We start from the raw sequence: 72089 nt of genomic DNA on the forward strand, positions 1-72089 counted from the left end.
AAATACGTAGTACTTTATGTTTTTCATAGCTATTTTCTAGCTGTGAATATTTTAACTATACTTAAACTACCGGTACTAACAAATATTGAAATATAAAACTATAAAATTGCTCATAGTTATAAGTTGTTTTAATAACTGTGTAGTTACAGTGTTTATAAATTAAAAGCTTCTTTAGTAAAAAAAATAATAATCTAGGTACATTTTAGTAAATAAGTGGAAAAAAATTGTAGTCAAAATACTAATAACATGTCATTTTTCCCCTTTTTTTAAGATTTAAAAAGTTTCTAAAGCTTTTTTTTAGCTGAAAAGTTTTCATCATATAGCTTGTGTTATACAAAGTTCAACAAAATTATTAAATAAAAGTATCTTTTAAAAACTGGTTTGTATAAAAATTCACAAAAAAATATTATTATAAATAGTACTTATTTAAAATTTAAAAACAAAAATACAGCCTTCATAAAGCTTATTATGTAAGTGAACCGAACTTAAACTAATATTGAAAATAAACATTTTTTAAATTAAGTTACTTTTTAACTGAAAAATTTACTTATTTAGATAAAACTATTGCTTTTCTAAATTATTAGGTTTAAAAAAAAGCTGTAACTATGTGGTTAAGTAAAACAAGCTTTTTCTACCGCATTTTATTAGAAACTTTTTTAATTTTTTCAATAACCTTTAATTATTTTCGGTATTAGCATAAAACTTTATTGTGTTTTGATTACAATAAGCAATGTAAAATAATTTTTAAAGGCAACCCCGATTGCAAGTTTAGACAAACTTCAAATAGTAAACATCAAAATACAATGTTGTTTGTTTTAATAACCATGTACCAGAAATTTCGACTGAGGTTTATTTGCATTAAATCAATTTCAAATTGAATAAAAAGCGTTAAAGAATTTGTTCAAACATGTTTGTGAAAAAAATTTTTTACAACAAAAAGTTATTGTGTATTGAAAAGACTAATAATATCAACTAGAACAAATTATTTTAACTGCCTAGTCATTACTTAGAGTTACACGTATACGTGTAAAATTTAATCTTACCAACTAAAAAAAGCAGATGTTATAAATTCTTATATTTATTACAATAAAATAAAAAACGCTAAAAAATTGAAATATATATCTTAAATAGTAATTAAAAATATGCTAGACTCTGCAAATAGAACAATATTTATCAAAAAAATATTTACGATATTTGTTTAAATAAATTTATCTTTTATAAATTCAGTGACGCTTTTTTTAATTTGCTTAATTATACCTTTTTTTTACAGTTTTATTAAATGTTATTTTTCAAACATTACTCACTTATATTATTTTGTTATAGTTTATATTGTAATTATAAATTTATTATATTATATAAGCAAGGTTATTAAAAATTTAACGAGAAATAAAAATTAAAACTAAGAATATTAAAAAAAATAGTTAAAGAAGTAAACGTTTACCATCGAAAAAAATTTATAACTTACTTTAGGATCATAACTACAGACATAAATTTTTCACATTAAACTTTTTTTTTTCCTAGAATAAAAATCGTTAGTTATAGCGGAAAAAGTCATTTAGATCTGTATAAAAAGATTTACAATTTTATAAAAGCTTTTCTTTGCTAAATCAATTTAGTTACGAATTATTCTTATAACAACAAAGCTAAAACATTACTATTAAAATTACAGAAAATCAACTACAGAAAATAAGCAACTTTTTTTATTTTTATCAAAATATAATCCTGAAAATTAAAATTAAGTTATTTTAAAAAATAAATCAGCTTATGGAACACATATTGAAATTGTAAGCATTATATATTTTCGATTAACTACAAACGTTTTGAAGCAATTGTGTTTTTAATCTGTTTTAAATAAGTTTAATAAAACTTTTTGATGTGATAAGTTGAGTAGAAAAAAAATAATGTAAAATATTTGCAGCACAATTAAGCACAAAAATGTTTTTAGAACGCGAAAACGTAAAATTTAAGCCAGCAACGTGTCTAATCACCCACAAAAAAGGTCTTAAAGTTTAAATGCTACTGTGGTAAAAGTTAATCGAGTGAGACATCTCAAAGGTCTTACTTAATAAATAAACGATAAAGGCAGATGATTATAAAAAGGTGGATAGCAGGAGGCAATAAATCGGGACTTATGTTTACACTCGGGAACCACTACTTGCTAGTTTGTCCGAATTGTTCAGCGAATCAAAGTAAAGATCAGGCTGAATTGTACTTACACACTAGAATTTGACCTACAAACTCTGGATTTAATCTAAACATTTAAAGCTAAGCTAGAAAATATGAAGAAATAAATACTGTTTGAAATCTTATTGTAGCTTTATTAGTTTTATTATTTAGCTTAAATTTTAGTTTCTAACTACCTGTAAAAATCATTGAACATTTATCTGACTTTATTTATGTTGTATTAGTTTTAGCAGTTGTGACGCATAATTAGAAATTTTACAAAACTTAAAGTTTAATAATAACTTTAAAAAAAAGTATTACATTTATGATTTAACTTATTTACTCTGAGAGAATCTAATTTAAAAGTCCATATAAAAAATATTTTTAATATTGAAACTTAAAAAAAAAACAGCTTGTTGATAAATATGATAACTGTTTGTAAATTGACGACTAAAGTTTTCATCGGTTACGACTGAATAAAGTTTTTCATTGAAAATCTACCGAGAGCTTGAGGTCTGATGATCAAAGTGGTATGATCAAAAGTTGTTGTGTTGCTCTGTATTATTAAAAAAAACTTTAGTTGCTGTTAAATAAAACTATGAAACAACTTTAACTAGCTGGTTGTATATAGTAACATGCTTAAAAATTTAAGTTGGTACAGTAGATAACTATTAATAAAATAATTTTAAGTAATGTTGCCTGTTGTAAATAAATATTTTAGTTTAATTTTACTCTAGGTAAGTGCTTCTCAAATTGTGCTTTTTATGCATCTAAATATGTACAGTATTTTAGTATTTTTTACTTTTAACTGAAATTACTTGATTAAAAAATTAGATTTCTAGTACATATTTTTTGCTATATAACTATTAATATTAAATATAATTGTAATATTTAATATAATATATAATATAATTGATATTTTTAAATACTTTAAGCTATGTTTTCTAATATTTTTTTATGCTTTACTATAACTGATTAAACAAAATAGTTTATTTATATCAACATTAGTTTTTGTTAAAAAATGACCGTTTTTAAAGATTCAGTGTACACAACATTTTTCATTTTAAAATATGTTTAAAATTTGTTTAACAAAAGTTCTTTAAAGTGTAAAAATTGCAGTTCTTGGGACAGACAATTATGTTAGCTAAATATTTTCTTAAGCTGGACCGTTCACTTTTATTTTTTTCTGACTTTACATCTCATCGTTTGAATATGAATTTCACACTCAAAACATCTGTGTTGGATATTAATTTTGCACTATAGAAATGTTATTCAAATTCTAATTTGTTATTTATCCTTGTATCTTTAATTTTAAATGATTTAAAACAATTATCATTATTTTAAAGGTTAAAATACAATCAACAAAAAATATCGGCGAAAGTCTGCAGAACAGAAGTCCGGACTTTCGTTTGCCGTGAGACAAGCTCAAACTTAACAAAAGGGTTGATCATGCCAATTCGATCATCAGACCACGAGTTTCGGTAGACTGAGACCGGTTTCGTCCTTATCAGGACTCATCAGTCAGTTACAATCGAAAAACTTGTATCGTCAATTTACAAACGGTTTATGATGCTTTCACATAAAGCAACCATTTGCTGGCAATGATTAGTGACGTCAGCATTATCTTTGCCGTGCAACGTTTAAAAACATTGTCCACTAGGCAAGACATCTGGTACGCTCGTTTTAGTACAATCAACAAAAAATATCGGTGAAAGTCTGCAGAACAGAAGTCCGGACTTTCTTTTGCCTTTTGGTTAAAACTTTTGACTTTGGTTAAAATACAAGGAATATAAAATAGCATGTATTATTAAAATATTAAATTTGTAATTAATTCGTTTTTATAAGTGGGCTCTAGAAGCGGGTTTCAGTTTTACAATGAAAAGTTTATTGAACGACAAAAAAAAGACGCTCAAAATATTTGGTCTTAGGACCTGGTGCTCAATGAACCTTTCGGTTATCGAGTCGCACACCACTGATACCTTTTTACGCCTTGTCCAGGACTATAATATTTGATGAATTTCTACGCCAAACCTAATTTTTACAAGATTACCATGATTCTAGTTAAAATATTAAACATATTGTAATACAAATTTTTATCAATGAAAATTAGTCAATATTTTTTTAACCTTTTTATATTTAGTTTAAAAAACTTAAAAGTCAATATTCATTTAAGTGTTTGCTTATTTATACTTGAAACAAAACACTCTAGTTGATATTAAAACAGTTAAACTTCTCAACTTCAGTGGAGAAAAATAATATTTTTATTTCAAAAACTTGTTTTATAAAAAACTTTTCGTTCCATGAGCTCGTCAGCAGAAACTAATGTATAAACACAAACATTAAAGTCATAGAGATTATAAAGTAAGAACATTTTTCTTATTGAATAGAAATCAGAAATAAAACAAAACAAACTATAAGTTTGAAAAAAAAAACTAACAGGTCAAAAAATAAAAGTTTTAGTTTAATATACTAGTCTTAGAAATAAAGATAACGGTTTTATTATATAACAAAAGACACAAATTACCAAAATTTATTTTTAAGAAATTTAAAACTATTCAAAAACATAAGTTATCTTCATATATTTCTGTTCTTTAAGCTCAAAACTACGCTAAATATAAATGTAGATTTTGTAATATAAATAAATTTTATAAGACACGACTAAAAACTTTGTACAGTTATATTTCTCTTTAGTTAGCAATTTGATTAAAGCCTGAAAAAGCATAACAAAGAAGTATCAGTCTAAAATGAATGCATATTTTAAACACAAGTTTTTTTTAACTTAAAACTGTTTACCTAAAACATGCTTGCTAAACAAAAAAACTCTGTACTTTTTTATTTTAATACTGCTTAACTTAGTTGTTGGAGTTTAAAATACAAAATAAAAAAGTTTTGTTTAAAGCTAAAACTGTGTTTAGTGGCTTTATTATAAAAATTCGGAGAAAACGATTTAGAAATGTTTGAATTTATAAAAAGTTTGGTAGTTAGTGTTTACTACAAACATTATGTTTCTAAACTAGTTTTAAAAGTTAAAGTTTACTAGTTAAACAAAAACTTAAAGTGTTTTTTAACTATAACCTAATAACATAACACTTGTAACAAACATTTTTTATATAAAGTTAAAAATACAAATACAAATTAATTAGAAATACAAATTACTTAAATTGCAGTGGATTCTTTATGTTTTCAAGTATACTTTTATTGGGAGCGGGTCAGAATGACACAGCGACAAAATGACACGGTCGTCAAACAGACACGGTGCGTCACTTTGGCACAGCGACAAAATGACACGGTGCGTCAGTTTGGCACGGAGGGTCACTTTGGCACGGCGACAAAATGACACGGTGCGTCACTTTGGCACAGAGGGTCACTTTGACACGGCGACAAATTGACACCGTGCGTCACTTTGACACAGTGAGAAAATGACACGGAACGTCACCTTGGCACGATGCGTCACTTTGGCACGGAGGGTCACTTTGGCACAGCGACAAAATGACACGGTGCGTCACTTTGGCACGGAGGGTCATTTTGGCACAGCGACAAAACGACACGGTGCGTCACTTTGGCACGGAGGGTCATTTTGGCACAGCGACAAAACGACACGGTGCGTCACTTTGGCACGGAGGGTCACTTTAGCACAGCGACAAAACGACACGGTGCGTCACTTTGGCACTGAGGGTCACTTTGGCACAGCGACAAAATGGCACGGTGCGTCACTTTGGCACTGAGGGTCACTTTGGCACAGCGACAAAACGACACGGTGCGTCACTTTGGCACGGAGGGTCACTTTAGCGCAGCGACAAAATGACACGGAGGGTCACTTTAGCACCACGACAAAATGACACGGTGGTAAATAAGGGAGGGAACGATTTGTTGTGAAACTTCAATCTTCATTGGTATAAACAACGATCTTATTTTTCTAACCGGTTTTGTAGAATCAGCAACAATCACATTGTTTAACTTTGAAAACAAAGACCGCAAGAATTTTTGATCGTGACTTCATAAAATAAAATGAAACACGTAATGAGAAACACCTTCTATTCTCATCGTCGTACTTATAAGCAACATGCTCATTTTTAAGCAGTAGCAAGGTGTTAGGTGTGCTTAAAAGCTGTGCTTAATAAACAACAACTAGTTGTTTGTATCAAACAACGTTCACAAAGATGCAAAAGCAGCAACTATTTTAACAAAATACGACTGCCAAAATTAAAGGGAATTTATTTTTGATTTCTTTCGAACGGGAAAACTTAAACACAGTTTAGTACTAGAACTTGAAAAGAGTAATAAAAATTAGAAAATGACTTGCCATTTTACGACTAAAAAGATAAAAACTCATATAAACACATTTTTTAAACTTCAGCAACATTCTGATTTAAAAAATACAATCTTCATTTTAGATCAATCATTCAGTACATCAAAACAATAAACTAGTAGATGTAAATACAGAGGAAAATTTGTTATATAAACTAAAACTCAGACGTTATCGAAAGTAACTTTTCTGCTGTTGTAATTCTAAATTCTAATGCGGTTCTTATTTTACGTTTTTATGCTTAAAAAATTAATACTTGCGCTTTTTTGGCGATCTAATAGGTTGCAATTTTGAACTAAAATACTGCATTCCATGACGGAAATATAATAATAACATTTTTTTTTTTTTACTTTTTCATCAGAAAGAAGTTAACTCCTAATTAATAAACAATATTGTTTTAAAATTTTAGAAAAAAGTTTTTAGAAATCCCAGAAAATGTATTTATTTTTACAAAAAAACTCCGTTTTTTATTCGCAAGATTAAAAATAGAAAATTAAATATTATTTTCATAACAGAGTTAAGACAAAACCGAGTTTTTTAAAATTTTGTTATAAAACTCAAGAATATAAAGTAGAAGAAATGGTTTACAAGCAAATTAAAATCTGCTTTTACTGTATTATTATTAATTTTATTTACTGATTTTGTATTAAATATAGATGCAATTAAATCCTTATATGCAATAAAATACTATATTATCTGTCATACTCTAAGTTTAATTTTACATATTTTAGACTAAAAAGTTTTGTAAAAATTAAAAAGACTTATAGTATTAACTTTAATAGAATGGCTGCAGCTTTAATTAGAAGGCTGCAGCAGCAATGTTGTATGTATAACCTCTTCTAGTGATTAATTTTTTTTTTAAAGTGATAAATATATAAATGCGCATGAATGGTTGCATCAGACTCTTAATTTTCTCTCAACTGTTCATAATACTATTTTAAACTTTTTCATAAATTTAGGCTCCAGGTCCGTTCATTTTAATTATTTGCTTTTAGAAAAGTTTATTATATATTTTCAATACAGAGTTTTAAGTAAACAGCCTAACTTATTATCTTTTGTTGAATATAAATATACATACATATTTAATATAAATAGCTAGTTACTACAAAAGCAGCTTAACTCTGTATTTTTAAAATTAGAGTTAAAACACGCATGACTTATTCTTACTACTAAATATTTCTGTATTAAACTAAATCTTAGCTATATTTTATAACAATTCCTGATAATAATTAATTAAACTTTTAACAAAAAATACTAAATTTTATTCATTACATAAATATGAAAAATCGTGAAACGTAAATAATAAAACTTAAGAATATTTTTTTTTATACTATGACTTAAATTTAAAAGCAATATATCATATATAGTTTAAAATGTATCAAGCTACTATAGTTTGGAAAAAAAAAATATTTTGTTTAACTAATTATTATCAAAATTTTACAATTAAAAGTTATATTACTGAAAAAGTTTAGTTTTGCTTGTAAGTTTGTTAATCCATGCAAACTTATGCAATCCATGTTAGTGACGTACCGTGCCATTTAGTCGCTGTGTCAAAGTGACGTATCGTGTCATTTTGTCGCTGTGCCAAAGTGACGCACCGTGCCTAGGTGACGCACCGTGTCATTTCGTCGCTGTGCTAAAGTGACCCTCCGTGCCAAAGTGACGCACCGTGTCGTTTTGTCGCTGTGCCAAAGTGACCCTCTGTGCCAAAGTGACGCACCGTGTCATTTTGTCGCTGTGCCAAAATGACGCACCGTGCCTAAGTGACGCACAATGTCATTTTGTCGCTGTGCCATTCTGACGCACCGTGTCATTTAGTCATTGTGCCAAAGTGACCCTCCGTGCCAAAGTGACGCACCGTGTCATTTTGGCGCTGTGCCAAAGTGACGCATCGTGCCAGAGTGACGCACCGTGTCATTTTGTCGCCTTGCCAAAGTGACCCTCCGTGTCGAAGTGACGCACCGTGCCAAAGTGACGCACCGTGTCATTTTGTAGCTGTGTCATTCTGACACCCACCCATTTTTATTGGCATGTTTAGAGTAAATCTTATTTCGCACCGTTCAAATAAATTTTTGCTTTTGTTAACCATAGCTATCGCAGTTTTACAAATGTTTCAGGTACAAAACATACTGTTTTAATTTTATATTTCTCCTTTTTTGTAAACTTTATAACAGATTACTTATAAGTTGATGTTAATACTTTTAGTTTCCAGCGATATTTTGTTAGTTTTTATCTAATTCTTTTTATCATTCAAAACTACCGTTGTGACTGCAGAAAAACATGTGCTTATACCAGTTTATCTAAAAAAATCATTTGTTAAATAATAATAACTTTTAAACTGTTTTCTGAGACGACTGTGGCTTCAAATATTATTTTTTTACTATAAATTTGTTTCTTGGAAATTATTTGTTTTTTTGTAAGTTTAGTTTATTGAACAACAACAAAAAAGTTTAGTCTAAGAACCTAGGGTACAAAATTTTTTTTTCGGTTATCGAGTCGTGCACTATTTAGATACAGTTAAACGTCTTGTCCAGGACTTGTCTAATTATGCCTCAGTATCTTCTTTTATTTTTAATATTTAATATTTAAATTGCTGTCTAGTTTATGAGCTGAGTTATTTACTAACTTTTATGCAACTGTATGAGGCTTGAGTTTGTTTCCATTAGTATTTAACCTAGTTTGTAGTCTTGTTTAAATTAGATATTAACTACTTACATAGATTTCTTTGTATATACTGACGTGCATAAAGATTTTATTCATTTCTTTTTCATTGTATATTTTTGTCATAAGCTGTTAAGTATTAAGTATTAATTTCGAGACTCGAGAAAAAATATAAATTTTGATAATGTAGCAGAACTATAATTTTTGATTATTGACAAAGTTGTTAATTCCATTTTTTAAATATGGCGGTTGTAAACAGCACAGTTTTTTTTTACACTATGTTTAATGTCAACGAACAAATAAGATTAAAGCTTTATTGAACAAAATAAAAAGACGCTAAAAATGTTTGGATCTAGGGCCTCGTAATCGAAGAACCTTTCGGTACCAGAACCTTTTGATACCGTTCAGTAACAAACGCAGTTTAAGTCTTAGAACAACAAGATTTAATAAAGCCTTATTTATATATTTATAATTTGATTAGACTTTTTTTTTTTGTTTTTTTTTACGAAATTGTAGTAAAATGTTTATTGTGTGTTCATTGGTTCATACTATAACCATGTGTTTGCTAAGTAAAATTTGTTTTTAGTATATTATTATTGTTTATTGAACGATAAAAAAAAGCGCTCAAAAAGTTTGGTCTAAGGAACTAGTGTATGAAAAAACCTTTCAGTTATCAAGTCGTACACCACGTATCGTACATTGTTATTGTTATTTTATCTTTTATTATTTTTTTCACCAGATTTTAGGAGTTGCATCTGTTTCAGAAGATAGAGATCCTGAATTTAGGTGTATAAACTTTATTTTTTACATGTTTTGTTAGTTTTTTGGTTGTTTAATTTTATTTGATAAAAAAATTGTTTTATGTTTAGGTTAAATTTATTTCTTTACTTGTAATACTTTTTTATTGATTTATTATACCTGAGTATTTTTTAACTTTTATTATTTTTTTTCTAAGTTTATCTGTTAATAGTAGGAGTAATTTTATTTTATGTACTTTAAACAAACTCAATCAATTACTAATGCTAGATTTTATTGATTAAAACTACTAAATTGCTTACAAATTAATAAAACAGTTAAGCAAATACTTATAAATTTTAAAATTTTTAACTACTTACACTTACAAGCACATATACTAAAATTCTTTAGACACTATTAAATAAATGGTGCTCTTACAGTGTTATGATTATAATAAATATTTTGTTTATGGTGATATTATCAATTCTATCCTCTTATTTAATTTTGATTTACTTTTTGCATTTTTTGTGGTTGCTCTTGTAGAAAGGGCAACAAAAACAAAAAGCGAATATAAATGATCATAAAAATCGAAATCTAGGGGAGGAGACGGTGTTGAGCCCATAGTAGACTATGGTTTTTATGATTAATATTGGCAGTAATGGGTTAAAAAAGGGTGCTTAACTGCTTACCGTTTTTAAACTTAAATGTTTTGTTTTTAATGTATATATAATTACTTTTTAAGTTTATTGTTTTTCATTTTTTTTCATCATTGTTTCAAAGTTAGCTTAAAGTATTAATTACAAGCAAATGGTACACAGCTCGATGACCGAAAGGTCTTTCTCCACACTATACCATCGACCTTTGTTGTTAGCGTTTACTTTTTTCTTTCTTTCTTATACAATTCTTATTATTTTATTAGATCTACCAAGAAATTTTTTAGTTATTGTTTAATGATAATCTTAAAATTTTAAGATGATATTAAACAAGCTAGGTAAAAAACTTGCTACTTTCAAATACATCGTGAATTACTATAACATCATTCATGAAATTTGTTTTCTACCTTATATTCTCTATTTTCATTAGTATTCACTTTTGGAAATACCCAAATTGTAAATCTCTAAATTTACCTATTGTGAGTCTATATCATTCAGATATACACACTTTTAAGACAAAAAAATCTAAATTTTAATTAAAGGGTATTACTTTTAGTACTTTAAATCATCATTTTTCCAGACAAGTCAGAAGTGATTGAAGTTTTTCAATTGATGTACTAAGAAGTTTCATTAAACATATAATATCAAATAATAGCTTGATATATTTAACTGTTTGCACTATAATTTACCAATTTCATTATTATACATTTATGTAAGTATTTATTCAACAGTTAACATTTCTCTTTGTGTAAGTAAATTTTAGAAGTTTTAAAATCAGTTGTTACTCCAAAAATGTTATTAAAACTACCAATTAAAATTTGATTTAAAAACCAGAATTACCACATACTTGGCTAAATTATTACTCTTGCTAGTTTGAAATATCTTAAAATGTCAGACTAATTTGTTATTTTAACTCATATGATTTGTTATTCAGTTATCAATATTTATTGTTTGTTTAGTTGGTATGTGAACTACTATTTAGTTTTTAAGTTTTGATTAAGTATTACTGACAATTTTCAGCTTTGTGGCAATAAATTTTCCCTGGGCTAAGTCAATCAGGCTAAATAAAGTAAAAACTTAAAACATTCTGTTTTACTAATGCAATTTTGCCACACACTCAGGCTAATTTGAATTTTATTAATCTAAGGCCAACTCAATCAGTTTGAAGTTTGGTTTGTTAAAAGTTTCAAAAAGTTAACTCAGCCTAGTTCAATTTTTTTTTTGAGAAACTTTAATAGACAAAACATTTTTTAAAATTGTATTTTTTTATTAAATTTTAATGAGTTTGGGGTGATTCAGTTTTAAATGTTTGATACTTTCAATAAATTTGAGTATTAATATTTTTTTTCAATTTTTATCAGATTTATAGTGTTAATTCTCACTATTAGACAAAATTTATACCTTGGTACTATCTTTGCTTAAATACAGCATTTGAACTATTTTCAAGTGCTGAAACTAAGACTTATGATGGTGACATAAACAGTATTGGTTAAAGAAATTAAATGTTTATTTAGATATAAAAATATTAATTTTTTTTGTCAAAAAATGACAAAGTGCATGAAAAAGTAGTCAACAAAAATTAAGAATATAATACAAATAATTTAAATTAATTCATTGTTTAACCAAACTTATATCTACTTGACTGTGTAAAAATTCAGACTTTTGATAACTTGAAAGTTACATCTATTGATTCTTCACTCAACACTAAATAAAAAGTTTTTAGTAAAGTTATTAAAAACACAGGGTAAAAAACACTTATGTAACCCACCAGACAATGTGAATATTGTATATACACTCCGGCTGCTTGATTTTATATCTCTGTTATAAATTTGAACTAAAATTGTGTCAGGCAGCTTGTGTTCTGCTTGACTGATTTTATTATTATTTGATGTTCAACTAAATGGAACATCAAGTGAAACTGGTATTCCATTACACCTGCTTATGTACAAACAAACATATTTATTACATACTCTGCACCACTGGCAAGTGTGGTAATTTTGTTTGAATTTTTGTTTTTTTGTTTGTGAATATATTTAATACTAAATAAATCCCTAACTTAAAACTTTTCACTTGAGCTTATTTAAGATTTTAATTTGTATACTTAAAGTACATTAATAATGTTTAAGTGTGTACTTCTAATTGAATTATAGTTCTTGTCAAAATAAAAACTATTTTTAACAAACAAAATAACTACATTTACAGCTATGAAAATTAATATACGTCCTATTAAAGAGTTATATTTCACATTACCTAAATTTGAAATTGAACCACTTTATTAATTGTTACTAAAAATAAAACTTGTTTTTAAGTAAACAGCAAGTTAATTCTCAAGTTATTCTACATATAGTTATAAAATATTGTATAATCACTATTAATGACCTTGACTTTAAGTTAAAATTTCAGGTAAATCTTATAAGTATTTTTAACCTAATAACAATTTTTTTTTTGCTAATACAGTAACCTCTCGCATCTTTACGCACTTGTGACGTTACGCACTCTCGTTTAGTTACGCATTTAAGAATTCTATAAAAAAAAATATTTTTTTTTAGTATTGCAGAAATTAGGTTTATTGTATTTTTTTTTTAGAATATGTTTTTAAATGCTAATTCACCTCTCTTTATATTTAGACTTTGTAAACTTTTGTTCCTTAACTAATTGATAAACATTTAGTTATGCCACAGTATATCAGAAATTTTGTTAACAATAACAGATAAACTAAAACTCTGAAATATTTTTGTAAAAGACTATAAAAACAAATTTTAATATAGACTCCACACCATTTCTTAATTGTAAACTAATGCTTAATTATAAATTGAATTTGCTAAGTAGAATAAATATAAATATTAAGTATCAAATAAGTCATGTATGAATAAAGATAAAATCAACTTATTATTAAAACTAGTAAAAATTTTTTACAAGTATTATTATTTTATATAAATTTAATTATTTTTTTTAAACATATGTATAGTTTTATCTTTTGTTTTCATATTTATAAGTGAAGTAAACAAATTGTTAAAAGTGGGAAAGCTCCCAGTATGCTTTTAACTAGAAGCAATATCAAAAAACAGCCATTAAAGTAAGTATATTTGGTACCTCTTGTATCTTTACGATCTCTTGTATCTTTACGCACTTTTTATGTGGACACATTGTGCGTAAATAAGCAAGAGGTTACTGTAACTTAATAATCGGTATTAACATGTTCTGATTTTAGCCAAATACATAACTATTTATTATTATTTTTATTGGAGTTTATTGTGCGAAGATGGACTCGTGCATTAAAACCTGAGTCGCTTAAACAATACACACGAAAAAAGAAACAAACAAGTTACATTCAATGAAAATTAAAAAAACAAACATAACATAGTAAAAAATTACAAACAAATAGTCCTGTATGATCAATTATAACTTAGTTTGCACAAAAACAAAACAAAATGACTTCTTATATACAAGCTTATGCATTGACTATAAAAGATTACATATTTACAAAAATTATATATAACAACTTATAATCTGTAGGGGAATGTGTAGGGAAGAAAAATTATTCTTAGTGATACTAATACTTTAAAATAAGTAAATAAAAATTACTTCAAACCATCATTATAATAAACTTTTAATAGATAGTCACTGTATTTTACTTGTGTTTATATTATTTAAATTAATTTTTTTAGTTTTAATCAAAAATGTTCCAACCTCCCACACAAAACCACATCCTGCGGTAGCTTATTCCACATATTTATTGTTCTGCAGAAAAAAGAATTTTGCCACTGACTGTTATCAAAATTATATTTACATTTTAATTTTTTATCATATCCTCTCCAATTATGACTGGTCTGAGAAAAAACAAAAAAACTGATTGAAAAATTCTTTATATTTACCATTAACAATTTTAAAAAGTGTTATCAAATCAAACTGCCATCTTCTACACTCTAGAGACTCCAATTTGAGCTTTACTAATCTATCTTTGTATGAGGTATTTGAACTGTTGCATCTATTACAAACAAAATGGGTAAAATTTCTCTGCACAGACTAAATCTTTTATGATTGCACAGACTCAATTATGTCTTTTTTTAAATAGGGGACCCTATTAGGGTATTGTATTCGAGTTTAGGGCATATTTTAAATAGTTTAGTAAGAATACTAGCAGAACTGGTCTTAAAACTTTTAAGTGTTTGATAAGATGAATTTTGAGCAATTCTAAGTTTACATGTTTGTTCCATTTTAGATTTTCAGATATATATATTCCTAAATCTTTAAAAGATTTTACTTCTGGTATTTTAGTTTTATTAATTAAAAGGTTAATAGGTAAGGGTTTATTTTTATTGATGGTTAGAACTTGGCTTTTTTTTGATTTAAATCAAGTTTTCTTGTTTTTAGCCATTCATGAATATTATCTAATGTTAGTTGTAAAGAAGTTTTTGACTACTCACTACTTATGCGTCATCTGCAAATAGACTTATTTCGCTTTGAATGTGAGTATTGAAAGTAATATTGTTGATGTAAATTAAAAAAAGAAGTGATATTTGAATTTGATGTAAATTTTGAAACTTAAAGCACATATATTTACAAATATATTTATCAAAGTAGTATTCAAACCTATATTTCACAATATCAAAATTTTAAATCAATTAATTTGATATTATAACCTTACAACAAAAACTATCTTTAGCTAAAAAAATGGTGAAAAAAAACTATGTGTTCAATACTACAATATAAGTTTATTAGCCTCTAATTGCTATATGTTTTAACAATTGACAAAATCATGATAAAAACTAATATTAATAATAACTTGAAACTAAACTAAGGAAAGTAAAAAGATTTATAAGTCATAAAAAATACAATATATTTTTCTTAAATATTTAAGTAGCCTGAGAGTGTCGCATTCAAATGCTGTTTTATGTTTTAAAATACTTTTAACAAGATACAGTTTGAAATTCTTTTTTTTTCAAAAGTTTGTACTCTTTAACACATGTAAAAGTTTATTAAAATGTTTATATATTTTTATTTTTTAATAAAAACTAAAATTGTTTGTTTTCTATCTTTTTTTTGGAATCTTTAAAGTTATATATAACATTTCACTGAGTAAATATTGTTTTTAATTTTAACAATTGTGTTTTTTCATTATGTGTTTACAATAGTTAAAAGTGTACGTTGAATAAATACTCAATCTTGTTGTGTTATAGGATATTTGCTGTGATAAAATCAAAATTTATGTGTAAATAAATTCTTATGGAAATTTTTAATTGATTTGTGTTAGCATTTTTCATTTCTACTAAAGTGCATATTATTTAATTAAAAATGGGATTGATTTTGTTCAAAATGGTCATACTCAAAGTTGAATTTTTATATGAAGGTAACTTTAAAAACAAAACTAAAATGTTAAAACATATTTTTTACTTCATTTTTAACTGGAGCAACTGCTTCAATGCCCCACTCCGTGTGTCACCTCTGCTCTGCACAAATTAACACCTAATAAATCTTAGTTTTTTAGAGTTAAGTTACTTAAAAAGTAAAGTTTTTTAGATGCTGTCACATACTATAAAAAACTTGAATGTAATTTTGCCAAACTATAAAAGCTTAAAGTAAGACACGGTTGCTACACACTCAGACTAGTTGAAAGTTATAAAAAAAAACTCAGTCTAACTGAGGCTATTAAAAAATTTATACAATTTGAATTATTTGAAAAAACTTAGTCTAATTTGGATTTTTCCTTATTATTATGCTAGTAGAAGTAAATATCACTGGAAATAAAAAAAAATGTCTAAGATTTATGTATAAGCTGAATTATAACTGTTTTAATAATTTTAATTTTTTTTAGTGTGACAACCCTTATAAAAGAAAAAGTGCTTGCTAAAGCCTTCATAAAGAAAATACACTATCATCATATTGGTTTTAAATAAAAAAATTACCTTATGTTTTTAAAATTATGTTTATTATAAAATTTATTTTCAACAGTCTTCAGTACAAGTTATTTTACAAAATTAAAATTTTTGTTAGAAGATAAAAGTTTTTTAGTATGGTAAGAAAAAAACAAATAAAAGAAAATTTGTCTTACAAATCAAACACAGTTACAAAAAGTAAGTTAACTTATTTTATAAGTTTAGTTTAAATATTAATCTACCAAAAGCTTGTGGTCTGAAAATCCAAGTTTTATAATAAATAACTTGCTTTTAGAATAGAAGTATAAAAAATTGAGGTTTTTTCAGCTAATTATAAATAAAAAACTTGAGTTTAGAAAACTTATGAATTACAATGTATTTATTTAGTTTGTTAACTTTATAAAAATTATATAATGTTGTTGTTAAATTTATGACAGTTTTTGTTATTTTTATGTTATTTTATTAAACTTAACAAATAGAATGTCTCTTGTCTAGAATGTTATTATAATCATAAAAATAAAATTTTCCAAGTAAATAAGATTTTTATCATTAAACAAAAAACTCATTTGTTTAGATTGAGAACAGTCAATTTTGCACGAAAGCTCTTTTGCACAAGTGTCACTTTAGCATAAGGAAACACTTTTGCACACAGGATAACTTATGCACAAGTTGACAATTTTGCACATCAACTCTTCTGCACAAGCGTCACTTTAGCACAAGTGGATACTTTTGCAAGGCGTCAATTTTGCACTGAGGGTCACTTTATAAGCTTAAAAGTAAAAGAAATATATAACACAAAACATAAAATAAATTATCAAAAAAAAAAAGATTAAGGCCATAGGTGGGGGGGAGGGTTTACAAAAATCAACTTTAGCTTTTATTTGAAAACTTTAATTACAAACTATAAGCTAGTTTTTATAGAATTAGAAAATATTATTTAACTTTTGAGATATTTCATTTTTTGTAAAAAGTTTCCGATACAAATGTATAAACGGAAAATTTTTCAGGGTCAATTTTCTTGGAAATTTAAAAAAATACTAAAAATCTATTTCCTCCTTCATTTTTTAAACAATTTTCTTCAAATTTTCAGGAAATGTTTCTTACATTACAAGAAAAAACGTTACTTATGAGTTTTGATAATTTAAAAAAATAAAAATTTTATGACAAAATTAAAAAAAAATCTTTTTATCTTCAAAAAAAAAAATTTACTTAAATTTTAAAAATTCATAAGTAACGTTTTTTGCTATTGTATAAAGATAAGACTGTAAAAGTTTGAAGAAGATTGTTTAAAAAATGTAGGAAGAGATAAATTTTAAACAAAATAGTCTTTTTTTGCTGTTTAAGTTTTCCCTTTTAGTAGGGAACCTATTATGAGGCCTGACTTTGACTGGTCATGTCTCAAAAAATAATTCGAACTTTTTATAACCATAAAAAGCATCTTAAAGCTTAGATAAAGTTCTATAAAATAAGATCAACTTGTAAAAAATATGACTAACCCCCTATGGCTTTATTTAATACGAAAAAAGAAAAAGAAAGTTACTGACCGAGGGTAAGGGTTAGTGGTAACAGTGATAAGAAAAAAAAAAAAACTAAATTACAAAGTAAAAATAAAAACTAGACAAAAAAATAAATAAACCAACAAAAAAAAATACTGACTGAGGGTAAGAGTTAGGGGTAACAGTGATAGAAAACAAATTTATATACAGGGTTGCCACTTTACCTGGAAACATGGAAAAACCTGGAATTTGAGAAAATTTGAATAAAACCTGGAAAAACTTGGAATTTTGAACAAAAGACCTAGAATATTTAAGTTAGAGTGTTTGTTAATTTTTGTAAAAAAGATAAATTAAAATACTTATAGTTTTTATGACTTATAAATCTATTGTTTTAGCTAACTCTGTTGTTATAGAAACAATAATGTTTTAACATTAACTTTTTGTTTATATTGTTAGTGAGTGAAAGTCATTAGGAAAGAAATAAAAACATTACTTTGTACTTGTAACAAAAATGTTACAAATTTTTTACAGAAAAGTATGAAGTGAACACAAAACACTTCAATTTTCTTAACAGAAAATATTGTAAACTAAATAATGCACATTTTGTATGTTGTCATTCTTCTATTTTAGCACAAAATGAATTTAATTTATTTAAGACAAATTAATTTTTTCTTTAACTAGTTTTTTTTTTATAAAGCTTGAAAATTATATTAAGATTAGTTACAATCTATGTATATTTTAATGAAATATCAGTTTCACTTGCTGTTTAATTTAGTTAAAAATGATTAATATAACATCATTCAACTAGAGCAAAGTATTAATCTAATGAGAAATTAAATAGCAGAAAAAAATAAAACTGAAGTAGGTATTTATCATGATGGGAGAAGTAGTATTATGTATGAGTAAGTTGAGAAGAAGTCAGTTTTATTGCAGTGAGCCTTTAGTCAAGACCTTCAAGATGTAGTTCCAGAATTAACTTTATTACTATTTATATTTTTATTGTAAATTATTTGTTAACAATGTTTACTTTTTATAACTAAGTTCTCATTTCAATTTGAATTGTTAAGTATCTTTAAATTCATAACGTTCTTATATATCTTTTTTTTAGGATTTAAATTATTTTTATAAATTACTTTTAGATATAAGGATTTTAATTTTTTTCAAAGCTAAGAGTTGTTTTTTATTTTTATGTTATCTTTACCTACAACTTAAGTTCTGATGATTACTTTTTCATAAACTTTATTAGTAATATCAAGACACTGTAAATAAAAAAAAACAAAAGTTATATTTATAATTTTTTGTTTTTAATATAGGAATAAAGTATTTAATGAGACTGTCAGCATTTCGAAGGACAGTAAACAATTTAAAATTCTTAACAAATTTTGCAAGACAATAGTATTTTTTATAATTTATTTAGAATAATTATTAAAATTTATCACGTTCAAACTAAGAAAAAATATAAGAAGACTTTTAATTATTTGCATTAAACCAACATAACAGCTTTAGAACAACCATCTTAGAAGGATTTAGTACAGGTTCCAACATAATAAAACAAATTGCAATACAGTAACTTTTAAGTAATTTATATCTTTTGAGCAGCAGTTTTTTAACTAAATGAAAGCTTACTACTATAAATTATCAAAAAAGTTGTGCTTTCTAATACCTGTAAGAAAATCTGAAAACCTGAAAGAAATTTGGAAAACCTGAAAAAAAAAAGAAAAAAATGAGTGGCAACCATGTATATACCTAATATAAATTATCAAAAATAAACAGGGAAAAACAAACTTATAAAAGTTAAATTTATAAAAGAATAATTACCAACGGAAGGTTAAGGTTAGGTAGGGGTAGTAGTGAAAGTAAAAAAACAAATTAAACTTAATAAAATAAACTAATTATTTTTTTAACTTGTGCAAAAGTGTCTTAGTGCAAAAGTGACTCTCTGTGCAAAAGTTTCCCCTTGTGCTAAAGTGATGCTTGTGAAAAAGTGTCCCCACGTGCAAAAGTGATGCCGCGTAAAAGTGTCCTTGTATAAAAGTGTCCCCTTGTGCAAAAGTGCTACCCATCTGTTTAGATTATTTTCTATATTTGTGCATAGGGGGGGGGGGGGTCCACCATCATTTTTATAGTTTATTCTTATTTTGTAGAGTTTAATCTGAGATATTTGACAGTTTTAACCACATAACAAAATTCAAAAAAAAATTTGAGATATAAGTGAGCAAATTTGGTGTGCTTAATAGGTTCTTAATTGAAGGCACAAAAACGCAAATAACTATTTCACTAAAAACATATCTTCTCCTTCATTTTTAACCAATCTTATTTGAGTGTTCACATTAAGTCTATAATTAATATTTTTATCAATTTAATTCAATAATTTGTTTTAATTTGTAATATTAAATTTTTATTACAAAAAAACCATCTATTTTTTTTCTATTTTTTGATGTAAAATTTATTTTTAAATACTTTTAAAATCGCAACATTCAAATTCTTTTAAACTTTAAAAGGAATGTTTCCTGGAAATTTGAGGTCTGCAACTCAAAAAATAAAGGAGAAGATAGATTTTTAGTGATATTTTATTTATCTGAGAAAATTGACAATAAAAAAATTGCTGTCCTCAAGTTTGTATTGGAAACTTTTTATAAAAACGTCTATATCTCAAAAACAAATTTTTTTTTATTCTATAAAAAATAGCTTGTGTACTTTTGAGCTTTTGTATATAAGCTAGTGTTATTTTTTATTAAAATATTGCCCGTCTCCCTATGCCCTAAAGTTTTAAAATTATAAGTTATTGTTTCTTTTATTAACTTGATGTAACTTTGTATTTGAACAGGTGAGAAACAGTTAAAAGAAATTTTACCCAACCATCCATTACCTGTTGGTTTTAGAAATATAGGAAATACTTGTTTTTACAACAGCTTAATGCAGGTTAATATCTAAAATATTTTAGTATTGTGTATTAATATCCTACCACTACTTGTAATACTCTTGAAACTAAACTTTGTATTGCAATCATTTACAATAGGAACCATTAGTTTTTTTTTAGCTTTTTAAATATTTTTTTGTGTTATATTTGTAAATAGATTTTGTTTTGAAGATTATTAAAAACATTACAATGTTTCACTTATATAGTAATCACGCTGTTTAAAGAAAATTTAAGAAATTTTCTTCAATTTTTATTAAAAAGTATTGTTTGTATATAATTCTCTTATATAAATATTTGTATCATCTTTATTAAGTCTTTAAGAATAGCTTAAAAAGCCTTAATTGTAGAAAATTCAAATAGTTAAATCATAATAGGTTTTTTAGAAACTCATAATTTAAGTTAATAATTATACATTGCTATAGTAGACTAGATTTATCATTTGATTTTTCTAAAACTATTTGTAAATAATAAATATAAATAATTTTGTAAAAGTAAGTAAATCAAAGTTTTTGATTTAAAATTATATATGCCTTTAATTTTTAAATATTTTTAAACTGTTCTATATTTATCCAGTGTCTTGTTCAAACAAACACTCTTCGAAATGTTTTGAATAAGGAAAAAGAAAATCATTCCTTTGGAGAAAATCGTACTATATCTGCTTATCAGTTTGAAAGTTGTGAGAAACTAACGTATAAAGTTCCTGCTCTAAGTGAGTTAATGCAAACTACAATTGATCTTATCGATAGAGTCTATGCTTGTGATGAAAATGTAGGCAGTAGTAGTCAAAACCAACAAACTTCAAAAAGAAGACGTAATTTTGAGGTGATCAATCCACGAGATCTTTTTTGTGAAGTAGCTAGAAAGTTAGTCATATTTGTTACTTAATATGTTTTTGATTTTAAAAGTTAATTATAATACTTTCAAAAAAAAAAACGTAGTCTAGAGTTTCATTTAATTTTTTAATTTACATTTTCCGAACTGATCATAATCAATTCAAATTATTTCAATTGGTAATGATTTAAAATATACAAAGTACTAAAAGCGTCCAGTTGTTATAATAAAACTTTACGAAATGCTATAAAATGAAAAAAAAAGACTTATAAGTCCATAGTAATGCAACAACAGATTTATTGTTTTAAAAATTATTCTCTTTATATTAAGTATTTTATAAAGGAGCTTCATTATACAAAAAGGCAACATATTGTTTTAGTCTATGTTCCAATTATCAATTTTTAGTTAGTTATAAGTTTAGTTTGTCTAAACCAGAGTTTCCCAAAGTGGGCGATATCGCCCCCCTGGGGGCGATTATAGTATTTTGGGGGGCGATAATTAGTAAGGGGGCGAAAGGGTGGGCGATAACTAGTAAGGGGGCGAAAAGGGGGCGATTTTAAAATTTTGAATTGTCATAAAATTTTTACTTTTTTTCTTGCTATTTTACTATTTTTAGCTTGCTAACAATTATTTGACCCTGAGGTAAAACTTAAACAAAAAGTTTATTTTATTTATAAAAAAAAAAAATCTAGTGCTTATGACTCCTACTTTCAAGTAAATACTATATTTTCATTTATATGTTTCCATATTTAATAATTACATATATCATAGACGATTGGAATCCCTCTCACTATTTTACAACCTGACATATAGGTTATTTGGGGTTATAAATGGTTTGTAAAAATCTGTGTTATTTATTACTAACTATCACCTCATAATATTTCCACTTGCTTTTTGAAAAGTCACTAAGTTAGACTAAGAAATAAAACTATACAGGGTTGCCAATTTACCTAGAAACCTGGAAAAACCTAGAATTTAACAATTTACGCAAAAAAAAACCTGGAAAAAATTTGGAATTTTTAACAATTTTAACATATTAAGTAGTAAAATTTAGATTTGACATAAAAAAGCTATCATATAGATAAAAGTATGGATCCCTTCGAGGCAAATACTTTTGAAGTAAACGACTTACAGGAAACCTTCTCAGACTTACAAACTGACCTTGAACTTATAGTAAATTCTTCCAAAGAACGATATGAAAGCTTTTGAACTCAACAAAAACTAAGGCAAAAGTATCCAATCATTTTAGAGGAATTTAGATTGTTGTTTATAGTTATTCCTTCTAGCTATGTTGTTGAGAAAGCTTTCAGTTCAGTTATCAAGATCTCGAGCAAAAGGTCTAATCTAGATATTTATAAAGGAGGTGACTTAAGGCTCTATTTTACTAATTAAGAATCAGATTAGAAAAACTTTGAAGCAGTCATATTCCTCATCCTTCACATTATATTAGACTTCAGTAGCAGACATTATTTTATGAAAGTTTTTTAACTTTATTTGATATTTTGAAATATTTCTTATTTAAACTGGTTTGTATTGTATTTAAGTAGTCTTTTTATAATAACGACTTTATTAAGCTTTTTATTCTACAACAGGTTTGCATAATGCCTAATAAATATTATTTACGGTAGACTTCCTTTTGAGTTCGCACTTTTTACTCAAAAAAAAGTAAAAATTTTCATAAATTTAACTAAACTAAAGTCTATTACTAACTAAATATTAATAAAACAAAATATATATAATATTTAAAAGCTTATATAGATCTTTTTTTTTCATGAAAGTTTGTTTTATGTTTTAGTGGATTTCATCTTTATTCATAACATCATTGCATATAACATATCGAAACTTTTCATTTTGTAAAGAAAATTATGGTAATAACTTTTTGAGTTTGCACTTTTTGATTTTTTATAAAGTGCGAACTAAAGCGTAAGTCTACTATATTTATTAAATGGTTTATGTTTTAAAGGTTTTAATAATTTTATTTTGACCTGGTCAATTTTGTAGTTGATATTCGTTGTTTTACATTACACTAAAAGTTTTTATAGCATAGTGATTAAAATATTTGCTTGAAAGACCTTTATTTGCTAGGTTTTTGTTATCACTAGTTTAATCTGTATACAACTTATATCACTATAAAACTATTATCTGATTGTAACATTTTGACAACCATTAAAGTTTTTATTTCTAAAATGATTTTTTTGGTTTTAAAAGAGTATAAATTTGAGGTCTCAATTTGAAATGACTTCTACTTTTTAATTTAAAAGTTTCTTAAACACAATTTTATTTTCTAACTTGATTTATTATTGTTTAAAAGTTTATTATAATATAAGGAGTTTTAAACTATTAATACAACTGTTTTTTTGTTTTATATTAATTCAATATATATTAGCAATTAGAATATACTTAGTTTATTTTAATACTTCAACACTAGCTTTTATTTTTTCACTATTTTCCTCTGTTAAATCATTGTAGGCTAATAGCTAGAAAAAAAACTTTTTAAACATAATTAAATAAGCCATCAAAAAGACTGCTAGAGTTACAAAACAAAATTAAAACCTAGCTAAAAGTCTTTTTTAATTGATTACTTTCTGTTCACAGAATTAACTGTGAAACATTTTTTTTTTGAATTTAAATAATAAAAAAAAATTGTTAGAATTAAGGTTTAGTTCCCTAAAGATTATTCCAAGTCAAATGCTATTTCATGGTGGTCTCCTACAAAACAAATACTTTAAAAAGTTAAAAATTAAATTTTTAACTTTACAACTAACTTGCTTACAATATATCTTAGCTTTGAAATTAGTAAATTTACTGCATTAACTGAAGCTGTTGATGAAACCACTTTTCATGTGAGATAATCAACCAGTCGGTCAAACTTCCTTTAACTAGATCAGAAATGATGTTTTAATATTTATTTCATTATGTGTAAAATAAACTATTAATTCTTTTATAGTTTTTTAATCTCTGGTATAGATATTTTTAAAAAGACTGTTTATAAAGTAATTTATGTATTTTGTGCGGCTTGAATAAGTTACTTAGTATGAACTTTTAAATGTCCGAAATTTGTTATATGAGATATTATTAAAATATCAGGTTTAAGTTAAGATTTCAGGTGGGTAACGTACGGCTCAGATCCAGTCGCAGATCCAGTCGAATTTCGACCCGCTAAGTGAATTGAAAACTACTTGTGCAAAATAAAAAAAAATTAGTTTTTTGATATTTAATATTTTGATATACGCTTTCATTTCGTTTTCAGTTCACAAAAGTATTTCCTAGATTACAATAATACTAAATCATTTTATTACAATTTTGCTCGAGTTTTTTAATTTTCTTATTTGTAATTTTTCTAAATCATGCAGCCCGCAATTACATTTTCTAACGAGTTGAAAATAGAAAATATTTTTTAGTAAATATGAATTGCTGACTACAAAAGTTGTCCACCACTGACCTAAAAGTTTCAATAGTTTCAAAACAGATCATATTTAAACAGGATTGATTACATATTACTCAAGGCTTTTTAATAATTAAGTATTTTAATACACTTTACTAGGCTTCTGATAAAATAACTGTAAATTATTTTCTCAAGCCCTGTAAACTATTTTGAACACAAAAGTGCGTGCATAGGAAGTACAAGACTTAATTACACATCGAACACAACTTTTTTTAGCTCAAAAGTTTGTACTCAAAAGAAAAACTACTTTGTAAAATCGTGGGGGGCGATTTTTTTTTCAAGTTACTCAAAAGGGGGCGATTTAGTAAATGAGTTTGGGAAACCCTGGTCTAAACCCTTTTTTTAATTTTAAATGTTTACTTGTGCCACTTATAACAATCAAAATAGATTTTGAGTTAAAAAGTTTAGAACTTGTACATAATTTTTACACAGAAGCAAAAGGTTTTCTGTTGGTACTCAAGATGATAGTGCTTCATTTTTTGATGCTTTGTATGAAATTTCTAATGGAGAAGACAAAAAAGTAATTGAAAAAGCATTTGTACTCACAGTTTATAAAACTATTTAAGATCTTCCAAAATCAATAAAAGTGAGTCAGCAGTTAATGCTTTCAGTTTTTTTTTAGACGCAAAAAAGGAGTATTTTGTCAAAAATGAATCTTTCGAAATGCAAATCATCAAAAGTTGACGAGGAAACAAAAAAGAAAGTCAAACACTACGGACTTTATATTGACAAAATTTACAAAACTCCAATGAATAAAATTTTTTCTGGTTCTCATATCACTCATATTAGATGCAGAAAATGTAGTATGGTGAGATTATTTGGATATGACTTAACTTTTATTAAGATAAGAAAACAGTTTTGAAAATATATTTTTTTAATCGGAAAACATTTGATATTTGGTTTACTATGTCTGTTTATCCAAATATTTGTTATATTATTAGTAATCATTACTGCATAAAATACTGCAAATTAAAAATATTTCACCTGTTTTCTACCACCTTTGTTGTTTTTTTTTAATTACAATAATTCAGTGTTTTATATAAAAAAAACTTCATACCTGTTTTGAATAGTTTTATCTTATACAGAAGCTGATAATTATGTATTCATAATAAAAAGTGCGTTTAATTTATATTTTTATGCATTATTAAATTTTAAAACAATGTTTACTAAAAAGTACATAAAAATTGATTTTGAAAATACTTTTATTAAAATAAGTATAAGTTAATATAAAGTTTGAACCCTCCTATCTCAAAATATAATTTGAATTTGATAAATCTTTAAAACACAACTGCTAGCTAAGTTAAATGTCTTTAAAATAAGATCAACATGTAAAAAATTGCCTTACTTTTTTATAGCCTTAACTACTTATTAATTAGTTACTTACTACTAAAATATTTTGTAAATTCAAAGATATTTTTAGTTACCAAATTTAGTACTTTATAAGAAAACATAAAAATCAGATGAGAAGACGAGTAGAAAAGTTTCATTATTTGCAACTCTCAATTCAAAATCTTGAACCATCTAACACTAATTATCAATCCACTAAAAAACAAGATCCTGTAGAAACAATCAAGAACGATCAAGAAACTCAAATTTTGGTTACTAAAAACGAAAATGAAAACAAGTATAATTGAATTCAATATTAATAGTTTTTTTAAGTTTTATATTGACATTTTTAATGTTTTACTTGTAGTTATCAGAGCTTTTCATTTTTTTTTTGAATTATTTTTAGTTGAATTAACGTTTTAAGGAAAGTAGAAAACACAAAGAAAAGTAGAAAACAAGAAAGAAAATTGAAAAAAGCACAGGCAAGACAGAAAAAGTATGAAAAAAGACACATAAAGTTTAATAACCCTACTACACCTGAAATAGAAAAACAAGGTTTTTAAAGTTTAACAGTTTAATGGATTGATACTCTTTAATAGAGATGAAAAATGTTTTATTTTATGTTATTTCCTACTTAGTACGTAAAACCTATCATAAGAGTTTCAAAAATGTTATTATTTTTCAGATGATAATGAAAGAAGAACTTTAAAAGAAAATACTTTGGATAGTGAAAAGTTTGTTATGATAAATAAATTTAATTGATGAATTAATAATTTAAAAAAGTTTGTTTAGGTGCATGAGTTTATTTTTACTTTTTCGTTAAAAATAATGTTTTACTTATCATTGATATAAAAAGTTTTAACATTAACTAAATTAAAGTTATTCCCCATGTTTAAATTAAATCGTCCCATAAATTATTAATCTTACTATAGTCAGGGTTGCCAAAAAAACTTGAAAACCTTGAATTTGACAATTTAAGCTAAAAAACCTAGAAAAACCTGGAATTTGAGGAATTAAAAAAAAAGCCGGAATTTTGAACAAAAAATACTACAAGTACCTGGAATTTTTTACTATTTTAACATGTTCAGTAGTAAAATTTCGATTTGACACAAAAAACCTATCATGTAGATAAACTTTTTTTGTCATCATCAAACTTTTTTTTAAATTAAAATTCACATTTAAAGTAGCTTTACAGTATCTATTCTATATACTATTTTACACAATTTCTTACCTTAAACTTAACTTTAAACGAAAAATAGAACCAAAAATGTGTACTTTTAAAAACCATGGAAGAAATTTTGAAGACCTGGAGAAAATTTTCCAAATACATATGGCAACCCTGTATAGTCCTCTGCTAACACATTAGGATGCTCATCTTGTGTATTATGGTGTTTTGGTATTACATTATAATGTTCAATTATCACATTATGGTTTTGTGATACAGGGTTGCCAAAAAACCTGCAAACTTGGAAAAAACATGGAATTTAAGAAACAAAAAAAGAAAACTTGGAATTTTGAACGAAAATCACTACAAAACCTGGAATTTACAAATATTGAAAAATGTATAGTAACAAAGTTTGGATTAGTTACAAAAACTCTATCATAATTTGTATCTTTTTAATATATTAATAGTTTTTAAAAAAGTTAATATTAGTGCTAGAAGGTTAAATTAAAGCAAAATATTTGTTTAATTATATGATAAACAACAGTCTTATACAGTATTATAATTTATATTGTATATATAAGTGTTCAAAATATAGGTTAAATCGTTTGCTAACAAAAGATCCTAGTGAAAAAAACTTCACTGGAATCCTAATAAAAACAAATTGTACAGTAATCTTCCTTTATTGTACCAACATATGTTTCTGTGTGTTAACGAATCAACACACTTCAACTGGGTTCTGTAAAAAAATAATTACTGTAATGAAAGAATAAAAGCATAGAATAAAGTGGGTGATTACATGTTTTTCATTAAAATAAAATAATTTCTACAGATAATAGTTAATAATAGGATTAATAGTTAATACTTTATCAATCAATTATTATTTTTAAATTTTTATAATTATTAAACACAATATATATGTAATTTAAGTCATTGTGATTTTATGTATGTCGCTGCAACTTAATTATCGGTCAGTACTTGCTCAATAACAAGTTTTTTTTTTTTTTGTGTTTTGATTTCTTAAATTTTAATTTTTTTCATTTTTAATTTTTACATTTGAACTAAATCTGCTTCCTAATTGTATATAACTTTGATTTAATCTTTACAAGCATTTAATATATAATATACATGTTACATCGAGTTTCTGTGACTTTTTTTGTCTTCGCCGTTGTTAAGTTTTATTAAATTTTATTGATTCACTAACTAATGGTTGATGTTTTATTTTTGTTCGAAATAGATTACCAACATAAAAACTAAATTATCAAACTTTGCAATACAAATTAAACAGTTGAAATAACTTCATTTATATTGTGACGTAATTATTAGATGTAATGAATGTATTTCGTTCATTCATTAACAACAGTAAATTTGAATCAGTTATTCTTTCCATTAACGTGAGTGCTTTGTTTATATTGTGATTTGTTGTTTTGTTGTGTATTTTAGTTTACTTTACTTGTTTTAGACTTAATAATTACAAATATATAGTTTTATAACAGTCGGATTTAATATTAAGTATTTTACCTATTATTATCTATTATCTGTAGAAATTATTTTATTTTAATGAAAAACATGTATACACCCACTTTATTCTATGCTTCTATTCTTTCATTACAGTAATTATTTTTTTACAGAACCCAGTTGAAGTGTGTTGATTCGTTAACACACAGAAACATATGTTGGTACAATAAAGTAAGATTACTGTACAATTTGTTTTTATTGTATATATATATATTTTTCATTTAAAAACAAATTTAAAGTAGCTTTACAGTATTTTTCAATGTTGTTACACTATTTAATACAGTTTTTTAACTTAAGTTTAATTTTATACTATAAGTAGACTAAATAACCTGTTTCTAAAAAACTCGGAAGAAATTAAGAATGCCTGGATGAAATTTACAAAAAAACCTTGGTTAATTATGGGTATAAAATATTCTGTTGGTCAGGTACTTTGTTTTGCTTGAGACTACTTGTTTGCTTAATAGCACCTGAAGTCTTTGCAGCTATTTGCGAACAAGCCTCGTGCTTAGTAAGCATCTTAAAGGGGCTATTCGCTAATAAAGACATATGTTTTTTGTTACTAGGACTCATAGTTTATACTCGAAAAGTTAAACATATCGGTAGTGCTGCTAGTTTTTGTTTCTATGTAAATACTTCAGGTACTAATAAGTCTACTCGGACATGTAGTCTCGAATGTACCATAGTTGTTCAACACCTGAAGCAAATTATTTCTGTATTGAAAATAAACAAAAAAAAAAGTTCTAAAATCAGTGTTCAGGTTTGATAACCAGTCAATTCACGTATATAACGACTTAAAACCGCCTAAGAGGAACAAAATTGTTAGTTCAACACCCTAAACTAGAGTGTCTAGTTCACAAAACAGATGGAAATTGTTAAATATTTCCGATAATGTTAGTTATATGTTACATGCTCATATATAACAACCTGTTGTTTTAAATAACACTCTTTCGAGTCTTGCTAAAACATTAAATCTGATAAAACATAACCAATTTTCACTCAATAGAAATATAAAAAGTGCACATAAGTGGAAAATGCACTAACTTAAAAATATCCAAAAAATATCATATACCCGATTCTTTCGCTGCAATTGCTTCTTAATTGTTTTTTCCCCACAGTATAACTCTTCTTTTCTAGTTCTTAAAGAAACAAGCAAGTGTGCTTACATTACACTTATTAAACTATGATTGGAATCTTAAAAAAAAATTTTTTTAATGAATATTAACTGAAGTTATCAAGTTGAGAAGCCAAATTATTTTCAAAACATTTAAAACTTCAGCTGTTCAACTTTTAATTTATCAAGTGATATTTATGATTAAGGATTGGCAACATTTTTAGTTGGTGGGCCGGAGCAGTTCAAATTAGTAATCTACCGGATCTAGTATACGGATCCGGTCGGATAATCCCTATATATACCAGGATCGGACCGGATCCTAATTAAAAATTATTATGTGTATCTGGCCGGTCGATCACTATTTTGAATCCATTTAATTCACAAAAATTTCTAAATTATGACATTTAAGTTAATATTTATTAAGTATTTAGATTGTTATATTTATTATAACCCTGGACAGAATTAACAATAATTTTGTAAATGCAATAATTAAATTACTAAAAATTACTCGAGATAAATTTTAGCTTGTTTAGTGAATCATATATTTTGTAAATTTCATTAGTTTTGAATTTTCTATTAAGGTATTGTTTTACTAAAGTTCATCGTCTCACCAAACTTATTTTTAGCTGAAACTATGATATTGATGTACTTTTCCGTTGATATCACTGATTGTTCTGTATTTGCAAGTATTGCAAAATTTGGCAAGTTATTCTTACTGAGTAGGGGAGAAAATAGTTTTAATCATAACCTTTATGCCTTAACTACAGAGTACATTTCATGAGCAAAAGTACCCTTCCCATTATTTTGGTTTTCAGTAAGTTCATATGCATAAACAAATTTATCAGGATTGCAAAATCTGAGAACTAATCTTTTGTTGAAAATTGAGTAAAACTTTAAACTTTTTTTTGATTTTTAAAAATTGCCAAATTTGCGGCTTTAGGTCCCAAACGCATAACAAAAATTTTCCTTAACTCTGTTAAAATGTAAAGCTGAGCAGCTTTACTAAGATCGCCACAAGTCGGGCTAAGTCTTTTTTTTTTTTGGAAAAGTTGGAAGAAGTCAGGCTAAGTCAGTTTTATTGGGGTCAAAATGACCAAAAGTCAGTCATTCTGGCAAAAAATAAGTTTTTTTTAGGTCAGTTATTATTTACAAAATTCATTCTCAAAGCCTTAAAATGGTAAAAAAATTAACAAAAAATCCTTAAAAGTAAGACTAAGATAAGAAATTTTTTCTAGAAATTTACTTACATAATTATTAAATCCCAAAGCCTTGAAATAGTGAAATTAGATAAAAAATCCTTTATAAAGTCAGTCTAAAATTGTAAAGTTTTCCTTGAATCTCTTTGAATAATTACCCTATTTGAACAAGTAGTAGTTGTATGTAATCTTTTGAGTATTGATGATCTGTGGCAAGGATACTTCCATAGTAAAACTTTAATATATACACAAAAGTATATTTCGCAAAATTTTAGAATCAGACTGTTTTATGTTTGAGTAAGTTATTAAGATGTTTATAATTTAGCAATTAATATAGTATTTTATGTAACAAGCTTATGCGTATAGTTTACCTATTAAGCTTTGATGTCTAAGTTAACTTAAGTAGATTCGTTATTATATATTGTTGACTGATCACAAATACTTTTTACAAGAGAAATTCTATTATTACTTATTAGTGAGCTTTTAAGGCTCGACCTGATATTAGCGTATTAAATAACTTTTCAGTCTTTTTAAATGATTAAACAACCTTTTCAAAAATTTAAAGTGGGCAGAATTTACTTAGCAATTTCATTTACAAAACAAGCATACTTCAAGTTGGCACTTAGTATAAAAAGGGGAATTTGTAGTTAATAGATTAAGTTAGTAAAAAAAATACGACTATAATGGATTAGTCTTTTGATAATTATGTAAAAATATTTTGTTGATAGACTTAAGATAGATTTAATTATGGTTAAAATATTTAAAGTAAAAAAGTTAACTACAGTGCATAATAATTGCTTAAAAAGTTACTATAATTTGAATTTTTGCTCATTTGTCTATCGCAGTATTAGCTTTGATCATACAATATCAGTTATTTGAAAGAAATGTTTCATATTGTAAAATTTAGGTAAAGTTTAAGGCAGTGGTCGTCAAGATGTACACTGGTGCAAACTAGTGTACACAAATTTTTTTTGGGGTGCACGAAGTTTTGAAATTACAAAAAAAAATACGTTGAGTTAGGTTAAGTATGTAGTTAATATTTAATAAAGTTATTAAAGAATACTGAACTGGGGATTTTGTAGTAATTGCGGATAAGTGTTCAATTATTAAGTATGTAAGACAAAGCCATATAGCTAAAATATCATTGTGAAAATAAGGGAAAACAAACAAAGAGGTCAATTAAAAAGAGGATCAAATAAAAAGTTTTAGCTTCAGTTGTTAAATGGTTTGAATGTAAATACAAACTGAGTTATGACTTTTAAGGAGAAATATACTAATAAAAGTGTTTACGTAGTCCCACCACTAGCGGCGCTTATTAAAATTAGATCTTGGGGTGCACTGATTTTATTTTTTGCAGCTTGGTGTACACAGAATTTGAATAGCTTGACGACCACTAGTTTATTTGCTATAAAAAATTACAGTTTTGCTCAAAACTTATCTTTTGTTATCAAATAAGTAATTCAATATTTTTTAGAAATAAACTAGAAGAGAAAAAGACGACTTTACAAAAGAATACAGCTGAAGGTAAGTTTTTGAGCTTTTATTTAGAGATTAATTACCTAAAGCGCAGAACACTTTTGCATAACATCCGTTTTTATACATCAATGCATGAAATATTGTTTGAGCTTTGTTAGTAACTATTGTTCTGTATACTACTATTTAAAATAAAACAAATTTCTTAATTTAGCTGTCTTTTACAATAGTATCAACCGGTACTTATGATCATATGGTAGTAATAGAATTTATCCTTTAGAAGAAATTAATTTAGAAGGGAAAATTATTTTTCTGCTTTCTTAGTAAAACAGGCATTAAATTTTCGAAAGCGTTTCAGTGAGTTTTAGTATATAAGTTGGTTCAATGTGAAAAATTAATGGCACAGTTCTAAAACGCTTAGTCCGAAGACTTTAAATTAGAATACGGTTTTTTTATTTAGAGTTTATGTATCTTAAAATTTTAGGAATAGTTAAATGTTAATGTTATCTTAAAGTATATTTTTTTCTGTGTGCTTTTTATCGGATTTAGATTTTGTTAAACTTTTATTTTTTGTGTAGTTTCACTATCAGTTTCATTTAATCTGCACTTGTTTTAGTTTGCGTATACTAAATATATGTCTTAACGGTATTAAATACTTCTCAATTAATAATATAATATGCTTGTAAAAATAATTTCTAACCGCAAATTTTTCTTCTACCCTCGTTTAATCCTCCTTTAGTATAATAATTTATTTTATATCATATTAGATTATGCTTTGATTTAATGAGACACTAGGCATTTGATCACTAGTTTTCAAATGAAAATTTGAAAATAGAATTTTCTTTAATTTCCATTAGCGTGTCCACTGTGCTTTGGTATGTTTAATTTTAGGTAAAATAAAATAAATTTGTTAATTTATTAGCCATTTACAATAGTATAAACCAGGGACGTGGCTTGGTACGTTTCTGCAAATCTACAGAAACGTATACTTATGTGCGAAAAAACTTGCTTTTATTTCAGCTTGAAGAGACTCTGCTTTCTTAGCTTTTAGTATTCATTTATGGTTAGTTATGCACTCCTGAGAGATAATTTTGACATATATGTACTCTTTAGGATTTTTAGTGTTCCAAAAAATTGAACGAATTAAATACATCCAAATTGTAACATTTAGCGCGTTAAAGCTTTGTTTTGTCAAAAAGCTACAATGCTAAATTAAACCTATTGGAAGCTGTAGCTTCAAAAATCATACAATTTTATGTTACAAAAATTTGCATAACTTGTTGTTACTATTGACTACGTAAAATGTTTGATTTTATACGTTTAAATCAGAGTTTCCCAAAGTGGGCGATATCGCCCCCCTGGGGGCGATTATAGTATTTTGGGGGGCGATAATTAGTAAGGGGGCGAAAGAGTGGGCGATAACTAGTAAGGGGGCGAAAAGGGGGCGATTTTAAAATTTTGAATTGTCATAAAATTTTTACTTTTTTTCTTGCTATTTTACTATTTTTAGCTTGCTAACAATTATTTGACCCTGAGGTAAAACTTAAACAAAAAGTTTATTTTATTTATAAAAAAAAAAAAAATCTAGTGCTTATGACTCCTACTTTCAAGTAAATACTATATTTTCATTTATATGTTTCCATATTTAATAATTACATATATCATAGACGATTGGAATCCCTCTCACTATTTTACAACCTGACATATAGGTTATTTGGGGTTATAAATGGTTTGTAAAAATCTGTGTTATTTATTACTAACTATCACCTCATAATATTTCCACTTGCTTTTTGAAAAGTCACTAAGTTAGACTAAGAAATAAAACTATACAGGGTTGCCAATTTACCTAGAAACCTGGAAAAACCTAGAATTTAACAATTTACGCAAAAAAAAACCTGGAAAAAATTTGGAATTTTTAACAATTTTAACATATTAAGTAGTAAAATTTAGATTTGACATAAAAAAGCTATCATATAGATAAAAGTATGGATCCCTTCGAGGCAAATACTTTTGAAGTAAACGACTTACAGGAAACCTTCTCAGACTTACAAACTGACCTTGAACTTATAGTAAATTCTTCCAAAGAACGATATGAAAGCTTTTGAACTCAACAAAAACTAAGGCAAAAGTATCCAATCATTTTAGAGGAATTTAGATTGTTGTTTATAGTTATTCCTTCTAGCTATGTTGTTGAGAAAGCTTTCAGTTCAGTTATCAAGATCTCGAGCAAAAGGTCTAATCTAGATATTTATAAAGGAGGTGACTTAAGGCTCTATTTTACTAATTAAGAATCAGATTAGAAAAACTTTGAAGCAGTCATATTCCTCATCCTTCACATTATATTAGACTTCAGTAGCAGACATTATTTTATGAAAGTTTTTTAACTTTATTTGATATTTTGAAATATTTCTTATTTAAACTGGTTTGTATTGTATTTAAGTAGTCTTTTTATAATAACGACTTTATTAAGCTTTTTATTCTACAACAGGTTTGCATAATGCCTAATAAATATTATTTACGGTAGACTTCCTTTTGAGTTCGCACTTTTTACTCAAAAAAAAGTAAAAATTTTCATAAATTTAACTAAACTAAAGTCTATTACTAACTAAATATTAATAAAACAAAATATATATAATATTTAAAAGCTTATATAGATCTTTTTTTTTCATGAAAGTTTGTTTTATGTTTTAGTGGATTTCATCTTTATTCATAACATCATTGCATATAACATATCGAAACTTTTCATTTTGTAAAGAAAATTATGGTAATAACTTTTTGAGTTTGCACTTTTTGATTTTTTATAAAGTGCGAACTAAAGCGTAAGTCTACTATATTTATTAAATGGTTTATGTTTTAAAGGTTTTAATAATTTTATTTTGACCTGGTCAATTTTGTAGTTGATATTCGTTGTTTTACATTACACTAAAAGTTTTTATAGCATAGTGATTAAAATATTTGCTTGAAAGACCTTTATTTGCTAGGTTTTTGTTATCACTAGTTTAATCTGTATACAACTTATATCACTATAAAACTATTATCTGATTGTAACATTTTGACAACCATTAAAGTTTTTATTTCTAAAATGATTTTTTTGGTTTTAAAAGAGTATAAATTTGAGGTCTCAATTTGAAATGACTTCTACTTTTTAATTTAAAAGTTTCTTAAACACAATTTTATTTTCTAACTTGATTTATTATTGTTTAAAAGTTTATTATAATATAAGGAGTTTTAAACTATTAATACAACTGTTTTTTTGTTTTATATTAATTCAATATATATTAGCAATTAGAATATACTTAGTTTATTTTAATACTTCAACACTAGCTTTTATTTTTTCACTATTTTCCTCTGTTAAATCATTGTAGGCTAATAGCTAGAAAAAAAACTTTTTAAACATAATTAAATAAGCCATCAAAAAGACTGCTAGAGTTACAAAACAAAATTAAAACCTAGCTAAAAGTCTTTTTTAATTGATTACTTTCTGTTCACAGAATTAACTGTGAAACATTTTTTTTTTGAATTTAAATAATAAAAAAAAATTGTTAGAATTAAGGTTTAGTTCCCTAAAGATTATTCCAAGTCAAATGCTATTTCATGGTGGTCTCCTACAAAACAAATAGTTTAAAAAGTTAAAAATTAAATTTTTAACTTTACAACTAACTTGCTTACAATATATCTTAGCTTTGAAATTAGTAAATTTACTGCATTAACTGAAGCTGTTGATGAAACCACTTTTCATGTGAGATAATCAACCAGTCGGTCAAACTTCCTTTAACTAGATCAGAAATGATGTTTTAATATTTATTTCATTATGTGTAAAATAAACTATTAATTCTTTTATAGTTTTTTAATCTCTGGTATAGATATTTTAAAAAAGACTGTTTATAAAGTAATTTATGTATTTTGTGCGGCTTGAATAAGTTACTTAGTATGAACTTTTAAATGTCCGAAATTTGTTATATGAGATATTATTAAAATATCAGGTTTAAGTTAAGATTTCAGGTGGGTAACGTACGGCTCAGATCCAGTCGCAGATCCAGTCGAATTTCGACCCGCTAAGTGAATTGAAAACTACTTGTGCAAAATAAAAAAAAATTAGTTTTTTGATATTTAATATTTTGATATACGCTTTCATTTCGTTTTCAGTTCACAAAAGTATTTCCTAGATTACAATAATACTAAATCATTTTATTACAATTTTGCTCGAGTTTTTTAATTTTCTTATTTGTAATTTTTCTAAATCATGCAGCCCGCAATTACATTTTCTAACGAGTTGAAAATAGAAAATAATTTTTAGTAAATATGAATTGCTGACTACAAAAGTTGTCCACCACTGACCTAAAAGTTTCAATAGTTTCAAAACAGATCATATTTAAACAGGATTGATTACATATTACTCAAGGCTTTTTAATAATTAAGTATTTTAATACACTTTACTAGGCTTCTGATAAAATAACTGTAAATTATTTTCTCAAGCCCTGTAAACTATTTTGAACACAAAAGTGCGTGCATAGGAAGTACAAGACTTAATTACACATCGAACACAACTTTTTTTAGCTCAAAAGTTTGTACTCAAAAGAAAAACTACTTTGTAAAATCGTGGGGGGCGATTTTTTTTTCAAGTTACTCAAAAGGGGGCGATTTAGTAAATGAGTTTGGGAAACCCTGGTTTAAATGTTTGAATGAAAACAATATTAATGTCTTTGAGTTAAATTGTGATTTTTTTTAATGAATGTTTTCTGGGTTTACACAAGTGGCATGACATAAAGAGTCATATGGGGTGTGGAGCAAAATAAATTGCCTTGTATACAGTTATCACTCGTACTTCAACATTCAATTTTTGATGTATTAACATAACTGCATATTTTCAGATTAAATTCAATAATATTAGAGGTAGTTTAAATTGCTGTGTTCCCGCTAGGACGTGTTATTTCAAATGTTTTAGTTTTTGCAGATTCGTAACTTTTTTGAGCTAGCTACGTCCCTGGTATAAACCTATACTTCTGATCATAAACAATAAGTAATAAAATTTATCCTTTAGCTATCAACAAACTTAGTAGTGACGACTTTATTTTTAATAGACATGTAAAAAGTTTGTTTAAAAAATGCGATCTTAATTGAAAAGTATATTATTAGAATTTCAAGTGGAAAATATCATAGAAAAAACCAATCATTTGCAAATAAGCGAAAAAGAGCTGTGTATGGATGATAAAAATAAAAGCGGTTGGTGTTTCTTAATAATGACTAAAAAAATAGATTTTAATCAAATTTTTTGTTTTTAGTAAATGTATTACAACTCACTTTTTATAATTGCGATATAAGAAAACTTTTGTTTGATATATTTCTAATCATCTATTCTTACATATTGATGTCCAATAAGTTTAAAACTATCGTAATTAAACAAAAGATAGCTTACTCTTTTAGAAGCTAATAAAGCGGATCGTAAATTTGCTTGGGACTAAACTTTAAAAGAAATAATAAGTTTGTGCAACAGATGAATAAAACAAAGAAGTATATATTACTAAAAAAATGAAGTCAAAAATTTATGAAAACTTTTGGTTTGCTAACATAAAAACATTTAAGAAACCGAAGTGTAATACTTGTAAGATTAAAAAGGCTTGGTTAATTTAACTATTAGATAATTTGTATTGGAGGGAAGACACTTTTGCACGAGAGTTAAAAAAAAAAAAAAAACTACTAACAAAGGGTAAGGGTTAGGGGTAACAGTGAAAGTATAAAGTATACATTAAAATTTTTTAATTAGAAATAAAAACATATATAAATACCGTAAAAAAAAGAAAACAAAGTTACCGGGTAAGGGTTAGGGGTAACAGTGGTAATAATAATTAAAAAGTAAAAATAAGTTATTTAGAAAATAACAAGAAAAAGTAAAAAAAAGTTAGCGACCAAGGGTTATTGGTAACAGTGTTAGTAAAAAAAAAATCAGTCTGTGCAAAAGTATTTTTTCGTGCATATTTTATACCTACCGCTTTTTATTGTGTAAGGCTTTGGAATACTTAAAATAGCGCTAAATTTTATCTGAATATTTACATCTTTTTAGAAAATAAATTATTGGTTTTTTTTTTACGAAATCACCAAAAGAAAAAGTGTATAAATATAAGCAAGAGCGATTTTTTTTAAGTAGAAAAACATCAGAATTTCATATAAAAATTAATAAATTATTTTATTTATCTTTAATAAAACAGGTATATATAAATTCTTTATAATAATAAGCTACTTATAATATTGAAAAATAGCTAACAATATTTTTTTTTGTTTATGATTTTTTTTGATAGTGTATCACATGTAAACCTTTTTATGTTTAAATATGATGTTTTTATTTATTACTAACTTTATTCTTAGAAAGTCTTTATTATAATTTAATTTTAAAGTACTAAATATTGTAAATTTATTATATTTAATTTAATACCTTTAATTCTGAAGGTTTAATAATTATTGAACAGCAGTTGACTGACTAACAAACTTGTTTGATTCTGTAAGCCATTAATTCAGAAAACACGCGTATAAAGTTTTATTTCTTGCATCCATAGTTTTATTTATTTACATATTACATCTTAATATTTTTCCTAATGAAATAATAAATAAAATACACTTATTAAAATATAAAAAATCTCCAATAAACGAATTTTATTTTAAACTAATCTTTATAATTAATTTTTAATTGTTAATATTTAAACTGCATTAATTTTTTTGTTAACTCATTTAGAAACAGAAACTGTAGCTGAAGTATCAGGTTTTCATACTAATGATGTAATTGGAGGAATTGAGGCAGGAAATTTGGTAAGTTTTGCTTCAATAATTATTACCTAAAAAAATTATTACCTTGTATAATTTAGGATGTCCATAAACAACATAAATAAGGGATTTATCAGTTGGAAAAAAGTTTTAGTTTTTATTGTTACACAACAACTATTTAAAACAACAGTTAGAGTCTAGCTTTTACAACAACAAAATAATCCTTTTAAGGTCATAAGTAACCCAAGATTCATGTAAAGTTTTTATATTTTACGTCTTAAAAGGAATTTATCATTAAAAACCTAATGCTTAAAAGACATAAAAGTTTGTTTTATTGTCATTTAAAATTGTAACCCTTATTATGAACAAATATGTAAACTTTTGTTTTGATTAATGTTTAATGTGTTAAGTTTTTAACAAATGTTAAATGTTCTTTGATATCTTTTGAAAGTTGTTTTAATATTATAAGGTTTATTTAACTTTTAAATATTCTTTTGTTTGTGTTTCATTTATTTCTTAATCTTTTTAAATACTTATTATTTTATATTATTCTTATATAAGCAGCATTCATGTTTTAAACTTTGTTATTTTTAAACAGGTAGTTATGTTCTTTTTATTGTAGTAGGTAATGAAGTTAAGAAAAATTATTTTATTATTACAAACATTTATTCCTATTAATCTAATAGTTTTCAACTAATAAGTTTGAGTTTTTTTTTGTGTTTGAAAATACTCAGTTTTATAATTTATTTGTTTAACAAAAACAAACTTTCTGTATGTTTAGTATTTCTTTGTAATAAATATTGAACTTCACTACACAATTATCAACAACAGCATCCGAGACAACTTACGACCGGTTTCAACATTTTTAAGACTCATCAGGCAGGCATAATTGCGAGAAACCGCTGTTGAGAATTTATCAAGCGGGGTTAAGTACAAATTACTGAACCTACCGTTTGTGGGCCAAGTTGAAAAAAGGACGAAACCTGTCGTAGGTTGTTTCAGATGCTGTTGTTGTTGAGCGAGTGGTGAAATTCAATATTTATTGTTGGTGGCGCGAAGCATCTTAACTTTGTTAAAGATGACCGAAATAAATACTGGTTAGTATTTATTTCGTGATTAAGATTTTAAAAGTGTACTATGTTTATTCGTACTACTACCTTTCATAGTAATTTTAATTTATACTACTTTAACACAAAAAGTTAACAGAATATTATTTAAAGATGAAAAGTTTTGTTTTATGGAAACTTATAATCTTTTAACAAATAAATACGGGTGCACGACTATTTAATTCGGAATATTTTAAATTCCGACAATTCAAGTTCTTACAAAAATTTAAAGGGCCACAACTTAAAAAGTAGTATATATTAAAAAAAAAACGTTTGTACTGTAAAATGTGGAATATAAGCATTTTTTATACTTCAACTAATAAAATTTTAATTTGACACAAAAATCAATCATATAATTAATTTTTTTTGCTATCATAGTTTTTATTTTATTAAAAACAATAATTAAGTAGGTTTACAGTATCTTTTCAATATGTAAAACTGTTTAAGACAGTTTTTTTTACGTTAAACTTAGTTTGATACTAAAAACAAACCTAAAAACTTGTACTTTTTAAGACCTAAAATAAGTTTCTCAAAAACCTTCGGCATCCCTTTATGTAGGTTTAATTAATACCTACAATTTTTTTTTAGTTGAAAAATGTTTATTGAGATATAGATAAATAGAGTTTAAAAATATAATTGTTTTTAGTAGTTTTTGAATTTATGTTTTAATAAATATTTTCTTTATAAATTTTTTTTTATAGGTATTAGTACATAAATACGTATTTTTAATTTTTTCATATGTATTTTATTTTTGATTTGTAGCTCTTTAAAAAAAAGTTAAGGGTTTAAAACTGTCTGAATTTAAAATGTCATGTAACCAACTAATACAGACACTTAACACAAAAGGCTGTCATGTTTTTTTTTTGTATATTGTAAACTGATTATATAACATACTCTTTAGATAAATAAAATAGTGTTAAAAAACAAAACAGTATTTTAAAGTCTTTCAATTCTCTTAAACCAAATTAATTTTAAGTATATTTTATATAAAAGCATTTAAAAAAGACTTTCAAAAGTCCATAGATAAACCTAGAAAAGTCCTTAATATGGTTTTTTTAATAGATAATTACAACATTAATTAATCAAAATTTTATTTGCAAAACTCAGTTTCACCCTTTAAGGGATCTTCAGTTACAATTTAAATCTGAAAAATAAAAGTAAAACAAAACATGGAAGATACTAAAAAGTAAAACAAAACAAGTAAATAAGAATTTGTAACTTATGATGTTTAGAAAGTTTTGAGACTTAAACATTAAAATTGTATGTACTAGAATTACTTAATAAATTAAAAACTTTAACTTAGGTATTGAACATAAAACTACTAAATTAAAAAAATACAATCAGCGTAAAGTAAATAAATAAACTAAATTACTTACATATTACCATGAATAAAGGGATTTGAATTGAATATATAAGTTGATAAACTACTAGCTGTCTGGAGCTAAACTATACTAATTTAAAATAGCATTGAAAATTTTTAGAATAACATCGCTTCTATTATTATGACGTATTTAATGTATACTTTGAACTAAGTTAATGTCAAATTTAGTTTTTATAGTTTAAAGCTGGGATTTTTTAATTATTTAAAATGGACTAAAAACGTTTTGTACTAATAAGTAAAATGAATTTAAGCAAATAAAATGACATGCAAAACTAAATATCAAGCGCTTAAGTCTTAAAGTGAAGTTTTTTGAAGTGTGGACAATTAGCAAACAGTTCGTATCTTTTGTTTAAGTTCTTTATTTTATTGGCTCTGGCTATTTCTAGTTTTTCTAGGCTGCAAGTGCTGCATATGCTGTGGATTTTTTTACCTCCCCGATGTGGTGGATGATACTCCATTTGGTGTTATATTCAATATTGTTGTTTTTTAAAAACCAGATGTATTTAGCTAGTTCGGTGGTGTTTTCTTTGTAGGTGTTAAAACTATGGTTATGGTTGTACCATCTGCTTTTAAAAGTATTAGCAGTGCTCCCAATATATTCTTTTGTTTCCTTGTTTGATACTACGGTGGCTTTGTAGATAACATTTTTTATAAGGCATTTGTTGTTCAAAGGACAGGATATTTTAGATCGGCAGTTACAAGTATGGGTGTTATTGATTTTGTTTTTTTCTTTATTGGAAATATTGTTTAAGGTTTTTTTATTGTGTTTTTGTATTATAACTTTGATATTCTTCATACAGCTGTATGATATTTTGCAATTATTTCTGTTTATAATTTTGTTGAGTACTTCATTGTTTTTAAAATGTTTACCGATGAGTTGGAAGAATACTTTCCCTAAATTTGTTTTAACGGATTGGGAGAAGGGTGGGTTGAAGTAGATGATTTTCTTGGTCGGTTTCTTTTCTTTTTAGTTTAAGCGTTTTTTAAGCAAACTTAAGTTATTCATTTATCATTAAAGTTTTTTTGTACTTGAAAAAACTAGGAAATTTTTTTATTTATAAATACGGATTATTAACCTAACAAAGTTTTATCATTTTGTTAAACAATATATGATAAACTTGGTGTACTAATTTACATTCTTATTTGTTTAAAAATAGCTAAAAGTTATTTACTTTTAAACATCACCAAATACTTTTATAAAGTTGCGTGGAGGAGCAGAAAGCATAATGCTGATTAATGGTGAAGAAGTGGAACAAGTAAAAACTAATTTACATAATGGCCGCAATGAAACCAAATGCTCTTTTAATGAAAATACTCTGACTGACTTTAGTTGCATTCAGAAATGTATTCATGATATAATTTCTGTTATAGAAAATGAAAATTCTGTTCAAAAGGATAATGGAAATCTGGGTGTTTATCAGGTGTTTAACTTTATGTCCTTAATTTTGTATATAAATATTGTAGTTTTTTTTTATATTAGATTCACATTAACATCTGTGTTTTGGTACAGTGTAATGTAAGACCGTCAGAAGGTAAAGAAAATAGCAAACAACTTAAATGTGAAAATTACTTTGAAGCAATAAACCTAAAAGACTCTGTTTTAGAGTATAAGTCTGAAGTTATGGATATACCTTTTTCATATGGTACACCTTATGAGGGAAAGCACAAAGTATGTTGTTCGTAATAAACTTTTTAAAATGCTAGTCAGTTTATTAATAAGTAATAAAGTCTTGCACTAATCTTAACAAATTTTTGGGATATTAACAAAAGATACAACTTTGAGTTAAAGCCCTTATACATAACAAAGTATCTCAAACCTTGAGAATATTGTTTTAAGTTGATAAAACAAAGGAAAGAACAAGATTACTACCAACTAAAATTACAATAGATAATAATTAGCGTGTAATGTATCCCATAATTTTTAGAACTTGTTAAAAATAATGTTTTTAAGTAACCTAACATAGATACTACTATGTTTATATAATACCAAAACTTGTCAAAAATTTGACACATGTTAAGAAAAGTTGCAAACTTAGAGAAAATTTGCTCTATAGCAGGAACATAGACTATAGAAAACTAATCTACAAGGTTTCATTTTTTATATATCCAAGTTTATGAAAGCGTAACTGTTATTTTTTTTAATAACTTAATAACTTAACTGTTAATTTTTTTGTTATTTTGTGCAAGAATTTTTTTTTTCAAAAATGTAGGAAATGTCAGCTTTGTTATAATCAAGCTACACTTCTGGTCTTTAACATCAGGGTGCACATTAATTCGATTTACAACAACGCAATATAAGAGATTTAAAAAATATTTATAGATGTTATAAAAGTATTTTAATTTTTGTATATAATAAATTAATTTTATTTGATAAGAATAACTTAATAAGAATAATAGGTATGTAATTTGTACAAACTTTAAGGTTTTTCATTTATACAGCATCTACTACAAAAAATATTAAAACAGGAATGTTCTATTCAAATGGCACTCAAGAAATACACAGCTTTGGAACTTATGTCTGGCAAAAACCAAATTGCTTGCGACAACTGCAGTAAATTACAGAAAGAAAACGGTTTGTTTCTAAAAATATTAAAAAAACTCATTATAAATACATTAATATAATTTATTAATACAAAAGGTGGAGAAGGAATTGTCGAAGAAGACCATGACTACAAAATATTGATAAGCCAACCGCCGCCTGTTCTCGTACTACAATTGAAACTTTTTATGATGGTTTGCTTGAATTGTTATTACAATATTTTTTAATTTTTTTTAATGTTTCGTATATTCAATTTTATAGAACTTTTCATTGGTTTACATTTAAATAATGTAATTTTGATACACATTTACAATATGGAAATGCACTTTAAGTTGAAAATTTTGAATATCACTCTCATAACTTAACAAAATGTTCAACTAAACAGACGCTAAAATGCTCAAGAAAAGTAAACAAGCATGTAGATTTACCAATTGTACTTGACATGGCTCCATATTGTGTTCCTGAAGCTCAGGTGAGAATTAAGTGTTTTAATATTTTAGTTTTTTTAGTATAATTTTTATAGTAGATGAACATATTTTAAAAGTAAAACAACTTAAGAAAGACTAAAAGTTGAGCAATGAAGGTTGACATTTAAAATATTTGATATGAAATGCCTTTTGAATGAAAGGTTCTTGCAAAGCAGCTTGTGCTATTTTTATTATTATAGGAGTTATTTATAAAAATATGTTTTAAATTGTAGATTAAACTAGTATATATTAAATTAAAGACACTTTTTTCCACGTATTTGTTTAAGTAAAAATGATAAAATGAAATGCCTATTTTATGTTATAAACCTCAATAAAATTTTTATTTAATTTTTTATCTGAATCTATGTTAAACAAAATTATTCCTTTAATATTATTTTTTACAGTTTTAGAAGTAGTTGGTATTTAATAACTTTATATATTAAAAAAATTCAAGACAAAAATGTTGTACTCTATTAAGTTTCTGATATATATGAAAGAAGTTTAGTATTATAGATTTTTAATTTATATATCAATCATAAAAAAGACAAAACATTTTTTAATGCTAGAAAATAGCTTCAATACAAACATTACTGACAAAATATAAGCATTTATTGAAAGCTACTTTTACAGATTTATGAAGCTTGGATACTAACAAAATAATTGTTTATAGACTTTTTTTACAGCATAATTTTTAATTTATCTTACCCAGATAAGTTGATATGAATTAAAATGTTTTTCTAAACGTATATTTAGTTTTTTAAGATCAATAATGCATCACTTTTACTAAAAAAGAAAATCTAGTGTATAAATCGTTAAACGAAATAGTTACAATTTTTATTTCTTTGTTTAAATCAAAGCACGTAAGGAAATTGTTATGATTTTTCTCTTGTTTAAAATTTTTTACACATTACCCCTTTGATACTTTTTGTTTCAATTTTCTCCTTACTAGTTTTTTGTTTTGTAATTCTAATTATTTTTCTGTTAGTGTTAAAGACTGTTTATTTACAATTAAATATAACAGCAGTTAATTTTGTTTTGATTACATATATACTTAAATCAGGGTTGCCACAAATCCTGGAATTTGACAATTTAGGCTAAAAAAACTAAAATTTGAGAAAATTTGAAAAAAAACTTCAAAAAACCTTGAATTTTGAACAAAATTCACTAAAAAACTTGGAAAAAACTGGAAATTTAAACAATTTTTACATATCAAGTAGGGAACATTTCGATTTGCCACAAAAAATCTATTATATAGATAAAAACTATTTTTCATCATCAAATTTCTTTGTTATTAAAAAAACACATTTAAAGTAGCTTGGCAGTATCTTTTCAATGTTGTTATAATACTTATCACTGTTTTTAACTTTAAACTAAAAATAGACATAAAAACGTGTACTTTTAAAAACCTGGAAGAATTTCAGAATAACTTCAAGAAATTTCTCAAAAACCAGTTGCAACCTTGTTAAATGATAAATTTTAAAAAATATATTCGATATTGTTTATGTTTTCTTCCATAATTTATACTTATATGTTTTTATGTGGTTAACGTCCAAGAAGCCTTGGTCAAAACTGTAGTAATGTTAATATTGAACGCATCATTGAAAAATGGTTTTATTGGTGATCTAAAATTAAATGTTAGAAATTTTATTATTAATCTGTATTTAGTTTCAGCAATAGTTTAAAATTCTATTTTTTTTTCATAGTAAGCATTACATAATTTATAAAGTTCATTTATGCAAAACTCATTTTTTTTACTCAGATATATGCAGACAAGGATAAAAAAATTTTGTATGAGCTGTTTGGTGTTGTCTGTCATCAAGGAGGGTTAACTCACGGTCATTATACTTCCTATGTGAAAAGACGGTCTACTACAGGCAATCTTACTAATCTGCTTACTGGAAAAAAAGTCAATTATTTGCCTGAAGGTCTGGAAATATAAAATTTGTTATAAATTCTTAGAGTGGTATACTAAATATATCTTAAAAAGTAGTAAATATACCAACTAACATAAATATATATTTAATTTAAAAAAAAAAACAGCAGGACATTTGACGCGAATTTCATATATAAGTATACCTGCTCTTTAGACCGAAGCGTCTCTTATTTGTGGAGACGTCGCGTTAAATGTTTACAAGAGCTGCTGATCACAAAGAAAAGGACAAACACAGTGCTCTTTTTGATCACATGCATTATTGTATACAGTGTCAGAACTTCAATATTAATAACAATTTAAAAGTTCTTAAAAGGTGTTCCTGAGATAAGCTTTTTTAGTAGTTATCTACCGAATCCGAGTCTGAATTTCAAATTTGGATCCGGCCGAATCCGAGTCCGAACATTTTAATAATTGCATTCCGAAAGATTTAATCTGCTTGTTATGTAAATACAATATAAGTTAATTATATTATTACTTTTTTATTTTAGAGTAATTTTATTTAAAAGCGAACAAAATAAAACAAATGTCTTTCTGAAAACAAAAATGCTACATACACAAAACTTAGTTTAAATATATTGATGTCCATGCAACCAACACCAACAATTAAGTTGTACTTTTGTTATGCAATATAAATAACTTATAGACTTTAATAAATGATTTAAGCCGAAAACAAATCACAAAAAAAAAAACATTAATAAACTGTTAATATAGGTTATAATAGTGTTGTTCTTAAATTATTTTTTTTAGTCAAATAAAACATTTTATAGTTACAAAAAAAAAATATTTTAAACTACTATGCAAAACATGATGCTACAAAATACAAACCAATGTATCTTTAAATAGTTATTAAGATTATGCTACTTTAAAAGATCAAGCTTTTTTTATACTGACCTATTCAGTTAAACTTATTTAATGAAATTTACAATTTAATTTAATTACATTGTACTTTAGCATTTGTATGTATTAACATTCCCAACAGAACAAAAATAAAAATAATTAAATATCAGCATAATAGTATAGAGCTAAAAGTATGCGGAAACCGCTCCAGTATAAGTTTTTTTTTTCTTGTTTTTACGGTTAAATTATTTAAATAATTTTTAATATTTTTAATATTTAAAATAAATATTTTAAATATTATTTTAAATAATTTAAATAAATTATTTAAATAAATATTTTAAATAAAATATTGAAATGTTTGAAATTATAACATATATGTCATAAATTAAAATTATTAAGTAATTAGTGATAATATATTAACAAAAAGTATATAGCTAAAAGTATGCAAGCATCTGCTTTAATGTTACATATTTAAGTTTCATTTTATTTCTATTTTAAGTTGCAGCATTTCATTAAAATGAGCAAACTAAACATATGATAAATAAATAAGAGCGTTTATCCAAAAAGCTGAGATTAAACGCCTTAACTATGTACTTAATTTTATTTGAGAGTTTAACAAAAACAATTTGTCATAGTTTTTATACTGTGTGCAAAACTTTAAACCAAAACTGATAAGGCTGTTATAATTGTGAATAACCATTTTTTATCCAATCAAGCGTAAAATCATTAACTAGTTTTACATTTCATTTAACTTTTGAGTAACAATTAAGTAAAATTCAAAAATTTTAAAGTGGTCTACCGAATGCAAACTTTCGGATTTGACCGAATCCGAATCTTAATTTGAAATTAGCCGAACCGAGTCCGAATCTAGGATTCGGTAGATCACTACTTTTTAGTTTGGAATCAATGATCATCGAAAAAAAAACCAGAAATAAGTACGCAAGTTTTTGAAAATTGACAGATAGCCCTACTGACAGTATATTAACTCAATTATCATTAATATTTTTTGTTTTATTAGCACAGGGATCGGCAAAACGTGGCCCGCGGGCTAACTGCGGCCCTCAACATTTTTTTTATGGAGTGCGGCCAGCGAAAAGTAATTATGTGGCCCGAGATCAGGTTGATCTGGCACACTAAAAATTATCTTTTAAGTCGAATTTTTAATTTAAGTTAGTTAAAGTTCTGTATTTTGACTTATCCCATTTTATGTCCTATATAAAAAGTATTCTAATAGTTTTACCGCTTAAACTTAAAAAACTAATAAGAGAGTTTGACTATTTATGAGTATTTCTTCACAGTAGAAAAATCAGGTTTTTTTTACACCTGTAAATGTTTACTAGTTATAACTATGGAATACTGTTCTATATTGGGTTCTATTTTAGTTTTGTAAAATATTGATTGTCATTAAAAAATTTTTTTAAGTCATTGAATAATTTTGGTTGATGCACATTATAGTAGTTTCGAATCTAAACTTAAGCTTTGCACAATAATTAAAATAAAAGTTCGTTCTAACCACACTAAGTATTTTGTTGAACAATTACTTTATATGTTACCTTCAAACATATTAATTTTTTAACTGCATTTTATAGTTGACTTTTAAAGAACGATTTAAATGTTCATAAGAATATTGTTAAGGTAAAATAGTGTATTGATAAAAACACATTTCTCCTATTTCCTATACATATACTTAAACAACTCAGACTGACTCATGTATCAGACTGATTCAAACTTAAACTAAAAAAAGATAATTGTGATTTAAAACTAAAACTGCGGCCTGCGAGCACCTCCAGCCTGCCGACCTCTGTCAGGGTTGCCACAAGATCAGGAAAAACTTAAAAAAAAAGACAAAAGTCAGGAAAAAAGGGGGGTTTTTGAAAAAGAGTCAGGAAATTTGACAAAATTAAAATAAAAAGTCAGATATTTCAGTTTAAATTCACAAAATTCCTTATTTTCCAAAGCTTTTAAATGGTAAAAAATTAATTAAAAAACCTTTAAGGTCAGATTAAAGTTGCAAAATTTTCTAGAAATTTACAAAGTTATTTAATTTCCAATGCCTTCATATGGTATAATTAATAAAATATCCTTTATAAAACTGCAAAAATTTTCTATTAACATTTTAAATAACTACCCTACTTGAACAAGCAGTTTTTTTAAGCTTTTTAGTATTGATGATCTGTAGCAAGGACACTTCCATAGTGAAACTCAAACTGTGATATATACACAGAAGTTTATCTGGCGTAATTTTAGAATCAAAGTGTTTTTTATTTAAGTAAATAATTGAGGCAGCAAAATTGGAGGTAAAAATAAATGAGTGCAAAAAGAAAAGAAATGATGCCATTAGATAAAGAGGTTGAAGTGCTAATAAAGTAGCGGAGAAAATAAATTTTAGTACATATAATAAAAAAAAACAGTATTTTTTTAAGTTTTTTATTCTTTTAAGGTTTTAGTTGTAAAAGTTCCTTATATTTCGTTTCGTTTATTTAGATACATTTATGTTAGGGAATGCTAAAAAACAGTGTTTTTTCAGGCAAGCTGTGTTTATAAGTTAATATTACAAGTATTTTGCTGATAGAGCTATTTATTGCAAATACATCACTCATACACAGATGGTTCAAGTGATGTAATGGAAGTTTGATGATTGAATTCAGAAAAAAAATGTTGTTTTAACCTGTATTAAAATTAGATTCAAAGCTTTATATAGTTTAAAGTGTTAGATTATGTATAATAGAATGAGTTTAATTTAAAATTTTGCTTTAGAAAAGTCAGGAAAATTTTAGTAAAAGGTCAGAAAATTTTTCTCAGCTTGATCTGTGGCAACCATGCTCTGTACTACCATGTTTTTCATAACTTTGTATAACTACTCAATAAATAACTTTTTTTTTTATTAATCTTATTAAACTGTTTAAAAATATTGAAAAAGAGTCAATTAGATTCAAAAAAATTTTAGTTTTATAAATTTTTTAAGAGGAAAAATATTTTTATGTTAAGTTGCAAATAGTATTTAAATTCAATAAAATTGTTTCGATAGTATAGTTAGTAAATAAATATTTAATAAATATTATAATTCCAAGGAAAATATATTTTTTATTACAATAAAAGTTTGTTTGTCATTTTTTATTTTATTATTTTTTTTCCTAATGCTTTAAAGCGAAATAAATGAAATAAACTTACAGATAGTCCAACTGAAGCGAGTTCAGGCAGCTGGTATCACATCAGCGACACTGTAGTAACTCCTGTTAACGAAAGTAGAGTTATGAACTGTAACGCATATATGGCTTTTTATGAAAAGTTAATGTAATACGTTATGTTAATTTTGTTTTACGAAACAACATTTACTTTTAAGTATTTGTAGTATTAACTTGATATCTTTCTAATACAAATAACTATTCTCTATGCTTATAAAGTAGGTATCAAGTTTGTTCTCAGTGCCTAATTTTAGATAATTTCGTACCTATTTAAATTTTGGTTAAAAAAACTTATAAAGCATTTTTAAGTATTTAATGTTTAGATAAAAACTTTTATTAAATGCTTCCTAATTCATTTAGCTAATTTTTACGTATTTAATTTATATAATAGTTATGTTAAAAAGTTGTTAGCCAATCTTTATTTATTTCTTCAAAGTATTGTTTTTAATTATGTTGATCACAACAGTGAACAACTAAAGATCCTTTTTTTATCTGTCTAAATGAAACTTTATTTAAGTTTATTGGTTTCAAGTATATAATTAGTATTTATGCATCGAATGAAAGTATAGGTTGTTGTATTATTAAATAGCAGGGTTGCCACTCGGTCAGGAAAAATTTAAAAAATTGACAAAAGTCAGGAAAAATTGGGGGGTTTTGAAAAAAAGTCAGGAAATTTGATTAAAAAAAAAGTCAGTTTAAATTTACAAAACTCCTTGTTTTCCAAAGCCTTCAAATGGTAAAAATTAATAAAAAGTCCTTTAAAGTCAGAAAAAAATTCTAAAATTTTCTCAGAAATTTACAAAAATATTTAATTTTATTTCCAATGCCTTCATCTGGTATAAATTAGTAAAATATCCTTTATAAAACTGCAAAAATTTTCTAACAACATATTGAACATCTTTATATAGTTTCAAGTGTTTTATTATGTATTTTAGAATAAGTTTAATTTAAGAGTTTGATTTAGAAAAGTCAGGAAATTTTTCTCAGCTTGATCAGTGGCAACCATGAAATAGAAAGATCCTTTTTTTGTGCAAAACAAGTTCTAAACCTTTCCTAAATACTAGCTTTGAAAATGATGCTTCATTCACATTCGGACTTTTTTAAAAGAGTTGTTTTAATTATTTTTATAAATGGAAAAAGTTTGTGATATGCTATAGTTTTCTCTTGTGTTGTCAAAGATTCTTACAATTATTATACTATATAATCTGGTGTGTATATAGCAAAACTAGTAAAGTTTATGTTAACTAAGCTAATTAATCTCTTTTCTTTATAGGTAAAAACAAGTTATGCAATTAAGGATAAAGAAGAGTTTCAAACTTATTTTAGTTAAAATAAAAGCCGATTTTATATATTAATAAGCGATGCCATTTTTATACGTACTTATGTAATAACTTCTACTTAATATCTTATTATTTGCTTTTATCTAATTTAGTAAACTTTTTATTTACTTGAGTTAATATAAGTTTTTTTACGATGCTTAATTGTTGTTTCTACTTATTTATTATATGCCTTGTCTTAGCTAATTTGTATTAGTTTTTATAAGTAAGATTTGATATATAAATGGTCATCTAATTTTATCTTTGTTAATGTATTTACTATTTATATATATTAGTTTTTTATTTTACGTATACATAGATTTAGTTTTAGAAAAATATTGTTATTAGAATAATAAGTAAGTTAGTTTAAAAAATAAATCAGTTACACTTGTTACAGTTGATGTTTGTTATTACTTTTTCACTACTAAGTATTTCAAAAAATCTGAAAATTTAATAAAACAGTGTTATGATCTATTTTTGTTTTCTTTTTACAACCAGTAAAAAACTGCTGGCTGCCCAGTAGTACTGCTCAAGTTTTGTTCATTTCAATTTCAGTCTAATAAGTATTATTTGTTATATATTTTGGTTTGGGCAAAAGGTTTAAACTTTGAAAAAAAATGGATAAGAGTTCAAAAGCTAGTACTATATTATAACTGTTTTTACTTGCATAGTTAATATATATGTAACTTTAGAACAGTTCTACCGCAGCCAGCCCGTATAAACGTAATGTATATATAAATTGTAAACACAGTTGTCATTTAGAATCGCTAAGTTCCAACCCACGCACAATTCCCTCCCGATCAAATCCGAGAACCGCTTGCTGACCAAGGGTTAGGGGTAACAGTAATGAATAAAAATATACAAATCTGGGTGGGAAATGTAATATACCGTTATAACTTATTTAATAATATAAGTTAAATATTTTAGTCCTTGTATTAAGACGTAAAAAAAATACCATTCAACTTTTCAGTTATTTTATGTTTCAAAACGTAAAAAACATACCATCTGTTGTTAGTTTTCTAAAAATAAATTCAAGTTTGTTAAAAGAAATATATTTGTTTCAAAATCAATATTTTAAAGTTTTTCTTTTAATTGATACTCATTACTAAATACATTCCGATCATTGTTGTGCACAGTATTCTTAATTGGTCTTTACCTATGTATTTCTAAACTTAAGACAAATCTATTATTACCCATAAAAAATAAAAGCTTTGAGTAGCGCAATGAAAAGTTTGTTCATTGTTGTAATCATATTAAAACACGACACAAAAAAATTTAACCTCTTAGATTTTACAAAAAATGACCTAAGGGCATTTAGAAATTTCGTTTTGTATATATTTTTATAAAGGTTAAGGAAGGGTCAAAACTTTATTATATATACTTTTCACTTTTTTTACAATATTTTGGTTACAACAACTTTTAGAATTTGTTCGTACATTTCTACAAAAAATTTCAAGCAATTATTTTGAGTTTTGTATCTCAAAGAAATACAGATATACGTTAAAAATTTTATTTAAAAAGAAATTGATGAAATTGTTTTTACAATAATTCATTTCTAAAAAATTGCTTATTTCTGAGGTTTAGCACCCTTCCTACTGTTTTCGATATCTTGAAACATGTCTTTATTTCTTGAAAAAGTTAAAAAATTGCTGCACTATTTAGAGTATCGTTCGGCAGCGTCGTTGACAACACTCATGCAATTTACTATTGGATTAACGTCTGGGTAATCTTTGTCGTTAGTCCGTTGTTTTGGAGGTTTGGTACAAAAAGAATGACTGTAGCACAGTGGGCCAGAGTCGCGCTGAACTAGACATATGGTTATACAACCCAAGAAACTTTTGTAAAAATACCTTAGTCTTATCTGATATGTATTTTATAGCATATTTCAAATATTTAAAATTTGTTTTAGACTTCAAACCGAAGTTTTTAAGGTTTTTAGGTTTTATAGCTATTAAAGCTAACAAAACGTAATATGACGAAAAAGTAATATAAACTGTTCATTTAATTTTTAAGATCTTGTAACGTCAGGATTTTTTAAATATTGAAAGAAACATTTCCTAAAAAATTGAGGGATTTATCTCAAAAACGTAATATAAGACAGATTTTCATTTTACTTGCTGTTTTAGTTTTCTCCTTTAGGTAATCTAGTGACTTTAACCGGCTATTTATAAAACAATATTTTAACTTTTCAAAATCTATAAAAAGCAACTACTAGCTTTTTTAAACCTCTACAAAATAAAATTAGATTGTGAAAAAGCGATATAACTCCCCCATACCCTTAATTAATTGAAATTAAATGTTAACATATTATTCTCAAAAGCTGGATTCTGTTTTTTTTTTCTTAGTTTAATCTACTAAAAACTATATTGTAAAATATATACACATGTTCAGCTATTGAGGACAGTACGTCAGTTATTGAATTTTTACTGTGCTAACGGCAAAAAACAGTAAAAAAAACTTTTTTTTTTCAAGTGCAATTTAGAAATTTCTCCAAAACTTTCTTTAAATCTTATAGAATTTTTTTTTAATACTTTTGATAAACAACATAAAATATTTTTTTCTTAAAAAGCTTTTATTTTATATAGTTATCTAATGACAACTTGTTTTTAATTTTCAAAGACACAAAAGTTTAACCTCTGCAAAACTCAATTTGTCTCGCGCCAACCGGCATAAATTCTGTTGTAAACAATATTTTAAAAATCGGTTCGAAGCGTTAAACGCGCTAGGGCCTTTGCTTTTTATATAATAACTTTTTTAAAAAAACTCAATTTTTTTTACGTCTAATTGCTCGTCCAATGTAGCCTAGGATCAAACATGTTATAAAGCACTGCTTTGTGTACTCGAGCGTGAAATTACTAACTTAAAACAAACCAAAGTTTATACGCTTCATTGTTAAATAACCATAGTAACTCTTAGCATTTTAACATGTCTGCCTAGGATCAAAAAAATATTGAGTTAAGGTCTGCTAGATATCTTTTCACTCCTTCCTCAGTAGCAAATTCAGGTAGTTTAGATAACTTATCCTTAAATCTACATATTGTAACCTGATTTTGTGTTATTTGTTGGTTTAAAGCAGGGGTCGGAAAACTGCGGCCCGCGGGTCAAATGCTGCCCTCGAAGGGTAAATCTGCGGCCCGCGAGCACATTTTATTTTTGAATGGAATGCGGTCCGCGAGAGAAATTTCTGCGGCCCGCGAGCATGTAAATATGGCCCGCTAAGCAAAAACATATTTTAAATTAAATTTTTATCGGTAATTCAGTTATTCGGTTTAATTAATAATTCAGTGATTATTTTTGTTTTAAATCCTTGTATAAAGTTTTAAAACATTTATAATTATTTACTGCTTTGGCTTAAAAATGTGAAAAAGACAGAGTAGTATTCGACCACGGATTTTCTATCAGTTTCATAATAACTTTTTTATTACAATAGCAAGTTATTAGCTGAAAAAAGAGTGTGAGAAGTGCTTTGATTCAGTTAGTTATTTATATACTACATATCTAATAAATAAACTAAACGGAAATGTTTCCATTGTGTACAAAAGTAATGCATCGTAATCAACTTAAATACCTTTTCCTTAAAATTTAAGTATTTTGTTTAACATGTAGTTTATACCTAAGTTCTTTATATAGATGTATTGTAACTATAAGTTGTAGTTAAAAGTACACAAAAACACTTAAAACAACATAATAATAAAAATTTATGTTTATTATGTTTTGGTTTTGACACATTTTGTTTTTAGAATTTTTCTGTACACTTTATTAATTACTATGCACATTAATGTACATGGGTACTTTAACCATTAAGAAAAAAAATTAAACTAATTTTTAGTTAGATTAACGTTAGTTTAAGTATAATTTATAATTATTATTTCTTCTAAATGTAATGTTTAGGTGTGTACACAGACTAACTTAAAACAATTTAAGATATAAATTAAAATTGTTTTAATAGGTATAAATTTTAAACAATATTTTTAAGCAAATCATTTTTTTTCTCTTGTTTGCATACTAATATACACATTTGCTATTTTTTAAAAAAATCCTAAAAAATACTAAATTTAGGGCTGGCAAATTTATTAAGTTCAAGCAGTTAAGCAATTAAGCAACTTAACATTGTTACAAATTCAGACATAGTTTTGAACAATTTTTAAATCTCGGCTAAATTAGGCTTTTTTTCAATATTTAGCTTGAATTTTTTATTATTTTTAATCTAAACTATCAAACTAGTTTTTGGTCACTCATGCTGGATTTTTTGTTCTGAAGAGTCGCAAACAAAACTTAGGATGTATGTTTTTTATACTCACAGTTTTAGTTTTAACTATAATATACTTTATATTTAAAGTCTTGTAACTGCAATAGTTTTTTATTTTTGTACACAATAACATTTATATTTTTACTTCCAACAAAGATTCAATTTCGTTCATTGATTCGTAGACTTTTTTAACATCAAGCAAAAGTTTAAGCAACGAACAAGCCAAAAGTAAACTAGGACAACATATTGACTTTCCGCTTCTTCTACTATATTTCAAAACTGTAGCTGGTAAAGTTTGTCAAAACTGTGTTCACAACTTTAACTGTTAATTTCAAAAATATTAAATTTGTTGTCTTTGCACATAATGTTTTCATGATTTATTACTAAATGAAGTTAATTGATAAAAAAAAAGTTAAAGATCTGGTTTCAAAACATAATCATATTACTATAATGTGTTTGCCAATAATTGCAGTAACAAAAACTTAAGATCAACACCCATAACAATGGTGCATTGCTAATTAAACCTATAAATTATTCTAAAATGTCAAAGTTACTAAAAACATCCAAAAAAAAAGTTTTCACATGAACACTATTTGTTGTATTAGTACTCTCATCTTAAGAGATAAATTAAAGTCTAATTTGATTTATGCGGCTTTATAATATTGAGAAATTTTCTCCACACCACTTCTTGTTGACATTAAAAAAATAAACAAAATCGTTTACTACCGCCAACACAAGTTATTTAATTTTTTTTTTTAAACCGTATCTCTATTTTAGTAACTACTTTTGCTTCTTTATAAATGCCTTGACAATTTTTTCTGATCAGTCTGTAGTTACTGGAGATAATCATGTGCTTTGTTAAAACTGGCTTGAGTAATTTGTTTTTTTTTTGTTTTATCGTTTATTGCATTGACTCCTAAGTAACGTTTTTTAATTCTTATAGTTCGTCTTATATTTCACATTTACAATTTTTAAATACAATACTTTTATTGCAGATAAAGAATTGCTAAAAAGCTGAAAAAAATTACGTTTTTCTACTTCATTAATGGCTTAAAAAAAAATTGTATCTTCGTTACAAATATTTAATAAACTCATAACAACAGCTTTTTTGCAGTATATAATTAATTTACTTTGTTTTTTTTTTGTTTTGTGAACTTATTTTAAACAGGGTGGCGAAACAAACAGGCTAGTTTAAAAATTTGAAAACTCAGACTAGATTAAACCTGTTTAAGATGTTTTTAAAAACTCAGGTGTGTATGAAACTTTTATTTAAGTACTTTGAGTAAATCTTCGATTTCTCAGAATAGTTTTTCTGACTTCAGTGTAGTTTATTTATTGTATATTTTCTAGGCTACTTACATATTTTGTAATTTTTAATAATAATGATGTTTTAGTCAGATATATATGCTTGATTAAAAGCAAGTTTTTAGCTTTTTCCAACTATTATCAAACTTAGACTGGTTTGATATAACTCAGACATTTTTGCTGTTAAAGTGATAACCATGTAAAAGACTAATAAGTTACTGATAAGCTTTACGAACAATAATTGTATTAAAAAAATAGTTTTAGACTTTTTGAATACAAATAGGTATTAGTTTTTTTTAGTAAACTAATTACTTGTTTTTTTAAAGAGTACAAAGTATTAAAAACGCAAAAAAATATTCAACGGTCAATATTTTTTTTAAATGAAAAGCGGTTGGTAACGAAAAAAATATGTATAAAAATGACCCGTAAAGTGATTCAAGCTTGGTTTTTATAGAGAGTTAGGTTATATATAAAGTAATAAAACTAATAAGGTAAACTTATTACAAGATAGTACATAGTTTATTAAGACTTAACTGTATTAGTCAATGTAATTTTGATTTCAATAAATGTTTATAATTTAAATAGGTATTCTATGTGTAGCTAAAAGCAAATTAAAATAACAAACTGAATAAAAGTAAGCTAAAACTGTTACTAAAACAATAAGATTATTTAAATATCATTAAAACTAAAACTGCGGCCCGCTAAGACTTTAGAAACTTGAAATTTGGCCCGCGAGCACCAACTGCCTGCCGACCCCTGGTTTAAAGTATCAGAAACTTTAGTTTTTACTGATAGACAGGTATCATTATCAAAAAACTCAAGGAAACTAGTTCTTCAACAAGATATCAAAGATTGAGACTCATGACCCAATTCTTTTTTTTCCTTGAAAATTTTCCTTCAATTTTGTATTGTAAAGCCATCCAACGTTGGGTTAATTTTTCGTCCTAATGCACCAAGAGGTTTTTTGAAGCAGTCAATTTTTACCTAATAAAGGAAGAATTTTTTTAGATATTTTTAAAGTTATTTTTAGTGTATGTATAACATATATTAACAGATTCTCTATTTCCATCACCAAGATCATTTAAAACCGAAACAATTGTAGATTAGCCGGAGTGATATTTTCAACTCACAGCTCTAACTTACGTCTCGTCTTTAAGAAAATCAGCAGGTAAAAATAGTGTTGTACCTTTTTTAACAACAATTTTGTGCGATTTTTCTCAGGAAGCTCAACTAATGATGGCACATCCAAATCTGAATTGCAAGAATTACTAACGGATATGTCAGAAGATTCTTGACTTGTCATCATTGACGAGCAGTATAGCTGTGAGAGTTTTTAACTGATCTTTTCATCACGTTTCTTCATTATTCTGATGTTTAATCTGTCTAAAGAGCCATAACTAACTACTCTGTCACTTTCATGCTTTAAAGATACGGCAAGCCAGATTTGATGTTTTTATCTTCTTGAGGTAGAAAATATTCTTCAAGCTTTATTTCATGTTATTTTTAGTACCTCTAGATCATGAGTGCATGTTTTCCTCTATGTCTATTACTTAGCCTTTATTATTTTTAAATACTGACTTGTGATGTTTTAATTCTTAAAGCTTCTCTAAGTCATATTTCAACGCTTACAATTTTTTTAAAGCAATACAAAAATTTCGATAACGAACTATCACTTCTTTATAATCAACTTGAATAACACATTTGCTCCTTGTTCCTATTTTTCAGCTACTAGAACTACTAAGAAATCAGTTCTTGCAAGTAATTTGGCAGTCTGCTACCAGTTATCTACAAAAAGGATGGACCTAGTGACTTACCATACAAACGTTGGTATGTATACTGTGTGGAACACATCTTTTTCTCATAAGAATAATTTAGTAGTACTTTATAAAATTATATTATGAAATTTTAAATAGACTAAAATTAAAACTAATTATTTGACTTTAGTTAAAATGAATCTAAAAAACTTAAATTTATTTTATAAAGATTATTTTGAACAATAAAAAGACTTTACAAAGTAAAGCACTACTACAGAAAAAAAAAGCTAAGTTTATTTAACTAAAAATAGCTAACTGCTGTGCTGATTAGACTTGTACTTACTATTTTTAAATTATCTTTAGATAGTGGTGTCAAGAGACCTTTGACAACAATGGATTATGAGAGATTTAAAGAATTTAGACATTAATGCCACAAATCAAAATATTGATAAATTTGTAGTCATTGATAATGAAAGCAGACAAATAATCAAAGAAGAAATGTTAGGAGAAGCAAACCGGTTTCTAAAGAACAGCAATCAGTATATGAAGAAGAGAATATTACATCAGTAGATGATGAGCTAATAGATGTTGGTAGCAATAGCCAACGTTTAGAAGCTATTAATATTCTTAATAATGTTTACATAAAGTCTGTCATTATAAAAAAAGAGAGCTGTCTTCAGCAGAAATGCAAATAGTTGTTAGTAAAACAACTATGGAAAGCTACAGTTAGCTTTAAAAAACTTTGAAAATGTTTTGAAAAGAATTACGACTGACAAAAGTGTCTGCTAGACCCAAACGACTAGCTACACTAACAGAAATGTTTTCAAGAGCATCTAGTTCTCAATATATGTAATTTTTATTGTTCATTATTTTCGTTTATCAAAACTTTTATATGACTTTTTTAAGTATTTTTAAATTCGTATGCTTTAACCCTGATTTACAAAAATGTCAATAGCACTGTGTTCGTTATTACGTTAAACTAATAATTTGTCATATGTTTGTTTTTTTGATTAGTTGATTCAATAAACAGTTTGAGTTCATAACTTTTACTGATACACTTAGTTTTCGTTTTATTTAAAGTTAATACAAAAAAAAATATTTTGATTTTTGTACTATTACTTTCAGGTAATTCTTTTTTTTTTTAACTATCAAAATTATCAAAGAGTTGCATTTTAAACACAAATTTTTGGGAATAAAACATGTGTACTCAACTGGCAGTGCGTACTTAGGCGGCAAGTTATTTTATTAAATTTTTGGTAATAGTCGTTTTAGCTTTGGTTGATAATTTTTTTTTCGTAAAAGACTTTTATTTCGATTTTCTTATAAACTTAGATCAGCCTAGGCTATCTTGATGTAGCCCTTACTGGTTTTTGCTCTCTAAGGCTGACTTGTTTTCCTAAAAGAGTGAAAAACCTGTATACATAGTGTAAAACAGCAGCTATAACTTTTTTTTAAGTAGCAGATACAAGATATATAACTTTTCATTTCTTAAGTGTTAAAGTACCGATCTTAACAAATAATATCTTTAATGTTGAACGAATGATACGTAAAACTTAAGACGCTATAGCTTTAAATGTTGCTGTAAACTAAATTTTTGAAGTATACTACCGAGATAAAAACTAAATTAAAGCTATTTTCGAGAACCTTTTAAATAATTACTACGTACTTCTTAAGGAATTCAAATCACTGGCGAAAGTCTAACAGAAGCTAAGCCTTCTTACATATACCGTGAAACAAGCTCAACTTAACGTAAAAATTTAACCATACCACTTCAATCATCAGACCACAAGCTTTCGGTAGACTGAGACCCGGGTCTGAAGTGGTATGATCAAACCTTTATGTTAACTTGAGTTTGTCTCAAAAGTCCAGGCTTAGGTTCTGGTTAGACCTTCGCCAATTTTTCCTTTGATTGTATTTAAAAATGTGTACCAGATGTCTTGTCTAATGAACAATATATTAAACGTTGCACAGCAAAGGGACAAAGCTGACGTCACTTATCATAGCAGCAAACAGAACTTTCATAGTAAAACGTTAACAATCGTTTGCAGATTAAGAACTGCAGATTTTTTGTCTGCGACTGACTGAGAAGTTTTAATAAAACAAAACCCGCGTCTCAGTCTACCGAAAATTTATGGTCTGGTAATAGAGGTGGTATAGTGAGACGTTTACACTCCCTTAAATTTAAAAGATAGTAAAGTTTTGTTAAACAAAACAATATTCAATCACTTTAAAATAAGCTAGTATAACTCTGCTATATTAAAAAAAATTTAAAGTACTATTTTTATCTTTATTGGCTTGGAGGATCTTGGAGTTATGACATTTAATGATGTTTTCAATGCTAATCATGCAGGAGAAGCTGGATTTTACATTATTTTTGTAGATGAATTTCTTGATTTTACTCTTTTAACCAAAGTTTGTGTTTAGAATGTTAATGAAATTTCTGCCTACGTTTTTTTACTGTCTTTTCATATGGTGGATTGAACCAAAATACTTTTCGTTTTCTATTTTTACCTTATTTGGTTGTAATATTATTCTTATCAATATATTTAATCTCTTTGTTGTATCCACTTATTTTTTAGCGCTTCATTGTATATGTGGTTTGATAAGTCGAATAATTCTTTTTTACTTGAGTATTTGTTGGTCCTTTTTCCAATCATACTTGGTATTTGCCTTATAATTGTCTGAGGGTGGTTTGAGTTAACATCGATATATTTGATATCTTTGTTTGTCTTTCTGTATGGATAAAATGTTCCATTTCTTAAACTTAGGTTTACATCTAGCTAATTTATGTCATATCCTGAGTTTTCTAATTCAATTTTAATCTCTATTTCGTTTGGATATTCGTGTATTTTCTTCTTAGTTTTTTTTTAATGTCTGGTCCACTTGTATTTTTATCATGCGCTATAAGGCCATCATCTCTATAAATACCGACTTTTATTTCATTTAGTTTACTTTTTATGGCATTTAGTATGTATAAGCCTACTACCTCGCAAATTTCAGCACCGTGCTTTCCTCCCACTGTTATGTCAAATAGTTTACTGTTGTTGCTATTATTTGTTTTGGTCCAAATTTGCTGTTGATGAGAAAGTACGGTATTATCCTCTGCTGTTACAGTTGGGTCTGATAACACATCGTGTTGGTCAGGAACTGCATCAAGCTCGGGATTACCTTTATAAGTTTGTCTACTAGTGCCTGATGTCTTCTCGCCCGGTTGGGCACACGTAGCGTGCTTAGTAGCTAGCTTTGCAAGGCTACTGACCGAGAGCGCCTGGGCTTTTTACTGGTAGTACTCATAGTTTACTATAAATAGAATATCTTATTTGTGGCCAACTAGATCGTATCTACGTTTAACTAGTTGTCTTGAGATATTATTAATGAAACGTTTTATACAACTTTTAATATTAACTATCGTACTTATTTAACTTAGTCTACGAAGATTCTAATATTTACTTAATATATAATCTTAAAATAGACTTGAAAGTAAATTCTTGTTGAATCTTAGTGATTTCAACGTATACTTCACTATATAGTTTTAATAGAGAACAAAATACGATACACTAATTAGATTAATAATACTTTTACTTAATTACTTTTTACTGTTAATACTAAAAGTAGTATAGATTCGGCACTCTAAGTTTATTTTACAAGTTTAACAACAAGCGATAAAAAATAACACTCACACGCATGCAAGTCAGAGCTCGATGATTTGTTTGCAAGGCAACTTTTATTAAATGTATTAGCGTTTGTTTAGTCCTCAGCTATTATTAATGAAGACAGAGCCAAGCTAGGACTTGAAGCGTATGAAACGTTTAAAAGTCCGCTTTGGTTGAACTACAATAGAAGTTTCTACAAGAAAAACGGTTGTTAAAAAACAACGAGCTGGAAATCAATACAGGTCGAAATATACACTTGCTTCCGTTTTTCGGCAATTCTTAAAGGAATATAATTCACTGCAGAAGTGTAAAGCTCAAAAAACGGTTGTAGCGAACTACGTCAGCTGGAAAGTGTAATAAACTACGTTTGCTTTAGTTTTTTGGCAATTCTTACAGGAATATAATTCACTGTAGAAGTGTAAAGCTTGAAAAACGGTTGTAGCGATCAACGAAAGCTCGGAAGTAAAATGAATTACACTTGCTTTCGTTTCTCAGCGATATCTAGTCAGTGGACTACTAAATAAGGTGCAATGCTGAGCAATAGTCGCTAAAAAACAACGAAAGCTGAACGTATATATTCGCTAAAACACAATTTAAGTGATGTTAAATGTGATTCTAACAAAAAGTAGTGAAAGCTGGTTCACTAAAATCTAACAAATGCCTGCTAAAACAAAAGAGCGTTTGCTTTGATTGTAGCGTAAAATAACTATGCTTGCCAACAATGTTAGCTAGCCGAAACAAAAGCGATAACAAATGACCCTGCAAATGCAAAGCGCACTCGCTTTAAACAAAAAGCTGCGACGCTTAACTACGACAGAAGTTTAACATTCTACTCAAGAATATTCAAAAACTGTAAAAAAGACTCCCCTTTTGAGCCGCGCTCGCTTTATATAGTGTTAAGCTACAGTAAAAAAGTCATTTCTTTTTTTCAAGTCTCTCGGAACAAGCAGGTAATGCTTACAACGGATTTTGTTGCATTCATTGTTATTTTAGTTTCATGGTTTTCTATCTTTTCATATAGTTGTCCAAAGGTTAGTGCTTTTCTTGATAGGCTTTCATTGATGCTAGTATAAAAATTGATGATTTTATACATTATATTGATGATATAACAAATTTTAGCAGTTTGTGTTTTCCTTTTTCTAGATTTTTGGACCAGGTTAGGACCTCGTCAGAGCTTATCCATTGATTAAATTATTTTTTGCTTCGTATTTTTTTGTTTAAATTCCAAGATCCTCCAAGTCAATAAAGATAATATTAGTTCTAAAAAGTGCAATTTCAGAAAAACACGAATGTCCATTAGAAAATATCAAATGTAGAAAAGAAAATTTCATATACGAGGCAAAAATAGAGTCTAACAACAACAAAAAAGTGTATATAGGACTTACAAAAAACAAAAAAAGAATCACAGTGCGTAAAACAACATTTAAGATTGACCTAGATCAGAAGAAACATCTAAAAAATAAGGACTCAACCAAACTATCTAAGGAAATTCATAAATTAAAAGAAAAAAAAACCAAGAATATGAGATCCTTTGGAGAATAATCAAACAAATCCGAAAAACCAGACAAGGAAAAGACACCTGCAAACTATGTTTAACAGAGGTCCTAGAAATTTTAGAGGAAAAAAGGAACTGTATCAACAGAAGAAACGAACTCATGAACAGATGTAAATATCAAGAAAAATACCTACTAAAAACTGGAAAAAATATAAGCAAAGTGCTATAAACAAAACAAGAACAAGCCAAAAACAAGAACAAACAAAACAAAAAAAAGTCGACTTGTACATAAATTGTTTTTAGAAAAGGCTAACTAAAACTATTCAATTTTATTTGAAACGTCACAATGTGTTTTTTGTGTGATTCTTTAAAAAATTTGCTTTGTACTTTATTTCGTTCTGAAGATATGTGCTAAACATTGAAACTAAGTAAACGATTCGAAAATTAGTTGTTTTTTTATATCATAAATAAGCAAAGTGATATATATATATATAATTTTTAATGTCTGTTGTAATTATTCTTTTTTTTTACGAAAAAGTTGTTATTTTAAAACGTTACTTCGGTTGAAGTTTTTATACACTAATCTTTTACCATGAAATTTTGTTTACGTAATCTACTAACTTTTTTTTACTTATACCAAGTTCACCAAAAGCAAACTTACTAACTTTACTTTAAAAAAATTTACACGTCCAATTAGTTTTCTGATTTTCAATATATATATAGCCATATGTACTGATTTTGCAAGTTTATTTTGACTGAAGAGCACTGGTAGTAATACCACTGCAAAACTCTAGTTTTGAAATAAACTTAGAATCACTGAATCGTTAAAACTAAATATAAACATTTTGTAAATACACGTAAAGAAAATTTTATTAGGCTTTAATTTTTGAACTTAAAACAAAACTAAGCACAAAGCCAAAAAAGGTGTTTATGGTTAAAGGGTTGCTAAACACTCCAGATTAATTTGAAATTTTTATGCAAAGCTAAAGCTGGTTTACATACTTTTTTTCAAATTTCAGTCTAGTTATTTTGACTCAATATTTTTCCCCGTAAAACTTTAGTTTTTAATAAGTCAATCTAATATTATTTTAAAGTATTTAAGCTCGGTCAAAATAATTTTGTTCGATTTTTCACTTATTTCAATTTCATCACAAAATCAGGATGGCTAGCGAAGCTCAAGCTAGTTTTTGGTCACTTTGGCTTGCTTTTATGCCTGAAAAAATGCAAACCTGATGGTATTTAGTTGATTCACGTACAAAGTACTAATAAGGTCTAAGACTTTAGAAAGGTATAAAGTACTCATATATTTTAAATGAATACTTTTAAACAATATAAAAGTAGTACAACTTTTGTATATATTTTATATTTTGAATAGGTTTGTGAATATAGATTTCATATGCTATTTTAGAGGAAAGTACGAATACTTTTTGTGATAAGATGTTTTGTTGCTTTAGAATAATATAAAGAAATTTAAACTTAGTTGTACTTATAAGGTAATTTTAGCGCTGTATTTTGTTTCAATTCAACTTAAACTAGTTACAGCTGTTTTCAATCTTAATAATATGCAACAATAAAGCGTTAAACTTATCAAATAAGATACTGATCAAAAATAAAAGACTATTTGAACGAGAGACTGTAAATAATATGTCAACGGCATTTTGTAGTTGTCTTTTATGTTAATTAAAACATATTAATTACTTCGAATAACATATGGTTTTAGTGGATTCTATAAGCTAATTGTATACTATTTCTTTCCAAATAAAGATTAAGAGTTAATAATCTATCAGTTTTAAAACTGTTTATTACATACTGTAAAGTAACTATTTAGTGAACTTTCAAAAAATTTACAGATGATATACACTAAAAATTTGCAGTTTTATCACTACCAATGGCTATTTATTTATTATAAAGCAAAAAAACACAGTAAATTACAACTGATATCAAAATTTTTGTTAGAAATTATAAATATTTTATTGACAAATTTATTTTCAGCTGCTACACTAGTTGTTTTAGCAATGAATTAAATGTTTTCTACGTGAGTTAAAGTAAGGGTAGAAATATTCTTTAACTTTATAGTTCGTAAAACCAGTTTAAATTTATCAAAAATATTTATAAAATTTAATAAAAGTATTTGCTCAGCATTTAACATTTAAGATTGGTTTTATAATCTACTTTGAGTATTAAGTGTGTCATTAATAGATCTGGCAGCCTAGGTTTGTGTTTACCTATAAGACTTTTGCCAGACTGCCAGCTAGCATACTTTAATAAATCGAGTTGTTGTAAGACATGTACTAATTTAAAAAACCCCCAGTAGAGATATTAAAATTGTCGGTACACTTTTTGTATGCTTTTAGCTAAATGGGTAAAATAAATTACTAGATTAAATTCAAACGTTACAAGTTTAATACAGCGTAGCTCATTGAATGTAAGTATAAGTTTTCAATCTAATTATGAATACTATACATAACAGTTTATATAAATTAGTTTATCTTTAAAATAGTAATAATCAAATAGATAATAAGACTGTGTGTATTCAGACTTTATCGCTCAATATACAAATAAAAACACGCCAGACTAACTTATATAAATAAAAAAGTTAACACCTACTCCGGTAACTAAAAACTGTTCACTAATTCTTGTGTAGAACAAACAAACATAGCTACAAATGACGTGAAATTATAACGAACACACTTAAGCCGTACTGCTGTTCGTCTGACGTCAATAGAATTGACCCAACTTAGCTCTCCCAAAAAAAAAGTGACTTAAGTCTTTTTACAGACTGGTCGCTCAAGGGTTTATCTTTTCTATTTAGTTTGAAAACATGAAGTTAGTTGGTAATTTATTATGAAAATAATAAATACTGTTATGGCTCTATCTAAAATACAGCTTAAGTTCACCTAACTTTGCCTTGAGAAGTCAAAAAGTAAAACAATTTTTTTGCATACTTAAATAGTTAACATTTCACAAAAACTACTTTTTCTATTCTAATTTTAAAAATACTATTACATTAAGGTTTAGTTGGTGTACTAGAAAGTGTAACATAAAAACTAGACTAAAAAGCTTAATACAGTAACCTCTCGCTTATTTACGCACATTGTGTCCACAGAAAAAGTTCGTAAAGATATGTGAGGTACCAAGTATACTTACTATAATGGCTGTTTTTTGATATTGCTTCTAGTTAAAAGCAGACTAAGTACTTTCCCACTTTTAGAAATTTGTTTACTTTATTTAAAAATATGTGAACAAAAGATAAAACTATACATCAATTAAAAAAAGAGTATTAAAATTTATATAAAATAATAACACTTGTAAAAAAATTTTACTAACTTTAAAAATAAGTAGATTTTATCTTTATCTTTATTTATATGTGAATTATTTGATACTTAACATTTATATTCTATTCTACTTAGCAAATTCAATTTATAATTAAGCATTAGTTTACAATTAAGAAACGGTGTTGTGGCTATATTAAAAAAAATTTCTATAGCTTTTTACAAAAATATACATTTGGTGCTGAAATGAATTTCTTCTTTTGAACAAAAATATATAAAATATAAGAAAAATGTTTAATAAAAATTGTTTATGTTACTACAATTTTTTTTAATTTAACCTTTGCCCATAAGGATAAACTTGTCTTGCATTGTATTAAATATTTATTAATCTATTTTTTGAGTAGGAATGAAATTTTATTCCATAAGAATTTTGAGGAATTGAAGTTGAAATTTTTATTTTTTGAATTTAAGAATTCTAAAATGCGTAACTAAACGAGAGTGCGTAACGTCACGAGTGCGTAAAGATACGAGAGGTTACTGTACTTTTAAATTTTTATAATGTTTAATATAAGCTTGTTTTCGAATGCTTTAAATTAATGCTTAAAACAACTAAGTAACTGCAAAACATTCAACTTTAAATAGTTTAAAAACTTCTAATTTTATTTAAAATTCATATTCACATTTAAAATATTTTTTTCCGTCTAGTTATAAGATTTTCAGTATCAAATTTTTTGTTAAAAATGTATAATGGTAAAATATTTAAAACAAAGTTATAAGATAAATATATTATGTTTATGATGCTAGCACGTTAAAAAAAACCTACATAAACATTCATGACTGATATTTTTAGTTAATGGTTATTTTTAAATATCTTTAGACTAAGGCTATATTTTTAGATTAAGATATACCAAAAAATAATAATTTAATATTATGTTATCAGGCTAATTTAGTTTTTAAAAAAGAGGCTAATTTCTTAACACGCAACAATGTATGTTATGTTAATTTAAGGGAATTACAAAATTATGTTTTTACTTAGATTCGAACAAACTGTAACTTCTTAGTAAATTAAGTTGCTACTAAATCTAGGAATAAACATAAAACATTCCGGAAAACTACAACTGACTCTTAGTTTAAACTTTAGTTGCTGTTTAAATTATAATGAAACTTTCATTCAATTTTTAAGAAACTTTAAATGTATTTGCAGAAAGTACAAAAACAAACATTGCATTTGTAAAATTTTTAATTACTTCTTTTTTACTTAACAAGTATAGTAAAAAAAAAGATTTAACACGTTTTAAATCAATAGTAAACTAATAAAAATTAATTTACAAAAACTTATGCCCTGAGGGACTCATATTTTACAACAAACCTTATCAATATAGAAATGTGTGTATAAATTTGCTCTATAATGAAAAAAGCAAAATATAACTATGAAACATTATTAAGAACATAGTGTAGTAGTAAAAAGGGTCAATCATTTGTAGTAAAATAAATAAAAACATTTATAATTGTCAAACTACAACCGTTTGGGTTTAGTTATAAGTCATAAAAACAAAACTTAAACTATACTTAGATTTAAAAATTGATTAAACATTTTTTAAACATAAATTTATCAAGTTCAACAAGAAAATGTACTAATAACTATTTAGTTTCTATAAAAGAATACTTAAAGAACAAAATATTTAACAAAAATATCCATTGAACTTTTTTTAGTTGTTTTATATATAACATAATAACAAATTTTATTATTTTTTTTATATTGTTTATTGTGCAATGTTGGACTCAGGCATCAAAACCTGAGCCACTTAAACAGGACACACAAAAAGAGAAAAAGAAAATAAACTTATATTCAAAACTTTAAGATAAATTATATATATATATAAACATAATTTAAATGAAAACACAAAGTGAAAAAATGGGCCTTGCCACTGACTGTTTTGAAAATCATGTTTACATTTTATTTTCAAATTATTTCCTCTTAGTTGATATTTATTTTGGGAAAAATTAAAAAACTGGTTAAAAAAACTTTTATATTTGCCATTGATAATTTTGTAAAGAGTTAAAAGATCAAATTCCCATCTTCTATATTCCAGTGATTTCAAGCCAAATTTAATCATTCTATCATTATATGATGTGTAAGATATGTTGCAACGACTACAAATATGACAAATAATACTACAAATTTTCACAGTACTCTTTCTTTATTAAACTATCATATGTTTCAGTGTGTTACAAGTTAACATACTTTAACGGAGCTTTGTAAGAAATAAATACTGTGAGAAAATAATAGAAGGTAGCGTAAGTGTATATATGTCTTTAATAAAAATATTTTTAACAAACACATATATACACCTACGTTAAAAAATTTAAAAATAATACTGTCAAGAAAGAATAGAAGCTAACGTAGGTGTTTACATGTGTTTACTATAAGCATTTTAACATAGAAAAATTGAAAAAATAAAATACTGTAAGGAAAGAATAGAGGCTAACGTAGGTGTATATATGTGGTGTATATACAATTACGTTAGCTTCTATTTTTTCCTTACATAGTCAATTTTTTTACAGAGCTCAGTTGAAGAGTGTTAATACACAGAAACATATGCTAGTTTAATTAAGAAATAGTACTGTGAAGTTTGTTATTATGTATTTTAGTGAACTTGCTTCGCTAGGATCTCTATCAGCAAACGACTAACTTAAATTTTGAATAGTTTTATATATAACTAAGTTTTGCATAACGCAGCTGAGGAGCTGATTTTTAAAGACTTTAAATAAGTACAAAATAACACTAAAATATTAGAGCTCATGAAACCAAAAACTCAAAACATAAAAAAAATTAAAATTTCATTTTTATTATTTTACCAGAACGGAAATTTACTTTTCAAGTTTATTTATAAAAATCAATTAAATTTGGAAAGAATAAAAATATGCTTACAAAAGTACTTTTAGAAAACAAATAGTCACGATTAATAAAATTTCTTGCATATACATTGTGATTAAACACATTTTTTAAAATAAAATCAGTCAAACATTTACTTAAATTGATTAACAAGAAAAACAAGTTATAAAAACTCAAACTTCAAACAAAACATATAAAAAATATTCAAAGAAACACATTAGAGTATTAGTAAGAAGTATGGATAACAATTTGTAGTAAAAATTAGAAGTTAAATTTTAGTAATTTAATTGTAGTATATCAAAATAAAAGAGTAGTTCTAAAAATAACAAAAATAAATAGACTAGTTAAATATTTTTTTTTAAAGAAAGCAACCTAAGTAAAGGAAAAAAGTTACTGATCATCCTAGAATGATAAAACTAAACATTTTTTAGTATAAATAATAATAATCAATAAAAAATGGTAATAGTAAATTCAAATAATCATTTATCTTTTTTGTATAGATTAAAAACTTAAATATCTTCTTAAAACTTATGAGTTTACATCAAATATATTTTATTTCTGAAATATATTTTAATATTTGTTACACAATAAAATTTCAAACAAAAACTAAACAAATAAATTATTATTCAATTAATGACAGCCTCTATGAATCATGGTGTTCAACATTTAATAAAAAAACAGATTTATTTATTTAGAGTTGTTATATATTAATGATTATCATTGAATCATTTAAACTAAATCATAAACATTAGTTGAAATCGTGAAAGATTTAAAAAAATAGTTTAATTTTAACGTCTTAATGAACATAGAGTGGAAATTATATGAATAATAAATTCTTTTTTATCCACTCACTACAACACAAACTTATTTATACTTATTTTATTAACTGCTAAGTTTAGTTGGGCAGTTTACTTTACAAAACGTTGGTAAAAACTAAATTCAAAAACTATAAAATTGTAATTTTCTTCAAAAAAAAACATAAAAAAAGAAGGATTATTGTAACTTGTGTTTTCTTTTAGATTCCAATCTTTCGAATTCTATAGAAGTTTGGACTCCACAGTATACAAACCAAA

At 25.9% G+C, this 72089-nt stretch overlaps 2 protein-coding genes across 4 annotated transcripts in view; one reads left to right on the forward strand and one right to left on the reverse strand.

The window, feature by feature from the left end:
• Nucleotides 1-16469: 16469 nt before the first annotated feature.
• On the forward strand, nt 16470-52542 carry LOC145840516 (ubiquitin carboxyl-terminal hydrolase 16-like). 2 transcript variants are annotated; one of them, XM_082947802.1, is made up of 18 exons: nt 16470-16592; nt 20718-20812; nt 21384-21673; nt 25519-25606; nt 25709-25894; nt 26547-26710; nt 26837-26967; nt 27098-27146; nt 32874-32923; nt 38009-38095; nt 39600-39673; nt 43318-43536; nt 43626-43784; nt 44582-44687; nt 44754-44848; nt 45040-45126; nt 46881-47046; nt 52350-52542. In XM_082947802.1, exons 1-18 carry the CDS (start codon nt 16532-16534, stop codon nt 52370-52372), a joined length of 2130 nt encoding a protein of 709 aa, XP_082803928.1. In that variant the 5' UTR covers nt 16470-16531; the 3' UTR covers nt 52373-52542. The 2 variants fall into 2 exon arrangements, with proteins under 2 accessions (XP_082803928.1, XP_082803927.1); XM_082947801.1 differs by lacking the exon at nt 52350-52542 and adding an exon at nt 51065-51370.
• Nucleotides 52543-71718: 19176 nt separating this feature from the next.
• The window catches only part of LOC145840834 (protein-cysteine N-palmitoyltransferase HHAT-like), a 13227-nt gene continuing 12856 nt past the window's right edge, over nt 71719-72089 (reverse strand). For both annotated transcript variants that reach the window (XM_082948173.1, XM_082948174.1), the window contains exon 10: nt 71719-72089. This exon is cut by the window's right edge and continues 24 nt beyond it. In XM_082948173.1, coding sequence (XP_082804299.1) covers nt 72010-72089 — 80 coding nt within the window. In that variant the 3' untranslated portion in view covers nt 71719-72009.

The sequence above is a fragment of the Thalia democratica genome, chromosome 7 (genome assembly GCF_965202585.1).
Source record: "Thalia democratica chromosome 7, ktThaDemo2.hap1.1, whole genome shotgun sequence".
NCBI lineage: Eukaryota > Metazoa > Chordata > Thaliacea > Salpida > Salpidae > Thalia > Thalia democratica.

Coding starts and splice junctions, on each gene's coding strand:
- LOC145840516 (XM_082947801.1), top strand. CDS start 16,532: ATGGTAAGAAAAAAACAAATAAAAGAAAATTTGTCTTACAAATCAAAC. Junction 21,674..25,518: donor TTTTGTGAAGTAGCTAGAAA/GTTAGTCATATT, acceptor ATTTTTACACAG/AAGCAAAAGGTTTTCTGTTG. Junction 38,096..39,599: donor GGATGATAAAAATAAAAGCG/GTTGGTGTTTCT, acceptor TAACTCATTTAG/AAACAGAAACTGTAGCTGAA.